General features: G+C 48.0%; 1 long non-coding RNA gene and 1 pseudogene across 1 annotated transcript; both read left to right on the top strand.

The window, feature by feature from the left end:
* Window positions 1-22,378: 22,378 nt before the first annotated feature.
* On the top strand, window positions 22,379-34,525 carry LOC143272531 (uncharacterized). The gene is made up of 3 exons (XR_013050175.1): window positions 22,379-22,912; window positions 23,960-24,065; window positions 33,189-34,525. It is a non-coding gene; the product is annotated as an uncharacterized LOC143272531 (long non-coding RNA).
* On the top strand, window positions 25,748-27,897 carry LOC102908367 (ribosomal protein eL22-like 1 pseudogene; annotated as a pseudogene).
* Window positions 34,526-71,853: the final 37,328 nt, after the last annotated feature.

Here is a 71,853-nt window from a genome sequence, read left to right as displayed (position 1 = left end):
CAACACACAGGCATCCTTGATGTCTCCCTTGGTGGGTAAGAAGAGAGTTTCCCTCTACACTTTTGCCTGGCTTTATGTGAAAGCTTAAACCATGACTCCCTGCCCCACATAGACCCAAGGCCTCACGTTAAATGCCCTTGTGGATTAAACACCTCAGTCTGGTATTGGAATACAATTTGTCTGCCATGAGTGATACCATGAACTCCATCTTAGCAAAATGCCTTCAGACACTCAACTAAAATTTTGAAAATGTAAAATCCTAAAAACCTAAAACTCAACCCTATTAGTTTCTCCCTAAAACCCAAAGTTGCCTCACATCTCTTCATTCTCTGGCTGTTCTCATTTCAATTCCTTGTCAAATCTTTCTGAGGTGATTGTGAGGCAACATTTGGATTTAGAAAAAAAAATATTGCAGGTTTTTATGCACTCCTGACATTTTGAAATAGACGGTTTTCAGGTTGCCAGGCTTGCCTTATTGTGGGAAACGGGGACTCTCCATTTAGACATAAATATCCAAGAGTACTCGGGCCTGAATCTCAAAGGTAAGCTCTTTAACATGGCTGTTCTGGTGGACTGGGCTGTAGCTCAATGGGAGAGCACTTGCCTGGGCTGCAGGAGGCCTTGAGCTTGATCCTTAGCATCTGAAGAGGTAAAAACAAATACTAACAACAAGCCGGAGTGATGCCTGTCTACCTGTCCCATTTCCATCCGTCCATTTTGCACACTCCACATTCTTACCACACAGATAACTTATTTCTACCACCTTCTGCAGCTGTGCGACTCGGGCTATGTTGAGCTCCTGATGGCTGGGCCTTCTTTATTTTCACAAACTTCCATTCCCCAACCAAAGCAAATGTCAAATATTACCTCTCTGTGAAGCCCTTCCAGCATCCCAAAATACAATGAAGCCAGCCTGTGCTCACAGTGAGTTTGAACAGACTCTTTTGATAGCACTTGCCACACAGAATACAGTCTTTATTTTTAGACTCTCCTAGACTTAGGTCTTTGCACAGATAGAAGCAAGATTCCATTCATCACCTCCAATACATGGCAGTCTTTGGCACATTGTAGTCAGTCATAAATTCCATGGCAATTGCCTGGAATTGTGAGACCACTCAACTCTGGCCCAGAGAGATATAGTTTGAGAGCATAACTTCAAGTATTATGAGCAGTCATAATGTTCGTGGATTTCACAAAGCTTCGGCTAGTGTGTCGGTTAGGTCACAGTGCAGATCAAAGAGACTGAAGGTTTGAAGTTTTCATTTGATCTTAGCCCTGATTCATAACATCATTCCATTATTTCTGTATCTCACTAAGGAGGAGCTTATGGTTTAAAACAGACAGCATAAGCACTGGTTGGGTGATGTGTGGTGATTGGCAGGTGGTGGGTAGACAGGAAGATATGTGACTGATGGGCAGATAGATAGATGAATGCATGGATGGATGGATGCATGGATGAATGGATGCATGGATGGATGGATGGATGGATGAATGGATGCCTAAATGGATGGACAGATAGATGAGTGGTTAGAAACACTAACACACAGGTTTATTGTCTCATCAATGGTCACTCCACAGCACACACAATGACTGGTATGAAGCGATTGCCCAGTGGACTCCTGAATGAACATGGCCCCACCACTGGATCAGGGCCTGGATTACATCTGACTCATTTTTACTTGATCTGTAATCATATGCAGTGAGGGACAGCTAAATGAATGAATGTAAGTAGGTGGAGACTAAATACATAATAAAAATCTCAGATATATATAGAGAAAGGCTGGGTGTGGTGGTGTATGTCTTTAATACCTGCGTTCAGAAGGCAGGGGCAGGAAGATCTCTGTGAGTTTAAGGCCAGCCTGATCTGCATAGTGAGACAATGTCTCAAAAACAAAATACAGTCAGAGTAAAAGAAATCAAGCATTATCATTTGAGATGAAAATTAAGAATTCATTATTTTAAGTTTTATCCTATCTGTGCACTTTATCCATTCATCCATCCATCTATACACACACACACACACACACACACACACACACACACACACACACACATTCATGATTCATTTGATCAAGACAAACTCACTAACCATCTATTTGAGCCAAGCCCTGTGCATTGTGTTTAAGAATAGCTCTGTGATTATTCAAGTGTATAATGATATCACTGGTGTGCTGGGAGTTAGTATCGCTCAAATTTTTCATTCTGTGATTCATTCATTCATTCACTTATTCACTCAGTATATACCTTTGAATACACCTCTGTGAGATACCATCCATTCATTACTTCTCCCTCTCTGCCCATGGGATGATGTGCAGCTTTAATCCAACATGACTTTTCATGCTTCATTTGTCAAGTAAAGACAATTGGTATACATGACAGAAATACAGGTAGAATACCCCTACAGTATCCAGTGAACACGTCATTACTTCTTTGACTTGCCCATTCATTCAATAGAGCATTCTCCATAAAGATGGAGCTTAGGTAGGGTGTTTGCTTTCAGGGCACCTAAGTGATGATAGTGGTGGGGTTCAGGCAACAGGCAGACCAAGGAATCAAGTTTAAAAAGTATGTAACGATGAGACAAAATCGGAGGTGGGCAGGGAGAAGATGGCAGATGCCTTCTCTGTGCTGAAAAAGGTTTTACCTTCAGACAAAGAGCTCTTAAGTAAATGGAGTCTGGCCTGAAGAACTGTTCCCTACCTGGGGTCTTTCAGCATGAGTGTGTGACCTGGCCTGGGGCAACGATGCAAGGATCTGGGAGAGAACAGAGCCAGAAGGATGGCCCCTCACCCCCACGCTGAGGCCTCTCTGACTTTTCACAGAGTGTCAGCAGGATGTAGTTCCCTACCCTGTGGCCCAATCTGACCTGCCTGAGCTGGCTTCTGAGAGGGCAAATATCTGCCTTCAAGCCACTCAAAGGAAACGCCTGCTCTACCTCCATCGGTCAGGAACTTTGACTCACTGCTGACCTGGTTTTGAACTAGTGACCTGGAGGCGAATGGCTCTGTATCTCATTACTAATTCCCCATAGCCACCCGCTTCTTCCTCCCATCAGGAGCAGGGAGATCTGGTAGGGGTCGGGGCAGAAGTCCAGCCAGGGGCTCTGAACCCATCGGCAGAGCTCCTGCCCCTGCTTTAGCCTTGCCATCTGGCCTCCTGACATGTCCCCAGCCTTTAGGCCAGCCTGATGGAACAGGTTTTGGAAGAGGCCAAGGTCACCCTGGGCCTGACCTCCACAGATGGATTCAGCCAGAGACTCCACCTGTGGTCCATCTTGCATGTGAATGCTCAGGGTCCACACACACACACTCCTCCCCCACAGAGAACTGAAGCCAGTTAAAATCTACACCTCAGCCAGGTGGGGCCTAACTAGATCTAGAAACTGTAGCACCCCCCACACACACACACTATCACTTGACTCTCCCTTTACTCTACTCTGTTCCGGTCTGTACCCCACTTTTCTTGATGTCTAGTCTTGCGTCTTGGTACTCTTCTCCTGTAAGAGACCATTGCCATATGTCTGAGATTAGTGTTCAGTGGAGACAACATCCATCTGAGAATCAGGACAAATGCTGAGAGGAAAAAGATTTGGGAACACCCCAGGAGCTGTCTTCTCTCTCCCTTTCTAGCTAGGAATTCTCAAAATGAACCCATACAATGGTGCAGCAGATCAAGGCCCAGAACGCTCAGGGAAGCCCAAATCTTAGGTAAAACCTGGCCTTTCTTGTTTTTGGTTGTGAGCCTAGCCTTTAATGGCTGAGCCATCTCTCCAGCCCAAAAACCTGGCCTTCCTAAGCCACAGACTCCAGGAGACACAGGCTGGAGCTGTTGGAGGGTGTGTGGTGATGGTCAGGATGTGAGATACACAGAGTATGGATTTTGAATTTTGGAGTTTAGGCTCTGAAGTAGTGAGCTTGCACACAGCAGCAGGGAAGCACTCTGCAGTTGGAGACACACTAAACTCTTACTCAATGGAGTCCAAATCCTCTGTGCTAGCTATTACTACCTCAAGTTGGCACAGAAGACATGATCTTTCCAAAGAAACGGTCTCATGGGACCGGGATGTAAGCATGCCTAGTCTTTTCTTAGCAGTCTCGCCTTGTGTGTATTTCTGTCCAGGAGAGCTGCACTTTCGCACCAAATAGTCCCTTCCTAGGATCACTTCCTCTTCTATCCTGTGGATTCCTCCAAACTGGGAGCCTCCTGCATATATTGCACTCTCTCATTGATGATTAAGGACACGGTCAAAACTGATATGTGTGCAGAGAGCCTGAAAAGTGAACTTTTATTCCATGTCTCTTTGGATTCATTGTAGATTTCATAGCACTTAGATCTAATAAGACAAGACACACGGGCATGGGGGAATCTGGTGTGAAACATTAAAATCACAGTTTGCTGCCAATGGTGATGGTGGTCAGTTGTAATCCTGACTACTCTACTTGACCTAGAAAGGGGAGCCACAAGTTCTAGGCCTGCCTAGAGTACTTCAGCAAGTTCAAGACCAACCTTGGCATTAGTGAGATCTTATCTCAAAATAAGAATAAGAACTGAGCACTAGGCACAGTGGCTTACCTCTGCACTTCCACATTTGGGACGCTGAGGCAAGAGACTGACCATGAGTTTGAGGCCAGCCGGGGCTATAGAATAAGACCATGCCAAAAAAAAAAAAAAAGAAAAAAAAAAAGACAATGGTATAAAAATGTAAAAGAATTGAGGATGTATCCTCAGTGGTAGGACACTTGCCCAGCATGTACAAAGCTTTGGGTTTAATATCCAGTGTCATTTATTTTTTCAAATTTTACCAAAATAGAATAATATTAAGGAGTAATATTCTGGTGTGTGTGTGGGGGGGGTGGTATCCTGTGGTGTCTAAGAGCTTCAGTTTGCTGTGGCTTAGACAGTTGATCCATCACAGTGTGCTTTGCCCTCTTGAGCTGGTGACTTCATCTTCTGGAGCCTCAAAGTCTCATCTTTAAATTGAGGGCTAACCACAGTATGTACTCCTAAGAGATTTTTGTTTGTTTCTTTTTTAAAGTGAAGTGCTGGGAATGGCATCTGGCATGTCACATATATTCATGAAGCACTGTGACCAAAATCAGGACACAGGCCCCCAGCACAGTCTTCAGTGGGATACAGTATGTGCATATGCCCCACTGGCAGCCAGGATGCTTCTGGATCTAGAACAGCTTCAGTGGGCACCTGTAAGAGTGAGTGTGGGTAATCTGGTGGCAGGAAGGGAAGCTCATGGAGAGTGAAAAGGGGAGGACAGAAAAGACGAAAGGCTCTGTTCAGAGCAATTCCTTCAACTTCTACCACGTGTGTGGACTTGGGGAGAGGAGACATTGGGACAGTTTGGACGCCATTTTGACCACTAGAGGTCAGTGGAATGTTTTCTAAACTCAGCCGATCCTTGAAAGAACTATAGGAAGAATTGTCCATAGCATCTCCCACAACAGCATCCCTTGGAGGATCCAAGTGTATTTTGTTTTGTTCAGGAGCCCAAGTCATCCACCCTTCTCTGGACCCTTCTTTTAGAAGGTAGCATTTACAAGCCAATGCTCTAGGCCAGTGATGGGGGGAAAATGACTGGAGACACCACTTTCCAAAGCTGAATGGCCCAGATGTTCAAGACTGTCAGTGATCCTTTTATTTCTAACAAATACTGTCTAAGATCCTTAAGATCCTACTCACTTGCAGCTTTCCACCCGGGACGTCCTGTGGTTTAAGCATCTGTACCCATCTTTGCTCCTTCTCCTCATCACATACAGATCTGTGAGACTTCCTCCTGTTTTCCAAGGTCAGCATTGAACACTATAGTGGAATCCTATATATTTACTGCTATTTCACATCGTTTCCTAGACACTGCTCCAAATGAAGACTGTTTTGTTTTCGTGGCTCACCTTCTATCCCATGAAAGCCTAGAGGCCTCGAGTTATGATTCTTCCTGTTTGTATGGTCATAGATCTTGGTTCAAATATGGTGATGATAGCGACATATTTGCTGAATAAACCAAAGGGGAATAAGTGAGTATGGCCATTATTCAAACTCATCATATAGTCTTCATCGTAGACAGCTGCGCCCTCTGGCCCACTCTGGTAAATGGAAACTTCTGTGCATAGTGAATGAGTTCTCTCTTTATACCCCCCAAGGCAAGCCAGTCTAGCCTCTGCATTGGGGCTACCTGAACCCTGGTATCCCGAGTCGCTAGAAAGTTGCCCAAGGCTGCTCATGTTGTCCTCTTTGCAGGCATACAATGTGATTGCATTTTTTCTAACTTCCTTTGTTGTGAGAGATCATTGCATGACTTGAAAAACTTGGAGAAATTCAAAGGGACTCACTTGACCTTAGTGCAGTAGAGCATATGGATCACTGCCCTTTGACCCAAGAATGAGTGATATCAGCCCCATATTGTACCAAACGAGGTAGACAAATCAAGAACTAGAGGAGCATTTCTCAACCTGTGGGTCAAGAATGCCCCTTTCACAGGAGCCACCTAAGACCATCTGCATATCAGATATTTACATTATGATTCATAACAGTAGCAAAATTACAGTTATGAAGTAGCAATGAAAATAATTTTATAGTTGAAGGTTACCACAACATGAGGAACTGTGTTAATGGGGTGGAAGCTTTAGGAAGATTGAGAACGACTGAACTAGAGTTATATGGGGCAGTTTACCAAAGACCACACAGCTATTTGGTAGGAAAAACAATAGAAGAGTTTCTGGTGATGGGTTTCTTCCTCACCCTTGTATCATGTTCTGAAAGCTGACCCTAGATGAGACAGGCTGGTTCTTGCGAGCCCAAGCCAGAAACTAGAGCTCTCTCTCTCTCTCTCTCTCTCTCTCTCTCTCTCTCTCTCTCTCTCTCTCTGCCTTGCTTCTTAAGTAACCCAGGTGATGAGCAGCTGCTGAGGAATGAATATGTCAAGTATCTGCATTATAATAAGAAAAAGGAATAGGAATGGGGGATAATGCCGGGCATGGTGACACAAGCCTTGTTTGATCCAAGCATTCCAGAAGTAGAGGAAGGCAGATCTCTGTAGATGAACAGTCTTATTAAATAAGAAACACAGAGCCAATTGCAGAGTTAAAAGCCCAAGAGGTCAGAGAAGTAGCTGAGAGCTGAGACTTAAAATCACCTTTCTTACCCTTAGCTGCCGATGTTGTCCTTCCCCTCAGAAAGAGACCTACTTCCTGTGTATCTGTCCTTTTATTGACTTTCTGTTCTGCCTTCTCATTGGTTATAAATCCAACCACATGATCTCCTCATCACTGCCTGTCTGTACAGACCTCCAGGTCTTCTATGATTGGTATTGAGATTAAAGGCATGTGTCTCCATGCTGGCTGTATCCTTGAACACACAGAGATCTACCTAGCTCTGCCTCCCAAGTGCTGGGATTAAAGGCGTGCACCACCACCGCCCAGCTTCTGCTATGGCTTGCTGTTAGCTCTGACCCCCAGGCAACTTTATTTATTAACATACAAATAAAATCACATTTTAGTACAAATAAAATATTGCCATAGATCTCTGTGAGTTCAAGGCCAGACTGGTCTATGTAGTGAGTGCCAGTCCAATGTGGGCTACATAGTAAAACCCTCTCTAAAAAATAATTTTTAAAAAGAAAGAAAAGAAGGAAGGATGAATGATAGGCCCAGGTCACTGGAAGAGAGAACAGATGGGAAGCTAGGTAAAGGAAAATAACTCTCCAGAAACTATATGACCTTGACTCAGCCCCTAAGTCTAGCACCATGACTACCCTCTGTCTTGAGTTTCTCCAAGTTCCAGCCCCACGCTGCACCTACCAAATCAGACAACTCAAGAATCAAAAGTGCCAGCCACACATCCAAGACACACAACTGTTTAGCAGCCTTTGACTTCCCCAAGTCTTTTGAGCACTGTGAAAGGCTTTGACCCCTGTATTAGCATGTAGGGTGCCAGGCTGGCTTCCTCACACGAGAGCTAACAGCTGCACAGCTTGGACGGTCAGGCCAGGAGTGACATCTCCAAGAAAATGAGCGGCCTTCAGAGCAAAGAAAATGAATGGCCTTCAGAGCAAAGATCAGGAGAAGATGAGCGGAGACTCAGAACTCGTAGCTCTGCAGGGATGGAGAGCCGGGGCAGGAGAGTGTGAAAAGATGCTTTGAGGCCGGGCATCTCAGCAGCTGTTCTGGGCAGCTCCTCCAAGACAGTCTAGCTTCCTTTCATTTCTCTCTGAAAGTTTAGCATCTTCTACAGAAAGGTTTGCAACGAGGCTTCACTCAGCCAGCCCTATCTGAGCCAGGTATGAATAAATTGTCTTTTTCTATATCCTCAAAAGGCCGGGTTCTGGAATTCCTTAGTTCCAGGGTGACCTAAGTCACAGGAACCTGTTGATACAGGGAATCAGATTCCTTTTTGGGAATTCTTTTTTTCCCCCAAGACAGGGTTTCTCTGTGTAGTTTTGGTGCCTGTCCTGGATCTCACTCTGTAGCCCAGGCTGGCCTCGAACTCACAGAGATCCGCCTGCCTCTGCCTCTCGAGTGCTGGGATTAATGGTGTGCGCAACCACCGCCCGGCCCCTTTTTGGAGATTCTTATTCTCATTAATTAAAAAATTTAAGAATGGACTCCAACAGCGGTTCAAAGGCATTTTATTAGAGTTTTAAAAGCTGCTGGGGACGGCAGATCTGTAAATCCCAGTAGCTCTCTGGAGAAGGAGAGAGCTGTGCCATTTAAGCTGTCTCAGAGGTCACACAGGCAAACAGGCAGCCACATGGCCGTGAGGGAGACTTGAGAAAAAGAGCAAGGAAGCCCAAAGTGCTGGGGAAACCGAAGCGCGAGGAACACATGCTTAGAAAAGAGACAGAGGAAGCTGGGCGGTGGTGGTGCACACCTTTAATTCCAGTGCTCAGGAGGCAGAGCCAGGGGGATCTCTGTGAATTCGAGGCCAGCCTGGGCTACAGAGTGAGATCCAGGACAGGCTCCAAAGCTACACAGAGAAATCCCCCTGTCTCGAAAAACCAAGAGAGAGAGAGAGAGAGAGAGAGAGAGAGAGAGAGAGAGAGAGAGAGATGTGTGTGTGTGGGGGGGACAGAGAGACAGAGGAGGAAGGGGAGAAGTCCCACTTCTCTGAATGACTCCGAAAAGCAGGCAGACTTACAAAGCTCCGTAACCGCGGCCTGTAAACTGTGATGCTGGGGGATTCTGGGGAGGAAAATGAAAGCGTCACTAAAGGACTAATTATTCTGACTAACTCTTAAGCATGACTTAAGGTGAACCTGCCTTCCTTGGGGTGGTGGGGAGAGAGAGAGAGAGAGAGAGAGAGAGAGAGAGAGAGAGAGAGAGAGAGAGAGAGAATGACCAAGTACATCAGTCCTCAGTTTTCATTTTGAAGCAGGGTCTTGTTCACCCTGCATGTGGCTGGACCAGGAGCTTCTGGGGATTTCCATTTCTCCCTTCCACTTTGTCATGGGAACAGTGAGATTCCCAACATATGGATGGCATTGTCCAGCTTCCCATGGGCTCTGGAGATCCAATATCAAGTCCTTAGGCTTACAGAGCAAGCATTTTACCCAGTGATCCACCTCCAAGGCCACCCCTTGCATTCTCATAGCTTATTATATTACCTTCGTTGACTTCACAGCAAGCCCTAGGAGGTGGGTGGTATTGGCCCCCTACCTCACTGAAGTTCTGAAAGGCTCCCTGACTTGTCCCGGCTCATACTGTTACTGCCAATAAAACCTGAACCCAGAGGGTGTGACAGCAGCGAGCATGTACACCCGGTATTAACACGGCACCAACTTCCCACAAGGTATGTACGCATGGTGTTTCCATGAACACATGAGCAAGAGGAATGTGGGGAGAGGGGCAGGCAGCTCATTTCTTTGTATGTGGACTTGGAGAAACATTCCATGCTTAAGAAGCATCCTGCTTCATATAACACTCATTTTTATTCAAACTTATGTATAGAGTCAACAAAATGTCTCAGTGGGTAAAGGCGGTACCTGCTGCAAAGCCGGCTGACCTGAGGTGGTGGTGGTTGTTGTTTTCGAGACAGGGTTTCTCTGTGTAGCTTTGGAGCCTGTCCTGGATCTCTCTCTGTAGACCAGACTGGCCTCAAACTCACAGAGATCTGCCTGGCTCTGCCTCTCGAGTGCTGGGATTAAAGGCATGTGCCACCACCGCCCGACCTTTGTTTGATCCCTGGAACTGATATGATGGAAGGAGAGAATTTACTCCTCTCCTGCAGATGTCTTTCGACCTCCATATCAGGCATGCTCCAAGGCTGGGGATGCAGCTTGATGATGAAGCAGTGGCCTAGCATGCACTAGGCCCTAGGTGACATCCTCAGCATCCCCAAGTAAAATAAGATACTCAATGTTTTTTAATCTATTTATTTTACATCCCAGATGCAGCCTCCTCTCCTCCATCCTCTCCTCCCAGTCTCTCTCCCTCATTGTACCCCCCCAATTCCCTCCTCTTCTGTCTCCATCCAGGAAAGGGCAGGTCTCCTATAGACACTCATATTTTTTTATTCTTGCCAAAATGAGGGCCAGAGAAGAAACAGCACACAAATGCAATGGATGGATCACTGGTCATCTTTCATTCACTCATGCTGCATATATTTCCTGTGCACACAGCCCTGTCTAGTGGCTCTCAGAGCCCTACTCTGGGATCTGTCTCCCAGTGATGCGGACCTGACAGTGTGGCACAGAGCCTCATCCAGGCCTCCCAGTACCTGGCTAATCTCCACTGCGGATGCAGCCTTTGCCCTGGCATTCAGCGGTGACAAGGAAAGAATGTGTTTTCCCTTTCTTCCCAGGCTCTACCTGGGCGTGGTGGGCTCTGCTGTCACTAGAAGGCTTCTGTAAATAAAGCCTGCTTAATCTTCTTAGCCTGAAGGCTGTGTCAGCCCGGTCTGGGCAACAGGAAGGCAGCTCGTGCCTTAGATTCCCCAAATTGTTGGAGGCGGTGGGTGAGCCCCATCACATCCCTTCAGCCGAAAGGCCTGCATTGGCTTGTCCACACATCGGGGCATGCTCTGTGAGACTGCTTCAACACATTGAGGGGCTTGAGCAAATACCCCGAATGCCAGGCAACCGGACAGCTTACAGGCTGTGACATCCCGTTTCCTTCCACTTGGCAGTCCTCCAGGGCTCCCAAATGAAGAACCATGGGGCAACCCACAATATGGCTTATAGCCAGAGCTATATCTGGGGGAACGGAGTCTCCAAGCTTACACAACTAGCAAGTACCTCTAAGAAAAACAACACAAAATAGCAGCCACACCCAGGCTCTTTAAAGGGGTCCAAGAAAATGGGAGAATTGAAACTTTACACTCATCGACATCATGGGGGGAAAAAAAAGCAAAACATCACCTTGTTTCCAGCTACTTTCTGAGCTTCTGTTGCCCAATTCCTTCAAGTTTCCTCCTCTTTAGATGTTTCTACCACTCACATGGGATCTTAGTTTGCTTTTATTGCTGTGATAAAACACCGTGACTAAAAGCAACTTGGAGAGGGAAGGGTTATTTCAGCTTGTAGTTTATAGTCATCTTGAAAGGAAGTCAAGGCAGGAACTGACTCAGAAGCCATGGAGGAGTGCTGCTTACTGGCTTGCTCCCTATGGCTTGATCAGCCTGCTTTCTTATAGAACCCAACACCACCCGCCCAGGAGTGGCTCAGCTCCCAGTAAGCTGTGACCCTATATCAATTATTAATCAAGAAAATGCCCCACATACCTGCCTATAGGTCAATTTGATGGATGCATTTTCTCAATTGATGTGCCTTTCCCAAGACAACTCCAGCTTGTACCAAGTGGACAAAGAAACCCAACAAGACAGAGGACATTTTCCAAGTCCTGTCTGATATGCTCAGCTTCTGTGAGGTGCCTCTGCTTGGGAGATGAATGCCAGCTCCCCTGAGAGACTGGGAACAAGAAGCATCAGGGATGCTGTTGTCCTGATGGTCTGTGTATCAGTACTGACTCTGCTACACACAGACCACAGGGTCCATCAATAGAAAATACTGTTGTTCTCAGATTCTTCACTATAGCTTCCTGATGGTAAATGACTTGCCATGGGTCTTATTTGAGTAGCCAAGAAAGAAAGGGGGAGGGAGTAAGGGAAGGAGGGGAAAGGGAAGAAGAGGTTCTAAAATGACAGCTTTCAGACACCAAAGGCTGGAACTGCTTTGTCTGTGCCAAACTGCCTTTCTTTCTGTATCCTTGTAACGTCAACACAGCTATACCACACACAGTGTCGTGGTGCCTATTGGCTCCTACAAGAGAATGCCTGTCACAGTGAGTCCAAGGTTGTTTCCCTTCACTAAAGTAGGACCAAATGCTCACAAGCAGATGCCAGGAAACTTCAGGGTGTAGTGTCACCATGATCCCCATCCTCCCAAATCTTTATCATTTAATGTGGATGCATTGGCCTCTTTATAAGTAACCTCATTTCCGCTTTTCACATGCATATCAGACAGCTATCCCATAATAATGCTGTGGGGAATAAAAAGGTCACCCTGAAGTTCACCTACGAGCAACTACTCTACGACCTTGGGCACACTAGATAAGCACCCTGCCACTGAGCCACAGCCTCGGCCCCAGCAATTCTCTTTACTCTGTTCTTTGGCTAGACATGGCTTCATGTAGTCTGGTTTCTGCTCTGCCTCTGATTTCTCTGACTTTCCTTGGACCAGTAGCTTTCCAGGATCAATTCATCTCAGAGTCAATGGCAGGTTCGCACCGGGCAAGACCCACCTAATAAGCACATTGATGTCTTTGCTCTTGGTGTCTTTACTCTTGGTATGTACTCTGATGCATCATTGGCCAAAGAAAGCCGTGAAACCAAGCTCAAATCCCAGCACTGAAATGTACACCCTGACCCCCCCCCCCAGGACTGAAGAGCAAGAACCTGCAATCTATCTACCGTCATAGACAATTAAAAGAGAGATGCCCTGACAACTCCTAGGACGTTCAAAATAGGCCTCCAGTTAAGCTCAAAGATTCACATTACTACAAATTCTTCCAAGTTACTCTCATTTCAAACACAAATTAATATATGCTGTATCTTTTTCCTTGAGATGGGGTCTCATAATAGCCCAGGCTAACCTCCAACTCACACTGTAGTTAAGGATGACTTTGAACTTGTGGCTTTCCTGTCTTTAACCTCCCAAGTGCTGGGATTACAAATATGTGCCTCCATGCTTGGTTTTATGCGGTGCTTGGGATAGAATCCAGGGTTTGTGTGTTCTGGGCAATGCTTTAGAATATTTTCAAAGATTAGGAGGAGACAGCAAGCACCAGCTAATACAAAAAGGGAAAGTAAGCCAGCTTCAAAGAGAAACAGAGTGATAGAATAGAAAGTGGAGGACTGGAGGTGAATCTCTTGTAGCCCAGGCTGGCCTCAAACTCATTCTGTGGTGGAGGCTGGCTTTGAACTCCTGATCCTCTTGCTTTCATTGGCCACTCAGGTGCTAGGATAACTGCACGTGGATCATGCCCAGCTGAAAACCACTTTGTGTATCGCTGCAAAGACGAATCTCTGAGATGTAAGCTGGAGGTCATTTCTACATTTCTAGCTTTCATCTCGCACTGAGAGACCCAGGCAGAATTGCAGGCATTGCAAAAACGCCTGAGCAGGAAGCCCCATCTCCTTACTGCCTCTGACCTTTTGCCCTATCTAACACCCCGCCCCTAGAGGGAAGGGCCTATCAGGATTCAGGAACACCTCACCGCTCTGGAGAGGGCCAATCAAAAGCAGACAGACAACTCCAGGTGCTGAAGTTACAATGTTGCAATTCCCTAGACCCAAGAGAGCCAATCAGCTCAGTCCAGGTACTCCTAGCCAGGGCTTGAGCCAATCCCTGGTCTGTAACTGGGCAGTCTTGGAATTCCCCAAGCCCCCACCTCCTTCCCTAGCCAAAGTAAAAACCCTCGCCCAGTGCTGCTGGAGGTCTCTCCTGCTCTGTTGCTGCCTCAGTTGGACAGGGAGGCCCGAGTTAACGCCTATTCAAGACTTTGTTTTTGCATCTGATTCAGTCTCTTGGGGATCCTTTGGGGATACGTATTTTGGGCACTAACCTCCCAGCACGTGCTTCTACCCACAAAGGGTTGTTCTGGAAAATTCCAAGTCGCTGGGTATCAAGGAATGAGTGCGTTGGTTTGCATTTTTTCCAGCCAGTGTGCTCTCATTAGGATCTTGATTTTCTACCTGCATGGGGACCAGTTCTAACTGACTGTCAACCAGGACTAACTTTAGCCTGGGGAAACGTCACGAACACAGAAGACAGCAGCTGCAGTGTATTGACAGGAAGATAAAGAAACAAATGGTTAAAACGGCGCGTTGGCATTCTAAAGGAAGAACGCCATTCTTAGCTGTCAGGGAACACATTCTTTTTTATTTTAAGACTATTTTCATTTCAGTTATTCTTTAAAAAATACTTTTGATGAACATGTTGCAGCAACTGTGCATTTTTAAATTCTAGAAAGAGTAGTAAAATGACTCAGAGATTACCTGTGTATAATGAAATCACGCACAGTTTCTAGTCTTTTTATTTCATTTTTGTATTCTATTTCTTCTCTATAAGGAACATGTTACTTCCGTAACAAAAAAGAGTGAAATGGAGACTTGTGCACTTGAAGCCTCACTTCCGGAAATGGCCATCCAACAGCAGCAACAGAAACGTGTGCTACCAGTGTGCCTCAGCCGTGATTCCCTAGCACACGGGACTTGTGAACTTGCTAAAGCCCGAGACTAGTACCAAGCCCACATTTGTGTGCTTGCAGTCAACGATGATGAGCCTATGTGTGTCAAGTTGGTTGGACCCTGTGTGCTGAACACCGAATCAACCTGTTTAAAGCTGATGACAAGAAGCTAGAAGAATGGGTAGATGCCTGAAAAACTGATCAAGAGGAGAAACCCCATAAAATGGTTGGTTGCAGTTATGTGGTGGTCATGGAGTATGACAAAAACTCCCAGGCCAAAGATGCCATTAAAGAGAACTTTAAATGCAAGAAATGAACAAGTAAAGAATCAGGCTCAATTTAAGCTAAAAAAAAAAAAATGGTTTTCCTCAATGCCAAGATATGAACTCCAGTGAGGAAAATGTATATAGACCCCTCATACAAGAGAGAGACTTGGCTGTTGCCAACTCAGATGCTAGAGGAAGTCTGCTCCTCTTGGGTTTTGTGGACCCTCTTTCCAATCTCGCCAATTTCTTCCATTGTGCTTACCTTCCCTCAGTCTGCAGAAAGCTTCAGTGTCAGAACCGTAGGAGACAAGATGGTAGACTAGACACGTGAGGTTTCTCAGACTAGACTTGTTGTGTGACACCATCCCTGGGGAGACATGAAGAAATGTCTATTTGCACCAGATAGGGAACCAACAATGGACCAAAGTAAGGAGACCACAAAAAGCAAACTTGTGGGTGACACCTCACAAAACCCCAGAGCTGTCTACATGACTTCCATGCAGCTTGGCTTGTCTGAGCTTTTTTCAGGCAGCTCAGCTTGTCAGAGAGTGTCTCCTCAGCAGTCAATATTATTTGTATAATCTTGGGAAGGGAGGAACCTTCTGCATTTGGTCAGTTTCAGGGACTCCCTGAGACTTCTGGGTAGTTTACTTCTGGGGTCTCAAAGAGCTTCCCTACAGGATAGAATGTTTCACCTCCCTTTAGGATTTCCTGAATTTTAACCATCTTCTTGGAGAAAATTATTACTCAGCAAGACTGGGAGGCACTTATCTGCCACGTGCTGTTTTGGATCCTCCCAAAGTTATGTGTCGAGGTTTAGACACCAAAGCGATAGTGTTTGGAGATGGGCCTTTAGGAGGTAACTAGGATTGAACAGGGTCATGTGAGTGAAACCCCCATATCAGTAATTATTTTCTTGTAATAACAGACATCCTAGAAAGAAGAACATGGCAGTATAGCCCTGTAATCCCAGACTCAGGAGGCTGAAGTAGGAGGATACTGCCTTAGAGGGCAGCCTGATGTAGTTTGCAAGTCTTTGCCTCACGAGACCCTCCCTGCAACATAATTTGGCTACTGCAACCTAAAGAGACAGCACTCATCAGAATCAAATCCTGATGAAATCTTGACCTTGAACTGCCAATCTTCAGATCTATGACAAAGAAGTCTCTATTGCACAACCTGACCAGCTGATGAGTGTCGTGGTATTGTCCCCTAAAGGCCCAGTGGTAAAGGCTTGATCCCTAGGGCAGTGGAACTTTTGAGAGTTGGGACCTAGTGGAGGTCTGTAAATGACTGGAATGATATCTCCCCAAAGGGGACTGTGGGACCCAGACCCTTCCTCACTCCTCTCCCTGCCCCTGCCCAGCTCACAATGTAAACAGGTTTTGCTACACCATGATCCCCGCTGTGATGTGCTTGCCAAAGGCACCAACAGTGAGGCAAATCAGTCAGGACCAGAACCTTGAAATGTGGGAACATCAAAAACAAATGTTTTTCTCTTTACAGTGTGATTGTCTCAGGTATTTCGGTATGTCAGTAACACACAGCAGAGTGAATCTTTTGCTATAGTCACTTGAGTTGACTAATACATCATCTGTACACTTAGGTCAATTTCTGCTGTCCTTTTACATAATATAGAGCCTATTAGTCATTCAACTCAATCCATCCATTCCATTACTCATCCGGAAAAGTGTGTGCTCTAATGGGTCAAGCATTGGGGTATGCACCAGGGAAGCACGGTTTTAAGAAAAACCAACACTCTGTTGCCCTCTCAGAGCCTAAGTTCTATTCAAAAGAGTAAGAGGATCAATACGATGTTGATAATTATTAAAAGTTGGAGGTGCAGGTGTAGCTCAGGGGATAGAGTGATTCTCATCGCATGCACAGAACCCTGCATTTGCTTCTCAGCACTGCACAAACAAGGCTTGGTGGCATGCACCAAAGATCCTAACACAGAAGTAGAGGTAGGAGGACAAGAAGTTAAAGCTCATCCTCAGCCAGCCTACATGAGACCCTGTGGCCAAATATATACACATGGTACGTGGAGTTGAGTTTTTATTATGCCCCCTACTTTTTCAAAGTTAGAAATTTCCTCTAAGTGTTTTGGTTTGTTTGCTTGTTTTTGTTTAGTTGCTGGGTTTTTTTTTTTGTTTTTGTTTTTTTTTTTGTTTTTTTGAGACAGGGTTTCTCTGTGTAACCCTGGCTGTCCTGGAACTCCCTCTGTAGACCAGGCTGCCCTCCAACTCACAGAGATCCACCTGCCTCTCTGCCTCCCAAGTGCTGGGATTGAAGGAATGTGCCATCACTGCCCAGCTATAAGTTTATTGTTGTTGTTTTTGTTTGGTTTGGGTTTTTTTTTTGTTTGATTTTTAGTAAATAGTATTGCACAAGAAATACAAAAATCCAGGGGTGGTGAGATCTGGACTTTGACAAGATGCCTCCTTTGGTAAGCATACTTACAGTACCACCTGACAGCCTAAGTCTGACCCCTGGGACCCAAGTGTAAAAAGAAATCTCCAGGTTTGGTAGTGCACATCTGGAATCCCAGCACTCCTACAGTGATTGGACAGGGAGGGACAAAGAATCTCACAGAAGGTCATGGGCCAGCTAGCTTAGGATAGCCACTCAGCAGAAACAATAAGAAAGACCCTGCCTCAACAAGGTAGAAGATAACCAGCTTCCAAACTCTGTCCTCTGACCTCCACACACATAGCCTAGCATAAGCAGGTACCCATACACACATGCATGGAATGATAATAATAATAGTTTTAAAAATCGTTTTGAACTTTATTGAGTTTTCTGAAGGGTAGATAGGCAGTCCCATAAAACAGATCATTACGGCGCAGGGAAGACTGTCACAATGAATGAGCAAATGTGAAAAGCATGAGCCATCAGTAGCTAGCCGAGGACACAGGAAGTGATTTCCAAACAGGGAGGAAAGGACAGAGCTCACAGGGGAAGGGGCATGCCTCCCAGTGACTGGGGCTGAGAGGAGCCAAGTAGACAGCTCCCCGGAGGAGGGGGTGCTGGGTGAGGGGCCAGTATCCGTGTGGATTGTCCCTCCCACTGCCCTGGGACCAACAAAGGCAGCGGCTCGCTCTTGCTCATGTCTCACTTTGACAGTGTTGGGAATCTATGGAGCAAATCTTCACCTCGTGGAGGGTGAAGAACCAAGGTGACACATGGAGCATAACCAGGCGTTCCGTGTCCTCTGAGGCTCCTGGGTGCTTCGGTGGCCCTGCTGCTCTGTCCATCTGTTCCTTCCTTTGAGACTACAAACGGATGGTGGCAGAGAGCTACCTGTCAGTTGGCATTCTTGCCAATAGGTGTAAGCCACAGTTTCCAATTTGTCAGTAAGAAAAGTCTGAGGTTAGCTCCTGTCTTCCTTGGTTGCCTTATTCCTATGATGCATCAGAATCAGGGTGGGAGAGAGGAATGTCCTCTACTAGGCCATCTCAGCCACCTCCACAAAGACTCTCTCTTCTCCCTCCAAGCCCTGGGGCTCCCAGCATTGGTTTGATCACATGTTTATGGTACCATTGCTTCCCCTTAAAAGTCCCATCCTTTGTTTTTGGTCCTTGTAAAATGATCTGATGCTTATTCTTTCATCCATTTATTTAATGAGTGAGACAGAGAATGCTCATTTTTGCCTGGGGTTTCTAGTCCTGTGAGAGTCAACCGGAAGGCAGGAGCACCTAAGAACAAATAATAGATACAGAGAACAGTATAAGATGCTATGTGAGTGGTTAGGGAAGAGTGTTTAAATGGAAACCTGAATGACAAGTCACCAGGGACACATCTGGATAAAGAACATCCTAGACAGAGGAAGCAGCATTTGCAATCCCCACAGGGATGGGAATGAGCGTAGTGAATTCAGACACTGGAAATGAAGAGGTCACAGCCGATGCACAATGAAAGAGAACATATAGCACGATCGTTTGGAGAGAGAGGTGGAGGTGTGCTCCGGGCCCAGGCGGTCTTGTGGCCGGGGCGGGGACTTTGGAGTTTTGATCAGAGAGCACAGGGAACCTACTGGTTTCTTTCTTGACTACAAGTTACTGCAACCATGATTTCTTGTTTATTTGGTTTGTTTTTGGAGACCGGGTTTCTCTGTGTAAGTCTGGTTGTCCTGGAACTCACTCTGTAGACCAGGCTAGCTTCCAACTCAGAGAGACACCTGCCTCTGCCTCCTGAGTGCTGGCATTAAAGATGTGCACCACCACCATCCACTCAACCACGATATTCTTGACCCCAGACTCTGCTCCGAATCCTCCTCATGTCAGGAAGAGCCCTGGGCCTTCCTCATTGTTGTTACTTTCCTAACAACGAGTCACTGCTTTTCCAAGTTTATTGATGTTTTGTTTTGATTTTTAAGGAATATAATGGGGGCTGGAGATATGGCTCAGTGGTTAAGAGCACTTACTGCTCTTGCAAAAGACCCAGGTTTGATTTCCAACACCCACTTGATGGCTCATAACCATCTGTAGCTCCAGTTCCAGGAGCAACAATGCTCTCATCTGACTTCTGGTGGTGTCGCATGCATGCGTGTGTACATACACTCAGGCACACACAAACACACTTAAGATAAAATGAATGTTTTTTTAAGATAGGAATACAATGAAGGGTCAATGCTTAAACTCAGAGAGTAGTCCACTAATAATAGAAGACTACCAGGCAGTTCTGAGAAGAAGTCTCCAGGACCCCTCAGATCTCCCAACAAGAACTAAATCAGCGTAGACTAGGAAGGGAAAGAGTAATGCCAATCATCTCAGCAAAGAAGCGAAAAATGTCTTTACCAAAGACATAAAGAAACCTGGGCGATGTCATGACGGAAAGTCCACTCGCAGCCAGCTGAGTATATTTGTTCATGAACTTCTCAGGAACGCAGCAGGTGGGAAACCCATATCATCAGAACTGGCATACAGAGCTGACGGCGCAGCATTCTTGCTGCCGACTCGTACCAGGTGGTTAAGTGGAATGCTTAAAATGTGAGCATGCTCTTCTGAGCAACACCCCATCCAAAGGAAAACTTCTTTTTCCTTACTCTGTCCTACCAAGAATGACTCTCCGGCTGGAGGCTTATCAACTGTGACCAGTACCATCAGGGCAGCTGCATAGGGAAAAGTACCCCACAGGAGGTCTCTAATCCACTCCCCAGACGGAGATCCTATGAGGCCTTTAGTGTCTCACTTGGAGATGTGGAGGGGGAAATTGGGGTTTTGTTTCTAGTAGCCAACACTTAAGCTAGGAGAAAGCTTCTGTGGTCCAGGTTGGTCATAGGACAATTGGAATGGATTCTGATCCTGAAGGTCCAGGTACTGCGGGGTCTCTAACTCATAGTCTTTTGAGAGCCCCAGGATGATGTGATAGACCCGACTCTGAGCTGCAAACTTTCTAGACTCACATACTTCACAAGTCACTCCGCTGCGACGAGAGGAAGAAGCCTTCAGTGTTAGTTGGAGCATTTCCTTTGATCTGTTTGCCACACTATCAGCAGCAGGAATCAGAGAGCAGTACTGTGCTTTGCTGTACAGCCAAATGGAGAACCACTAAATCCCCTGGAAGATCCCCTCACTTACAGTGCCAGGGGGCAGCTTGGCAGGGAGCCTAGCAGGGGAGGCTGTTGGCCTCCTCTGTCCTTTGAGATATCTATCTCCAAATTGCCATCTGAAACCTGCCCTGCAAAGAGCGAGAGCCGCTGAACTCACCGGGAGGCTTGGACAAGCCAAGGTGCCCATGTACTCCACCGGGAACAGCTATTACAAAATATGCGAGTGTTATGCAGGACAGAAAGAATGGCCAAGGGTTCGAGTTTGATTCCTGTCTGAGCATGAAACAGGATGAGGCTTATAAAAATGCCCCTTACCCCTCCCCAGTTAAAGGAATTTGATTTCTTTCCACCAACAAAATCCTACTAAATGTCTGTCACGTGCCAAGCTGCCTCTGATGTGGTCCAGCTCTCAGGGAGCTCCCAAGGAGATGGGAAATCATTAGCCAGAGCCGGGCTGGCAAACTCTGGGGCCACTGACCAAATGAAGCCCATTATTTTTGTATGCCTCGCAAGCTAAGAAGAAATCTTACCTTTTTCCTTATTTTTTTGTAAAAGCAGATCAGGACCTCCGTGTTGTAGCATTGATAATCATGAAATTCTAATTTGAGTGTCCATAAGTGAAGTTTGAGTGAAAGGCAACCATGCCCAAGTGTTCACCTATCATCAACGGCTGCTTCTGCCCTACAGTGGATAAACTAAATAGTTGCAACTAAGATCGTGTTCCTCGAAACACCTAGAAAACTTTGCTTTCTGGCCACAGTCAGAAAACATTTGTTAACTTCTGGGCTCAAACGATGTCTCCAACAGCCTTTGCACAAAAGGTCAGAATAAAAGGTAACGTTCAAGTTCTCTGTGCTGTTCAAGGGTTATGGCTTGAATGTGGTTTGTCTCCATCAACAGACACACTGGATTTGGTTGCCAATGGATGGAGTTTAATTAAGAGGGATTAATGTCATTCTCAGGAGACTAGATTAGCTCTTACAGCTGTGGGGAGGGGGGCTATAATGCCTCCCCCTTGTCTGCTCTGTCTTCCTTCTGCCATGAGGCTTTCACCAGAAGCCAAAAGACGTACTCTTAGAGCTCCAGAGATGTGAGCCGAAATCAATGCTTTTCTTTATAGACTCTACAGTCTCAAGTACTCTGGAATAGTAACAGAAAACAAAGTGTATACTATTATTTGTAACAAATCATTTAATTACCTGGCTTAACTACCATATCATGGTTATGTGGTGTTTTTAATATTTCTAGAGAAAAAAAAATTTTTCATCTTGTCCCCACCAGGAATGTGAGATCAGATTATGGCTGTGGATAGAGATGTCTATCATGGGTATTACTCTGGTTTCAAATCTGAGCCTCACCACTAAAAAAATTCTGACTCTGAACAGGTTTTTAAATTTCAATCTTCCTCAGTTTAGTGATCTGTAATTTGAGTGAATTATAAATTTGAGTAATAAAAAAGATATACAGCATCTCGGATAGTGCTGGCCACACGGGAAGAGCTAGCCATTAGTTTGTCTTTTTTTTTTTTTTTTTTCTCCTGTGCTGAGGATTGAACCAGAGCTTTGAAGATGCTAGCTAGGCAGGTATCCACCCTTGAGCCACACCTCCCTCCCTAGCCACACTTAGAAATGTCACAATGTCTCGCTCTCTTTAAAGCTCATCACATTCACACACCGTCGTTGTGTGGGTGGCCACGCTGGCTGGCATGGTGGTCTCCTAACGAAGACAACCATGGCAGTTTGCATGTAATTGGCCCCCATAACCTCGTAAGGAGTGGCGCTGTTAGGAGGTGTGGCCTTGTGGGAGTGGGCGTGGCCTTGTTGGAGGAATTGCGTCACTCTGGGGTGTGGGGGGGTGGCTTTCAGGTCTGCTATGCTTAGAATACCGCCCAGTGTGTTAGTCTTCTTCCTGTTGCCTGCGACATGTGGGACTCTCAGCTACCAGCACCATGTCTGTCTGCAGGACGCCATGTTCCCAGCCATGATGATAACGGACTGAACTTCTGAAACTGTAGGTGAGCCCTCTCAATTAAACGTTTTCCTCATAAGAGTTGCCTTGGTCGTGGTGTCTCTTCACAGCAATAAAGCCTTGACTAAGACAATGGCTAACTTGTTTGTTTTAAGGAATGTGTTAAAGGGAACAGTAACATGAAGAAAAGATTCTCCAAGGGAAACCCATCACAAAAACACAAAGTAAGTTCATTTTCTGTACCATACAGGGGTTAGCCAAGAGCGCATCCAGGAAGACAAGTAGGTACCATCTACTCTTAAAAAGAAGTCTCTGTGGAGCCGGGCATGTGGCGCGCGCCTTTAATCCCAGCACTCGGGAGCAGAAGCAGGTGGATCTCTGAGAGCTGGAGGCCAGTCTGGTCTACAGAGAGAACTTCAGGACAGCCAGAGCTACACAGAGTAACTCTGTCTGGGGGGAGGGGGTATCGGCACGTTCACAAACAAGTCTCTTCATGATAACAGGTTCAGCACAGAGGTTTCAAAGAGTCCAAGGGACAAGTGAAAAACAACTACACATTACAACTGACAAGCAACTGAGCCAGAGAGGAAAGCTCCAGAGGCTGTTTACAAATGAATGCACACGCACGCACACGCACACACACATGCACACACATCTCAGAGATAAAGACCTTACTCAGTGCTATCTGATAACTTTGAAGTTTCGTACCAAGATAATGTTTTCCCATGCATGTTACTTTGAGCTTTGATCTAATTTTGCACAAGTAGAAACCAGAGAGCAATTCTGGTGGATGTTGCGAAACTAGTAAAGAATTACATCTCTAAAGAAAACACACCGGAGAGAAGACTTCTCAACCAGTGTGGCCATTTTTTTTTTTTAAAGTTTTCCTCAGCTGTATGACGACACACTTGAGTCTCTAGACCCAATAGGTAGGCATCAGTGTCGCTGACATTGACAACTCTAAACACACAAAAGCCACCAGGAAGAATTCATCCTCTTCTACAAGACATACCCAGGGACCCACAACCCTCTGAGCAACAATCGGCATCATGGGACGGTGAGGAGTGCAGAGTCTTGGCTAAAGAGTCGTGGGAGTCGGGCTCTTTGCTGTCCATGGTGTGACCTTCAACGAACCGTTTACCCTCTGGCCTCATTTTCTCATCAGGAAAGGAGCAGAAGCAGACAGGGTGAACTTCAGGCTTCCCCTAACTGGTCTGGTGCTGTGACCTTTAAGGTGCAAGGGAGCAGCATGACCTTGTCATCCCTGCTGCTAAACATGCTAAACTTGTGGGTCTGTTACCAAACGCACGTGGGGCGGGGTGGAGGGGTGGGAGCGGAGGACAGCACCAGTCAAAAGACTAGGGCAATTCACCAGTTTTCTGAAACCGTGTTTGGTGGGTTTGTTTCTTTCCCATGAAAGAAACTCAAAAGAAATGAGGAGTTGGACTCAGTCTCACCTTTTAACCTTTTTTTAACGTCTGTCACAGTCGAGTGGAATGTGTCATACAGTGGCCCTGCCTTCAGGGAGTTCCTGATGCAACAGAAAATCGTCACTTCCACAGCAGCTTTCTGCATTTATGGGGGAGTGGCCAGGTAAGAGCCCAGGAGAACCTGGGAAATCCCCGAAGCATTTTTTTTTTTTTTAGTTGTACAACCTTGGGCGTTTATTTTTATTGTTTGTTTGTTTGTTTTGTGTTGGGGATGGAAGCCAGAGCTTTGGGCATGCTAACAAATGCCATGCCACTGAGTTACACTTGACTAGGTCATCATCACCATCAGATTAGTTTTTTGTGACATGGTCTCATTCAGTCCAAACTTTCCTTGAACTCACTAAATAGCTGTGAATGACTTGGAACTCCTGATCTTCCTGTTTCAGCCTCCCAGGTAATGGAACTGCAGACATCATGCACCACCAAGCACCGAGAAAGTAATTTTGGTTTTGGTTTTGGTTTTGACTGTGGTCCAGCATGCCTCTTTTCCCACCCTTTCCTACATGTCCATCCATCATTGTAGCTTCAGCCAAGGCGATCTGTTTCATCAAGATGTGATGCTTGGCCGTGCAGGGGAGGGTGGATGGCTGTATCTGCTGGTTGCAAGGATATTTCTTTCTTTTTTTTTTTTTTTTTTGGTTTTTCGAGACAGGGTTTCTCTGTGTAGCTTTGTGCCTTTTCCTGGAACTCACTTGGTAGCCCAGGCTGGCCTCGAACTCACAGAGATCCGCCTGCCTCTGCCTCCCGAGTGCTGGGATTAAAGGCGTGCGCCACCACCGCCCAGCGCAAGGTTATTATGCCTAAGCCTGGGGTGCACCCTGTAACCCTGTTGGAGATGCACCTGTCACACTTGGGAAACTTATAGCATCCCTATTTTGAAATACAAAGGAGGGGAACACTGACAATTTTTAGGAAGATAATCTTAAGCTGCCAGACCACCTGCAAAGGTCATGATTTTATTCTTATGTAGATCTGAATTGTATTCCATTTTGTATATGTACCACAGTTTTGTTATTCATTTGTTGTTGAAGGGTTTTTAGGTTGATTTCACTTCCTGGCTGCTGTGACTGTGGTGGCATTGAACGTTGCTGAACAAGAGTCTGTGGAGTAGAATGTCAAGTCCTTGGGAATATGCCCAGGAGTCATATAGTGAATTTATTTTTAGTGCTTTGAGGATTCTCCATACTGATTTCCAGAGTGGCTGCACCAGTTAATATTCACATCAACAGTGAATGAAGGTTCCTCTTTCTCCTCATCTCCAACATTTGTGGTCAGCTACTTTGTTGATCTTAGCCATTCTTTCTGGTGTGAGATGAAATCTCAAAGTTGTTTTAATTTGCATTTTCCTGATTGCTAAGGATGATAAACACTTTTTGAGAACTATATTTAGATCTCTAGTCCATTTTTAAAATTGGATCATTTATTTCCTTGACTTTTGTTCTGGGTAATAATCAGAGGTACAGCTGGTAAAAAAAACTCTCTCCCACTCTGCGTTTTCTTCACTCAGTTGACTGTTTCTATGTTTTGCAGAAGATTGGAGTCCCACTCAGAAAGTCCTCTCCTACATTTATATCTTCTAGGGATTGTCTACAGTTTGTTTTTTTTTTGTTTTTTTGTTTTTTTGTTTTTTCTAACAGTTTCAGTGTTTCTAGTTGTCATAGGTAGGTTTACCATTGCTGTGAGGAGACACCGTGACCACGGCAACTCTTATAAAGAAAACATTTAATTGAGGGGGCTTGCTTACAGTTCAGAGGTTCAGTTCATCATGGCGGGGAGCATGGCGGCATGCAGGCAGGCACGGTGCTGGAGGAACAGCCGAGTGTCCTACATCCTGCAGGTGATGTGAAGTCGACTGACGATCTCACCAAGAAAAGCTTGAGAAAAAGAAACCCCAGAGCCTGCCACACACACACACACACACACACACACACACACACACACACACACACACACACACAGAGTAACACACTTCCTCCAGAAGGTGTGGATCAGATTAAAGTTGTGCCCTCCAGCCTCCAGGTCTGGATTAAAGGCGTGTGCCATCCAGCCTCCTCCAACAAGACCACACTTTCTCCAACAAGGCCACACCTCCTAAATAGTGCCACTCCCTATGAGCTTATGGGGGCCAAATACATTAAAACTACCACATAGTTTTCAAATTAAAACCTTTGATCAAATTAGATCTAGTTTTTGTGCTGGGTGACAGATACAGGTCTAATTTCATTCTCCATGTAAACATCTATTTTTCCCAGCACTGTTTGTTGAAGATGCTGTCTTTTCTCCAGTTTATATTTTGGCCTCTTTGTCAATATCAGAGGGCTGTAGTTACATGTGCTCATGTTTGGGTCTTCTGTTTTATTCCATTGGTCTACAGGTCTGTTTTCATGTTAGTGCCATATTTCTTTTATTGCTAGTGCTCTATAATACATCTTGAAGTTTGAAAGAGCAATCCCTCTAGTATTCTTCTCCTTGCTCTAGCTTTGGCTATCTGGAGTCTTTTCTGGTTTCACACGGATTTTAGCATTATTCTTTCCTATCTTGGTGACAAATGTTGTGGGGATTTTGATTGGGATTGTACCGAATCTGTGAATTATCTTTGGTAGGGTGGTCATCTCCACAATATTAATTCTACTGATGCACAAACTCTTTCGCTCTCTAGTGTCTTTCTCAGTCTCTTTCTCAGACATTGGGAGTTTGCATTGTAGAAGTCTTGTAGGTTTGGTTAGGTTTATTCCAAGTATCTTCTAACGCCTTGCTGGACAAGCATAATTCTTACTACGTTCTAAGTGTTGTCCTTATACCCACCAATACGTGTAGCTACCAGCCCTCACCAAAGAAGCTTCTCTTTATAGCAAATGGAAACCATCACAGAAAACCACAACTGGACACAAGGCAGACATCAGTGGATAATCTGGAGCCCAGCCACAATAGCTACATCTACATCACAGCTCTTGAATCGATGGCTTAGAGGGAGCATCAAGAAAGAGGGGACAGAAAGATTGTAAGAGTCAGAACACCAGGAAGTCTGCTGTGAAACCGTCTCTCCTAGAAATGGCTGCATAAACAAGACCAGAACCGTAGCAATATCACTGGACATGTTAATGTGGGAGGGGAAATTTTCCTCATGATCCCACCCCTAGACAAAGAATATAGGTAACCAATGGTTGCTGAGAAAAGGAAAATTAGTTTCTGCCAGGGATGAACCCCCTTACTGGTATTTGATGCAGAACAGCCATCCCTGAAACCATATACACACAAACAACAAAAATTGACTCAGTGGATTGTGTGTGTGTGTGTGTATATATACTAAATATATGTAGTAATAATAATCAAAGAAAAAAATCTATCAATCTGACAGTCAGGGGACATGGGAAGTGTTAAAGGGAGGGTACATAGGATGGGCTGGTGGGGGGAAAGGAAGTGGGGAGGTGATGCAGTTCGATTTCAGTTTTAAACATATTTAAGAAAAAAAAAGGTCTTTTCCATGGCCACTACTCAAGGTGGTGCCACAGAAAGACAAGAAGCCGAAGAAGTCCACTTGGATCTTACTCATCAGTAAAAGATGGAATTTTTGATTCTGGAAGTTTTGATCAGTTTCTATGGGAGAAGGTTAAAGGCAATGGAAAAACTAGAAATCTTGGGGATGTTGTTCACATTGAGTGCTTGAAGAATAAAATCACAGTTGTTTCTGAGAGACTATTTTCTGAAAGGTTTTTGAAATAGCTTACTAAGAAATACCATAAGAGGAATAATCCCCATGGCCAGCTTCATCTGGCCACATTTGACAAGGAGACCTACAAACTTCTTTATTTCCAGGTTAGTCAAGATGAAGTTGGATCAGAGTCTGAGAACTAGTTGGCCTTTGCTTTTAATAAAATGGAAGTATGCTAAAGAAAGAAACCTAAAACTGGACTTTATCAGCAAATAAAAAATCATTGTACCCTATAAAAAAGAAATGAAGGGAGGGAGGGAGGGAGGAAGGGAGGGAGAGAAGGAAGGAAGAAGGACCAATGATGCACAGACAGGAAAACAGGACTTATTGGTCCTCAAAATGGTATTAAATAGATGAAGACAAAAATAAAAATTAAAAAAAGGCTATCCCAGGTGCAGTCTTCAGTTTCATTTCTCTTCTCACAATAAGTGTTACAACAAAGAAACAATTAACAAGACGATTTGACCAACTTGACATCCTTGTGATGTATAGAATGCCCCACCCTTTAACAGCAGAGTGAGTATTCCTTTCAAGTACTCTCAGAAGATAGACTATATTTTTGTGCCATGCAAAAGTCTCTTCCTTCCTTCCTTCCTTCCTTCCTTCCTTCCTTCCTTCCTTCCTTCCTTCCTTCCTTTCTTTTCCTGGTGGTGGTGTGGATTGAATTAAAGGCCTCCTAGGCAAGTGATCTACCACCGAGTGTTTAGAATACCCCAGTACCTAAAATAAGTCATAACAAATGTAAAAAATTCAAATTATACCAACTGTGTTCTTTGACTTTATTGGAATTAAATTAGAAATTCGGGGATAAAAACAGTCATGGACAGTCCATTGGTTATTAACAAACATTTCAAGACAATTTAATAGAAAAGGCAAGTTTTCAATATGGTGCTGGAAACTTGGTTAGATATATGTTTAAAAGAACCCCAACCCTTACCTCATAACATTTATGAAAATTAACTTGAAACGAAAAAGCCCAAAAGTGGAAAACACAGACAGAAATAGCAGCCATTTTGTGTTTAGGAGATTCCCTAAATCTGACACACACTCAAAACATGAGCTTTAATCATAAATACGACAAAGCAAGGATTGTCATCCATTGGTCTCCTTATGGTAGGACATTGCTCTTGCAGTCATGGAGCCAGCGTTCAGTGATGCCAATGGTTTCCGACGCCACTCGTGCTTTCCTTGGGGTCTATGGAAAGTCCTCCTTGCTTTTTCCTCACTGCTCTGTGAATAACATCATTGTATTTGTTTGTTATCAAATGAGATACAGTTTATAGAGGGCTGAAGAGATGGCTCAAGGGTTAGGAATGTTTGCAGAGGATCTGAATTCAGTTCCTAGCACTGAATGGCAGCTGGCAATTGTCTGTAACTCTAGCTCTGGAGAATCAAATGCCCTCTGTCCTCTTTGGGTACACAGTACACATAAACTCATACAAGCACACAAACATATACATAAATACAGATAAGCAAATCTTCAAGACTAGAAATAAACAAAAAAAAAATATAGAATACCCGTAAAAGCATCATCTGGCTTAACATTTTACTAAAAATCTTTATCTAGTTAGGCATGATGGCGTATGACTATCTGGCCATGAATATCTGACAGGGGCAGGTGGATCTCCGATTTGCTGGCTAGCCTGGTCTATACAGCAAGTTCCAGACCAGCCAGAGCTACATAGAGCGACCCTGTCTCAAAAAAAAAAAATCTTTTGTATATGTGTATGGTATATGTGTATATGCATCTGTGTAAGGATATATGCTGGAGTGTGTGTGTGTGTGTGTGTGTGTGTGTGTGTGTGTGTGTGTCACACGCATGTGCATGCCAGCTGAAGCTAGAAGTTGTAATTGATACCGTCCTCAGTTGCTCTCTACCCTGTGTTTTTAGACAGGGTGGCTCACTAACCCTGGAGTTCACTGACGGACTAGAATAGTTAGCCAGCCAGCCCTCTGGATCCTGTCTCTAACTCCCAATCCTGGAAGTACAGGCGCATGCCCCCACACTCTGGTTTTTTACACGAGTACTGAGGGACGTTAACTTTCAAAGATTTTTTAGGGCAGTTACTTTTTCCTTTCACACAAGAGCTTTGCCAGGGCAAAGAGCACAACTTTGGGCTTCATTATTAACTGAAACCTAATTGACAAATGGTGGCTGTTTGGGAAGAGAGGAGAGAGTGGGGGAATCGAGCACTCAGCTGGCCTCGGGACAGACAGTCTCACTTCTCTTGGATGACCCACCCAGGACTCAGGGTGAAGCACCTCAGAGACAGGACTCAGAAAGCCAGAGTCACCTTCAAGCTCACACCCTTGCGGGAGGGAGGACAGGGGGTGGCTGAGGTAAAACCCCAGGTAATGCTCTCAGCGCATGCTGCGTCTGTGCTTCTCATCTGTTTCCTCTTTGGCTTGGTTTTGGTTTGGACTCCTTTGTTAAAGGTGCATTCCCACCAACCTCCTGCCTCTTAGAGCTTCTTCTCCTAGAGCGGTCCACACCCCCTCAGCTGCTGCAGAGCCACACTGCCTTAGCCAGGCTGTGGTTAGGGTCACCCCCACACACTGCCCTTCCGACGCTCGTTTTCCTGTGTTCCTGGAGCCCTGTGGCCTGGCCCTTCCTAGAAACTGGGTTGCATCTCCCCAGCATCGCGTGTTGTACTTAGTGGCCCTTGCTGCTCATGTTCAAATGCTGCCTTTCACTTTTCTAGCAAGGATTCCAAGCACAGAGACTTCCCAGTCGGATTGGCCTGGCCCTGGCCTTGTCCCTTGTGGGGATGATGTGAATGACTGAGTGGAATTGTGGACAGATCTCAACAGCTGGGTGTACTGAAGGGCAAGCGAAATGCCTCTGTGGTTAGAAGTCTGTTTTCTAGCAGTCTGAGGACAGGGGACGGCCCCTCTTGCTAGAAGTCAAAACAAACCCTAGACACCCTGTGCAAATAGCCTTTCTGTCCCGTACTTCCCAAGGCCCACTGCTCTGTTTGTGACCAAAGCCCTCTGAAGATACTACTTCCTAGCCTACAGCCTGGGTCACTCCCTGTCCAGACAGAGGGAGGACAGGCCATTCGCTTATCAAAGCCAAGGCTTACATGACCTAGGATAACAGAATCTAGAGTTGGGACTGTTCCCTGAAGGGTCATTTCATCCATCCTCCTGCTTTCAGCCACGTCTTCCTGTACTCCTCCAGAGAGACCCTTGGCTCTCCACCCTCCCCGGAAGCAGCCCCTGCTCACTCATTGTTCCAGTGAATAACAGCTCCACAGTCATGAAAAAGAAGGGGAGATGCCTGGAAGAGATGAGGTCTAGAAGCCGTTTGCTTTAGTGTGAGACTAGTTTTTCTCGTCTTGATCTGTGTGGGGAAAGGGGCTCGAAAGACAATGAACTGGAAGTTCAGAGGGGTTTGGAAACTGAATGACAACCGAGGCCAAAGCTGAATGCCCTGGCTTGTTTAAAACCTTTGCTGCTTAAAGTGTGGTCCATGGACCACAGATGTCAGCATCACCTGGGAACTCAGAGTGCATAAAGTGTGGTCCATGGACCAGAGGCATCAGCATCACCTGGGAGCTCAAAGTGCAGGGAGTGTGGTCCATGAACCAGAGGCATCAGCATCACCTGGGAGCTCACAGTGAAGACTCTCAAGCCCCATGGCAATTCACTATAAGTTCAAGCTCAGATTCTGTCTTTCCTAAAAAACCAGATCACAGAGGGATTCATTTATATATTAAAATTGGGAGAGCACAGGGATAACATCCTTCATTCCTTACTAAAAGCTCTGGGCAGGAGGCACCTCGGCCTGGAGTTGGACTGGTTGTCAAGGTATCTGGATTAGTCCTCATTTCCCAGAGCCCTCTCCCGGGCTCAGCCACTGAATTATCTCAGACAGCCATCCAATGCTGTAGACTGAGGGCGGAGGGGGTGTTGGTCCAGATGGATGGGTCAGTCAGACTTCCATCCTGTGGAGCAGCCCTCCATATACTCCCGGTGGCGGCCCCACCCTCTGCACCCGCAGCCTCTAGTGCGGAGCTCTCTTTGAACTTAATTCGGGGAACTTCATTTTGCCGGGCAAGGCTGTGTTAGCTTCACATCTGCGCGATCCGTTTGGGTTGCCCCCCCCCCCAACAACAGTTTGCTTTTAAATGACACTCTTGTAGTCCAGCCCCTGTTACGCCAGCCTCCTTTGATGCAAGCCCTCTGTTTTGGAGCATCAGGGTTCTGCCACCCAGACCTGCTGAGGCATATTTAAAACTGTTTAAATTGACAGGCCAGGCAAACAGGATTAACTCGGTGGACCCAGAAGGGGAGGTGGGGGTGGGGGGTTGAGCCTCAGAGTGGCTTATAGGGATGGCCAGGAGGGTAGCCGGCTGGGCTGGGCTGGGAAGGAGCCTAGTGCTGGAGCTGGCCAAGAATTCTCGATCTGGGAGGTAGGCAGGGACTTCGCAATCTGCCGGTGATTGGATTAGACATGGTGTGAAAATCGGAGCAGGGCTACATGGCTGGGGTGGGGCCCAGGCTGCTGTGAGGCCAGGCTGCCAAAGCCCTGCTGCGGAGACCACATCAGGGATGCCTGTCCCCGCCCCAGCAGGCCTTGGAGACAGCTTCAATGCCGCAGCCCTCAGAGGCTCCCCCACAGCTCAGCCCCCTTGTCGTCCCCATCCCACCGCATCTTGGGAGCTTTCTCAGGGGAAGCAGGGGCCATCGACCCTATTCACCCGCCTCCTTTGCCCTTGACCTCCCAGCAGTGGCTCGGGCCTCCAAGGAGGGAGAGGCCTGTCTTTCAAGTCTCTGGGGTCTGAGCAGCTCTCTCTCTTGATGTCTTTCTTTGTCTGGCTTTCTCTCCCCTTCTGGCAGTCTGGTTCCTTCCAAGGGATTCCACTCTGTCTGCCTTTGCTCGGGACCCGGAATTGGCTTGTGTTTGCCACTTTTCCAGGGATTTGGGAGTTCCGTTGAATAAATATCTCTGAGGATTTTGAAGCTTCTTCCAGAACCTTCGTTAGGAACTTTTTTCGGGGGTTGCGGGGCTCATCATCAATGGTACTCTGTCCAATGCTTTATGGTAGGAGGAGTGAAACAAAAGGATCGTCTAACAGGAGTGCATTTTAACAGGAACCCCAAAGGGACCCTGTTGGTTAGTATTGGGCTACTGTTGGTGAGGCAAGGAAGTAGCCACAGACACGGACCAGTAGCCCAGGACCCCTGGGTCCTGAATCCCTTTGACCTCCCTCCTGACACTGTCTGTAAAAATACAAATTAGAAACACAGAACTAGCCTGGCGGTGGTGGCACATGACTTTAATCCCAGCACTCGGGAGGCAGAGGCAGGTGGATCTCTGTGAGTTCGAGGTCAGCCTGGGCTACAGATCCAGGATAGGTACCAAAACTACACAGCGAAACCCTGTCTCAAAAGGGCAAGCATCAAGTCACTGGTCAAGTTTGCCTCCCCTTGTTTCCTGTCTTAGTGTTCCTGAGTGTGTGGCAGGGGATTGGTGACATATTCCTTTTGCTCCTTTTGAAATGTCACCAGTGATCCAGGAGGCTCCAGGGGAGATGATCCAGGGAAGATGCCGGAAGCAAGCTCCACTTCTGCGCATCTGATCAGCTGGAGATCCTACAGACCCAGGGTCCTGCAGACCTCAGGGCATGCAGTCATCTGCACCAGGGGCCATTAAGAATCCAGCACTCTCAACAGCAAGGGCGAAGCTGGAGAGAGAACACAGGTCATAGGCTGGCTGCTCAGGTTCTTTTCTGTCTACTGGGGTGTCATGGCTGTTGCCAATGGGGACACCTGGATGTGGCTTCCAACAAGCCACAAAAGGCCCTCAGTCTCTGAGGAAGCCAGAAAACAGCTATGAGGAGATTCCTTCTGCTGTCACACCCTCGACATTCTCTTGCACTCTGAGGGGAAGCCTGGAGGACAAGGTATGGCCTGACCTTGTCTTGATCACACACTTGATATCTACTTTGTCTGCTAGTCAGCGCCCCTCAAATGCCCGTCAGTGTGGATTATCTGGATCAGTAAATAGATACCATTCAGCTATCCAGTTCAGAGACATCTGTGTTGTCTGCCTACACTCTTGTGTTTCCGAGAGTTGAAGTCCACTTTGGAAGGGAGTTAGAACTGTTTGAAACATTCACATCGATGAGGAATGGGATGACGGTGGCAAACGGGATGCATCCTTAGAACCTGGTGCAGAAGGAGTCAAATTGGGCTGCAGTGCATCTTAGCGGCAGAGACTTGGCCCAACATGCTTGAGGTCCTGGGTTTGGGCCCCAGTGCCAGCCGAAAAATCTTTAAAAGAACAAAGAGAGTTGGTGTACCCCAAAAGTGAATATGCTCCCAGGTCTGCACTGTTCCCATCCAGATTTCAAAGTCACCCCTCCTCTAACCAGGCTCCCTCCCCTCGTGCTTTGGCTGAGAGCAGACAGCTCAGGGCTTCCCCTGCCTTTGCATGGTCATTGAGAGGGGGGGTTTTCTAGAGGAGAGAAACAGCCTTTTGAACACTTTAATCACCAATATGCAAATCAAACCCAATTACAGACACACTGGCAGCCTGTGAGGTCTGTTGGAAACATCCCGACTCTGGGGGTGCCTGTCTCTTTCCATAGCACTCACTGCTTTTCGAGTTAGTGGGTGTCCAAAGTCACCCTCCAACAACGCTTTGTCTCCTTGGACATGGATTCACTTCTGGGATTAAATTAAGGAACAGAATCTAGTCCCCTTACCCTTGATGACTGCTGAGCTCTTACTTGGTTTAGTCCCAGAAATTTGATAGAATTCATGTGGAATATCAGAGAACCAGTTGTTTCTGCTTCCTTCCCTCCCTGCTTTCTCTCCCTTCCTCCCTCCCTCCCTCCCTCCCTCCTTCCTTTCCACCTTTCCTTCCTTCCTTTTTTTCTTCTGTGGTGCTGGGAATAGGACTCACGGCCTCTTGCACGCTAGCAAATGCTCCACCACTGAGCTACAGGTCTAGTCCTATCTCTTCTCTTTAGACCAGATGGGCTGTAAGAGGCCTGGGTAGACTGGGCAACTCAGTGACATAAGAAAGCCCAAGAGAGTCATGGGGAGGCCTGGGGAAGACAAAACATCAGATACATACATGCGATTTAGGACCCTAGATAGGAGTGTGTGGTCAGGAAACCCAACTAGTTAAATCTTGCCTAAATTCCTGACCTTCAGAATTGGAGAAAACAATAAATGATTGATGTTTTATTATACTAAGTTTTGATATGGTTTAGCACACGGCAAAAGAACTCTGGAGACACTGTGTGCATGTGTATGTATGTGTTGCTTGCATGTGTGCTGTGCATGTGTGTTATGTATGTTCATATACATGTTGTAGATGTGTCTTATGTTTGTGTTGTATGTATGTGCTGTATATATATGCATGTGTGTTATATGTTTGATGTATATGTGTGTATTGTATGTATGTGTGTTTCATATGTATGTGTATAATCTCACCATTGTAGATGCTTATGGGGTCCAGGGGTTAATTTGGAGATATCCTTCTCAATCACTTCCCCATCTTATTTTGGGGGGTTGGGGTCTCTCACTGAACCTGGTGCTCTCTGCTGAAGCTAGGCTGGTTGGTCAGTGAGGCCATGGGACCCACTTATCTCCGTCACTGGGGTTGCAGAGGGACGCCATGCCTGGCCTTTTCCATGCATTCCAGGGATCCAAATTCAGATCCTCAAGCTTGCATACCAAGCACTTTACCCACGGGGCCATCTCTCCAGTCCAGCGCTGTCTTTAGTGGTGATGATGCGGTCCCCAAACAACCGGGGGGCACCCCCTCTTTGATCGTCTCATTCAGACCTGCAATAGAAGACACACAGGAAGCGGCAACAGCCAGCACTGACTGCCAGATTGACTTCAAACCACACCTCCGCCTTGATCCCCGGGACTGAGAAGCCACTCCAGCACCCTGCACAGGAAGGAGGACAGGGCTGGGACGACACCATGACACAGGCTTGAAAAGGACCGAGCTGGTCCAGCATGTTCCTTTAAAACCCGTCGCCCAATGTCTCATTCCTTGTTCCCTTGGTCCTTTGTGCACATGTGTGCCCATTGAGAGCCACGCAGCTTCAGCTACCCACAGCTGACTTCCAGCTCAGCACTAGGGCCCCTGTCTGACCCATCCTCACAGACGTGCAAACCACCGTTCTTCTCAGAGCAGCTCTGTGGTGAGAGCTCTTGGCCAGGACTGTTTCATGCTGATCCAACGTTGTCCTGAGGCCCAGACTATGAGCAGAGAGGCCCGGAGGCTGATCCCTGTACTCTGAGGGCACTCATGGAGCGCTCCAGAATAGGCCACCCCTCAAGCACTGGTCCCCAGAAATGGCCGTGGTAGGTGTTTTGCATAGTGCTTGGGATCAAGCTCAGAGCCGCATCCACACTAAGCATGCATTCCACTGCTGGGCTTCACTCACAGCCTATGACACCATTTCTGTTGTTGTTTGAGATGGGGTTTCACGCAGCTCCGGCTGGCTTGAATCCAGCCATGCACCGGAGGATGAGCTGGAACTGTTTCTACTCCACCTCCCGGGCACTGGGTTAACAAGCAGGTGCCATTATTACCCACCCGTAACGCTATGTGAAACAATATTATTCACGACAAAGGCTGGGAAGAGGAAGGAAACAAAAATATTTCACCGATATGAACAAGCCTGGCCTATCCATAAGACACTAGTAAAACAAACTAATACCATCACATTATGAAAACAAGTGGAGTTTGGGACTATATTGATGTGGAAGGTTCTCCAGCATGCACCATCATGGGGCAGAGAGAAGGCTTCAAAGGGGTACACAGAACACGCTTCCCCTTTGCCTAAAGGGGAGAATCAACACGGATGTGCATTTGCATGTTTGTATTTGTATAAATACTGAGAGAACGAACAGAAAGTTCCAGACACGATTCCCTCCAGCACAGGAAGAAGAGACACAGGAGGGCGGTAGACGATGAGGTTGATTGAAGTTTTGCTCGAAGCTGTTCGATTGTTTTGATTGTTAACCCCTGTGAATTGCATTACCTAGGCCCCCAAACATTGTTGGGGATGTGTGCTCTGTCTAATTTGACTAAGGAATGGCACAAAAAAATAAATAAATAATAAACCACCATGTTGGAAGCTCTGGGTAGGAGAACCATGTCTGTTTACATTGTCTAGAATAGCCCCAAGATAAACAAAGCCTGAAAAGACAATGGGGGGAGGTGTGGATGAAGGGAAGTCTGATCATGATCCCCAGCACCAGCAGCCAGGATGGGCACCTGAGCCAAGAGATAGACAGAGCAGAGCACTCTTCCACAGCCTGAAGGACTGCAGAGAAGGTGGGGGAGGGGGGAGTTTCCCATCTGGACCTGTGAATCTCCTGCTCCGAACTGTGTGGTTTCATGAACTTCCAGGTTCCATGAAAACCAGCCCAGCTCAAACTGAGCAGAGAAGGGCCCATTTGCTGTGCTCCGTGTCCTGAGTTAAGTAAGGGGCAGGCAGGAGGTGTGAAGCTGTGTGCTGTGGATCTGGGGCTGTGGCTCAGGTGTTAAACCTGGCTGTGGGAAAGTTGGTGGCACTCAGGAAGTCCGTTGGCCTCATGCCTGAGGCATCCATAAGAAGAGGCATTCATAATAGGCAGCTGCCCGCTTCATTGGCTGCCTGTGGAGCGAATGAGAGAAAGACATCTAAAACGTATGAAACCCACTTTATTGGCGAGTTGGTTGAAAAACTGTTCTCCTGAGCCTTCGAATTCTGTATCCCAAGCAAAGGAAACTCCGGGACCGCGACAGAGAAAGCATGGCTGCCAGCAGAGGGCAGTGGTGCCCCTGTCAATTACTGGTGCAATGATAATAAGTTAATCTTCTTGTTTTTAATATATACATACTTCCCTATTCCTTCTCTAAAAGCTACCTTCTTCCTATTGTTCCCTTCAAGATAGAATGGCCTATCTGGGGTCAATGTCTATACATTAGTGATGGACAGTTGAGGTCACAGTACTTGGTCACAAAGTGCCACCACCCCCCAACTTGGCAAACCCACTGTGTCTGAAATGAACTTGAATTCTACATGGTAATTCCTCCTTAATAACTCTCAAAGACGATGGGGATTGTTTCCTGGGAAAAGGAGACCCGGCCCCCTTTCCTCTCCCCTCTCAGGGCCTCTGACCCCTCTTTATCTCCCCCACGGAACCATATCTAATTGTGAGAAGAGGCCGGGCTCAGGAAACCTGGGCTCCTCTGGGCAGAGAGAGCAGGCAGGACACACACCGGCCTGAGAGACACTGCTCAGTTAGTCTGGGTTCAAAGGAGCAGCTGTCAGCGTCCAAACAGTGAGGGAAAACCGTCGGAGGAGCTGAGAAAGGACCTGCATCCATTCTTGTCATGGTCCATTTTTTCATCTCCCTGGGGCCTCTGTTACCCCACAGACTGTCTCAGAGCAGCCCTGCTGGTGGAGCTTCCCTGCATTCCTCTCTTCAAAAACTCTACAAACTAAAACCTTTCCCCCTCCCCAGAGTAACAGACTAGTTTCCCATAGACTTTGGGGAAGTCCTTTGTCCCTGGGGTGTTCTGGCCTACACCTGTTTCGTCTGATAAATAAGAGAATTCCATTCACTGACCGGCCACTTCCAAAGCTGACATCTCAAGCAGTTGGAATATAGAGGGGAATGCCCACACAGGGTGTTCCCACAGGCCTGAAGGATGCACGCACATCAACAATGGATGAGGCACGGGGCACCAGCAGAATGCAAAGCAAACCATGACTCCCCCTCAACCCCCAAGACAATACAAATCCCCGAAAGTCAGGGTTTTGTAAAGTCAGTTTGGGCTGCATGGGGCAGAGGATAGCATAGAATATTTTGATGATATGAAGAGGGGAAAGAAAAGAAAAGAAAAAGAACTGTTGAAGCACCCAAACAAGGGCCCCCATGTGTTATACACATAGCAAGGACACCGTTCTTTGGAGGGTTTAGGAAAGGCTTCCAAGAGGGAGGTCCCCAAAGCATGCACTCGTTATGAGCTTGGCCTGCTACAGAGCTGACAGAGGAGTTTCGCAGAGGTGCAGGCTAGGACTGTCTGGTGTTTAGAGTTCATTTACCTCAGTTACAGCGAATACCCACAGCCCGATAGATAGACTTTGAGAGTGGAGAAACCACAAAGCAAGCATGGCCTGCTGCCCTACCGGCCACTGTGATGACTTCTCTCCTCTCCAAGTTCTAGGCTAGGCTCACTCCCCTGTGTAATGACTGGGAGTCCACATGCCTATGGGAGCCGGGAGTTATGAGTGGCCTGGGAAAAGTGAGAAGGCATGCAGCCTGTGTGTGTGTGGCTGATGCAAATCTAGGTTCCAAAGACATTTTAGAAATCCCTTAAGGCAGACCTGATGGGGCTGCTGTCACTGATAACTGCTACTAGATTGCTATACAGAAAGACTTTCTAAGCCCAAAGCATCTAGCTTGGCCCCTGCCGACCTGGGATACTTCTAATGAGAAGTCTCGGGGATAGAAAGGATTTAGTCCAGAGCTGGCCTTGGAGGCTCATGTCTATAATCTCAGCACCTAGGAAACAGAAACAGGTGTATCTCTGTGAGCTGAAGGCCAGCCTGGTCTGCATAGTGAGTTCTGGGCTAGACCAGGTACATAACACAATGAGACCTTGTCACAAAGAAAGATCGGATTAAGCCTGGAGTTTTTAATTGGTACACCTCTGGTCTGAAACATACGACTTTTGACTCCAAACAGATCCAGTTGTCTGTCACAACAGGGTGGGTGATACCCGAAGCAGGAAGAGCCAGAGTACCCCGTCTGAAAGGCCTGTGGATCTAGCTCTGGAGATGGTTGGGATAGCCTACCACAAGCTGTATACAAGCTGAGGTGATCAAAAAGACTCTCCAAGCTGGATGGTGGTGGTGTATGCCTTTAACCCCAATCCTCAGGAGGCAGAGGCAGGCAGATCTCTGTGAGTTCAAGACCAGCCTGATTTACAGAGAAAGTTCCAGGACAGCTTGAGGAGAAGAGAAAGAATGGAGGCGAATAAGAGAGGGGTGTGGAAAGGAAAGAGAGGAAATGTCCTGGACCATTCCCTCTTCTCGGAGCCTATGAAGAGCAAAGCATTGACTTGCAGGAGTCTAGCATCCCCCACCCCCACCCCCGTTCTCAGGCACCAAGACTAAATGCCCATCAGTGTTCATGTACACACGCACACCAGGTTGTAGCTGCCTCGAGCATGCCGACACTAATTGAGGACGCCACTGAGGGGCTGCTGAACATCTGTGTTGTACATAGCCATGCTGGTATGTAGTACTGGGTGGAAAGCACACATATTCTAGATACATTTTCCACTTTCAAAGTAAAATAACATATTTATGTTGGTCTGTCAGATCTGTGTGGACCAAAAGGTTGGGAACAAGACGATTTGGGCTTGCAAGAGATGAACTCCATATTAATACCAGCTGTTAATGAGCTATCAGATTATAACCTGAAATACACTGGCTAAGCCAAATATAAGACTCTTTATGGAAACCTAGCAAAATAAAAAAAAAAACTGCATAAGCTCTGTAAACTGTGCCATCTGCCCAGCTCCCTCCCAATACAATTTATTCTTGAGACACAAATCAAGAGCTCCCGTCATTTGAACTTTCTCCTTCAGCAAGCAGAAAGCACTCTGGGATGTAGAGGGCTAACGAAGGTGGTTTGCGGGTGAGGCACACATTCCTCCTGCCCTCTTATCCCTGGGGACCACGGGGCATGAGACACTTTCTTCTACTTTCCATATCATTCACCTGCCTCATCTCACCAAGAGGCGAGGTGGATGGGGGAACAAGCAAGGGATGCCATTCACCTAAGACACAGAGAAGGGAAGCCAAGTGCCCAGGCCCACACGGGCTAGCAGAGGCAGGGCTGAGGCAGCCCTGGAATCCATAGGCTCCACATTTCACTTCTAGACATGTTTGTGCTTCCTCCCATGTTTGCTTAATGGTAGGAATGTTTCAGCAGAAACCAGGGTGCTGGCTGCTCTGAAGCTCACCTGTTGCTTTGGAATGTATTTATTTATACCTGGGGCCCCATCTCGGCAAACTCTTCCCTTCCTACAGCCAGAAGGCTGATGTGTTCCAACGTCACCGTCTCCACGGCAACAGCTTGTGATTTTACAAACAGCAGATTGTGCCTCCAGGTAGATAGCAAGTAGCCTGGACAGGTACAGGGGGCCAAATAAACTTCCTGTTTCCAGGCCAAGGTTTAAAAGGTTTAAAAGACCAGTAAAGTGCCCTGGCACTCCCTAGCTGGCCTTCGAAGAAGACAGGCTCTTCTCTAGAGAAAAAAAGGGCTTTGCAAATTGTGGTCCTGGTTTTGCAGTACCTCTCTTCTTGTAAGGGGAGGCAGGGGCATTTCTGTTTTCCTTCTGAATGCACCTCCCACCCCAGATCTACCATCACTCCACCTTTAATTTACACATAGCCTAAAACCCCCCCCTTGGCATAGTGGTAACTTCAAAAGAAGTCTAGACATGGAGATAAACTTCCATATTAACACACGTCTTGACTCCAGTTGTTCTCCGCGGGAAAGAAAAGGAAATGAGCTGGGGAGGCGGCTCAGCAGGTAGAGAGAGCTTGCTGCATGAGCATGAAGACCTGAGTTAGGATTCTAAGCACCAACATAGAAGCTGCCCGTGATGGGGTGTGTTGGTAACCCCAGTGCTGACAGGTAGAGATGACAGGATCCCAGGGCCTTAGTGAATGGTCAGGTGAAACAGCAAGGCCCAGGTTCAGTGAGAGACCCTGCCTCAAAAAATAAGGTGAGTGTGGTGGCCCATGGCTTTCATCTCAGCTCTTGGGAGGCAGAGGCAGGCAGATAGATGTCTGTGGGTTTAAGACCAGCCTGGTCTACATCGTGAGTTCCAGGCCAGACAGAGCTACATAGTGAGACAAGTCTGAAAACAACAAAAATATACAAACAAAACAATAATAACAAAATAAAAACTAAGGTGAGCTATGGAGGAAGACGTCAGACATCCACCTCTAGCCTCCACAGTGCAGTCCTGGCTATACACCCACAGGGGCGTGCACACAGAAAATCGGTTTTTGAATAAGAGAGACAGGAGGAGAGAGGGAAAGGAAGATGCCGGCAGCACACTCGTCCCGTCCATCTACATGGACGTCATCTACGTCCATCTACAGCATGCAGAGGACCACCTGGGAGGCCGGCTCCAGCGGTGCCCACAGCCTGACTCAGGTCAGTGCTGCCAGGCGGCCATTTGCACCAGAACCCCTTACATACTTTGATCTGGTTGTGGTGTTTCACCTGCCACTCAGCTTAGGGCCACCTCCTGCACTCTGACATTCTTCTAAGACCCTGGAAACGGACTAAGAGAGCAGAGGAAGAAGGTGTGACCAAGAGACACAGGCAAGGCCAATCCTTCTTCTAGTGCCCCTGACAGCCACCTCCCAGTGACTTCCTGTGTGTCCAGACTCCTGACCATGGCCATAGTGTTCTCAGCAGACTTCTGGGCCTTCAATCTGAGCTAAAATGTCTGTCTTACTAAGAACCTGGGGGGTCACCTGGTCTCCCCCGCTTTGGATTTAAGCCGTAAGCTGTCTCACAAGCCACCGAATTTTCTGTAGCGTAAGACTGTAATCTTCTTGGAGGGAGGTATTAATCTCTCTGAGCAGAAGAGACATCTTGCTGTTGTGGAGAAAGCAGGAATCCCTAGAAGGCACCCCTATTCTCACGAACCTTGCAGGTCTAGACCTTTCCCATCCTGCAAGCTGGCAGACGAAGCCCTGGAAAGTTCCCCTGACACACACCTGGTGGGACCACCTCTCTCTGCAGAGCTACAACACCTGGCCCAAGTGTCTCAGTTCATCTCTCGATTCATCTTGACAAGCTGTCAGGGAAAGAGTCCATATCTGGTCATCTTGTGTCCTCCATGGCTTTGAACATCACAACTACCTCATAGATCTCTGTTAGCTAGATGACGTCATGGTTGGGATTGTTTGTGGCCACTTCCCCCTTGTTCTCTCCCTCCTTCCCTCCTTCCCTCCTTCCTGTTTGAAACAGGGTCTCACATAGCCCAGGGCCTGGCCTCGAAATTGCTTATAGGCAAGGCTGGCCTTGAACCTGTGCTCTTCCTGCCTTTCCCTCTCAAGTGCTGATTAGAGGTGGGAAAGAAAAGGAGGAAAATATCTTTGTGCTTCTCGTCCTGCCAGCCACACTGAAAGGATCTATTTTACACCCAGCTGATGGTTTCTGTGCTGCAAGCCTCACACAAAAGTCAAGGAAGGATGTCAGGGATTCTGCTCTGTTGTTCTTCATATTATTCCTTTGAGACAGGGTTTCTCACTGACCTAGAGTTCACTGTTTTGGCTAGACTGGATAGCCAGTGAATCGAAGCAATCCTGTCCCTATAGACCCATGGCAGCTGGCCCAAATTTCTAATGGCTGATACCTCCATCTTTGTTGGTAAGTTATCTGGGGACAGAGTCTGCATCTGGCCAGTGCTGGGGTTAGAGGTGTCCATGTCCAAACCCAGCTTTCACATGAGTGTTGGCAATTTGAACTCAGATCCCTGTGTTTGCACAGCAAGTGTCCTTTCCCACACAGCCATCTCCACAGACCCCTATTGTGGTAAAAATGGCCCTGTGGGCTCATAGGGTGTGGCATTATTTGAAAGGATTAGGACATGTGGCCTTGTTGGAGTAGGTATGGCCTTGTTGGAGGAAGTGTGTCACTGGGGGTGGGCTTTGAGATGTCAGAAGCTCAAAACAGACCCAGGGGTTCACTCTCTCTTCCTCACTCTCTTGCCTGCCAAGCTCTATGTAGAACTCTCAGCTACCTCTCCAGCACCATGTCTGCCTGTGTGCCGCCATACTTCCCAACATGATGATAATGAACTAATGTAACCCAGCCCCAAGTAAATGTTTTCCTTTATAAGAGTTGCCGTGGTCATGGTGTTTCCTCACAGCAATAGAAACCCTAACTAAGATACTCTTTCTTTTCTTTCTTTTTTCTTTTCTTTGTTTTGTTTTTTTGAGACAAGGTTTCTCTGTGTAGCTTTGATGCCTGTCCTGGATCTTGCTCTGTAGAACAGGCTGTCCTCGAACTCACAGAGATCTTCCTGGCTCTGCCTCCTGAGTGCTGGGATTAAAGGTGTGCGCCACCACCACCCGGCCCTATCTTTCAAGTAGTAAAATCAAAGATTCCTTTTTTGAGATCTTTTCTCAGGGTTCTAGAATCCTGGGCTTGGCCATGTTTCAATAGTAGAGCAGCTGCCTATGATGCATGATGGCCTGTCTTTCGGCCATAGGTGAGGGAGATCCTTTTAGGAATTCCTGATCCTTTCTTCTATATGAATCACATCTCTTTCCCCTCCAGCATACTTCCAGGCCTGACTGTTCCTTCCCACCACACCAGAAACTTTCTGTTTTTAACCGTTAGCTTCTGCATTTGCTACAAATGGCAGGGACCCAAAGTGTTGTCATAAACAAGTTAAAAACTGGTTTCTTCATCTCAAAGAGAGTATGAAGGAGATGGTAAAAAAAAAAAAATCAAGGAAACTTTCCAATATCATCAAGGACCAAAATTCTTCAATGTAGACTGCTACTCTCAAAACCTGCCTCCTATTTCATGGATGACAAAGGTTGCTTGATTTCTAGCTTTATGCATTGTACCCTCAAGGAAGGGAAAAAGAATATTCTTCATCAATAGAGTGGGCAGATCTCTATGTCAGCTCTGTGTTTCATAGACCAGGAGCTGGTCTAGGAGACCAGAAACTTCTAGCGGACAATCATAGAGTCAGGTGACTTTCCCAAGATGAGCAGCAGGGCAAACCTCATCGTTCCCCCAGGAGACTTAGTGCTGCTGTCACTCTCTGACGCTGCTACCAGAGGGATGCAAGGGCATCCTGGCCAAAGCAACCTCCGGAAGCTGTCCTGAAGGAATCTGTGACCCGGGGCACTGGCTTTCAGTGTGTTCATTCCAGCGGTGACAGAGGACCCGCAGCAGGTCTCCCTCGTGCCGTCTGGCCTGGTATCAACATCCCCTTCCAGCAAGGATTCCACTGCCAGCTTCACCAACCACCCACACCCACGCAGCGTGGCAATTCCTGACACCTGGCAGGCAACTTGGGATCAGAGAAGGCAAAGTACTGCAGCTGCACCAATTCTGGGGTCTCCCCGAGTACTGGAGGCCAACGCTTCCCTGCCCAGACCTGTGGCTGCGTGCAGACATGGCCCTTATCTTCCCGAATCCGGCCCAGGTCCTCCAGCTCTTGTGTTGCCTCCCACAGCAAGAGCCTCAGGAAAGGGAGCTGAGCTGGCAGTTTGCCCGCCTCCCCTCCCCGGGTGCCAGGCTCTCTGATCATCCCACCGAGGGGTGGTGCCTCTACTTATGAAACTTCCTACAACCATTTGAAGGCAACATCCTGGCTGTAGGGTTCCCAACAGGCTGGAAAGCAGGGTGCTCTGTGGGTGCTATTTGGCACTAAGTGAGCCCACAGGGGAGAGACACGGCATTTTAGGTGAGGTGCGGCAAGTGTAAAGTCCTTGTCTAGCGAAGAAACAAAAAGAGACCAAAGAAACAAAAACAATTAGCAAATAAGGAGGAGTGTGGGACTCTCCAGACATCTGACCTTGGGGGATGTTTTTCCTGTCTGCTGCATGGGATGACATCCTCCGCTGAGATAAGGAAACTATCCTTGCTCCTTCTCCGTAGGTGAGGTTGCACTGCCAGGCCACTCTGATGGGCTGTAACTTCCCATAACGGCTAAGTGGTCTTGCTAGTACCATGGGACCTTTCCAAACGGATGCCAGAGGCTCTGGCGAGTCAGATCTAAGGCAGACCTACAAGGCCAGATCTTTTCTATGGAAAAGCTTGGGGTCAGAGAATTCACCCTGGAGAACGGCTTAACTTTCAATTTCTTCAGTGCAAAACAAGATTCCCAAGGTCTCCTTCCCCTTCCTGCCTTTCTCCCCCTCCCCTTCTCTCCTCTCCATGCCCTGCTCCCCCTTCTTCCCTTAGTCTCTTGCAGACAATGAATAAGTCCCGAGTGAGTGTGTATTGTTGACAGGAGCACAGCCATGTCAGGTTTGCCCATGTCTTAGACCATGGGAGACGGCAAGGCCTTCCTCGGGTCAGGCTCTGAGGAATGGCAAGGCCTTCCCTTGGTCTGAGTACAGATGTTGACAAACAGTTGACCTTTGACTAAAGCGAGCATTTACAGAAAGTACTGGCCACAGCTTCCTCATCCCGGATAACTGCAGCTTGAGAGTTCCCTTACAGCGATACCCACTCCTCACTGAGACTAGCTAGCCCGACTTCTCCTTCAAACTGTATATAATAAATACAATTCCAGGCTGCTGCCGGTGAGTCTCCACCCAAGTGGCCAGGCCACCTGATCCCAGCCTTACGTTACTTACGTCTACCATTTCTGCATCCCCATCATCCCAATCAGATCAAGTCCAAAGCCATGGACCCTGTCCTCTCTCTCTCACCCCGAGGTTGAACCCAGGGCCTCACGCTTGGTTGCCAAGGGCTTGCTTCATTGCGGAACCCCACCCCAGCCTCTTCCGCCTTCTCTCCTGCAGAGCAGCGCTGTCTTGGACACTGAAACCTTCACCTTTTCTTTTTCCTTTTGTTTCACACCAACGGAAATGCCACTGTCAGTCTGCAGTGTGGTCTCCTGATCTGGTCCACACAACTGTCCGTGGGTGGTTTACAGAGTCGCCCTTTACCTACAGAACAACAGCTTGGAACAAGGAAGCATTTGGGGGCATCCTCTCTGCACCAGATACGGACAGTTCTTCCTCCTCTTGGCTCTCCTCCAGGAACCCTTGGGTAGCAAGTTTCCTTCTTCCCTTAACTGCAGGGGGAAACTCTCTTGTCTCCCCCCCCCCATTCTCTGCACACCCCAGACCCTCACAGGAGAAGTAGCCTTGTGAGAAGTGGCTGCCACGTCTGCATGGAGGAGGCAGAGTTCACCAGAAGAGCACTGGGTGCCTGTAAAACCCTAACCAGGGACCAGCATGAAAGAGGTGCCCCCAGCTCACTGTGGAGGTGTTATTCCAGCTGGATAAAGCCCCTAGAAGCTTATTCCCACAGAAGCAAAGTCAGAGATGAAAAAAGTCTGCTTGGGACACTCAACTCCTATACTAGTCAGGGCCTTGTCAGGGGCGGAGAGCACCTGCTGTAGCTCATGGTGAGACTGAGTCTCTCCTGGTCTTAGGAGATGGGGTGTAGAAAGACCATTAGCAGGCCCATTAGATCCCCTGGGCTTTGCTTGTCTCATGGTTAAACCTTAATCAAGAACTTTCCATGTCTTATGCTGTCTCTGTATAAAACAAGGATGGGAGGTACATTTTTCCCCCTCCATTTGATACCTAAATTTCAAAGAGTGACCTTCAATCCCTGCCCTTCCTCTTGCTAACACAAGGTCCTGGAGCCGATTTTGAAAAGCATCCCTGGGCCTCCCTGACATTTTTCCAGTACGTCTTTAGATGGATTGCACAGCGCAATCCTGAAGAACCATCAGTACAAGGAAGGAGCTGGCACCAGATGGAGATTCAGGACAAAGTTGGCGTCATAACCAGCTTTTCTTTTCTTAGAGAGAGGTATTGTCTTCCTTTAGTTAGTTTAATCTGGTGTACTTTATGCATTTAAAAAAAATGTAAATTCTTTCCGCACTTCTGCGTCTCTGGACAGTTAGAATTCCCCAGCACAGTGACAGGCTGGAAGGTTTTTTCCAAGAGATGTTTACAACAATGGTTCATTGAGAAGCGCTGCACATGAAGTGAGCAGCGGAGGCAGGTTTCCAGGTAACTCCCACCCAGCTCGGGTCCTGTGGGTCTGATTGATCTGGACCGTTGTGGCAGGCCTCTGCCCCAGCTTGCCCCATGCAGCACCCATTCTGTTTTGTTTGTTTAGTGTGATGTTGATTCATTACTTCAGCCTGCGTGGAGTCACTCAGATTCTCCTTTCTCTTTGAAAGGAAGCGAAGGGCTGTCTCAGATCAAATGCTGGTTTGGAAATGGAGGGAAAGTCTCCAGCCATCATCCTAACAGTCTCCGGTCTGAGCAACACTGACCCTTGGAAAAGCCAGGAAAGTAACCCTGGGCAAGGTCTCATCTGGTTGTGCTGGGTTTAAAGAGCCAATATCAGTCCTTTCAGTTTACAGGGAGGAAAGCGAAAGTCAAAAGAGGCTTCTACGGGAGTCCAAGGTCACACAGTCAACCTATGGTGGGGCGTGAAGCACAGTCCCAATCTTCAGATTCCCATGGGGACCACAAGGACCCCCAAGTCACAGGTGTGGGGAAAGGAGGTTGAGAGGGATCCTTCCATCCTTCAAGGATGGGCACCCTCACAGGTAATAGCTTGTAAGTAACTCAAGGGACGCTGGAGGACCACCCTCCTCCCCTCCCTTCCTCTTTCAACGGAAAGAACTGCTCCCACTTGGCTGCCTGGTGTGACTCACTCCTTGGAGTGTTCCCAGTGACAGGTATAAGGATGATGTAGGACTGGCTGCATCAAAGCCACTGAGTCATCAGGCCTTAGTAGAGCTGGGACTCAGACCTATCAAGAGGTCTTCCAGTGAGCCGGGGCGGCAGCTCACCTGAGAGAGTGCTTGCTTAGCCTGCATGAAGCCCTGGGTTCAATTCCTAGCACTCCACAAACTGAGTGTGGTGCTAGTCACCTGTAATGCCAGCATTAGCAGGCAAAGGTGGGAAGAGCGGACGTTCAAGGCTAGCCTCAACTACTTAGTGAGTCTCAGGCTAGCTTGGGCTAGAAGAGGGTGCTGCCTAGAAAACAAGCTGGCTACAGGGGTTCACTGCTAGGACTGACACACTGAGTTCAGTCCCCAGAATCCCACACGGTGGAAGGACAGAACCAGTTCCTGCCAATTGTTCTCTGACCGCCATCTACACATTAACGCATGCACACACGCACTCATGCATGCACGCACGCACACACACACATACACACATGCATGCATGCATACACACACACTCATGCACGCACGCACACACTCGCACGCACACATAGCCCCTTGTGGGCACACACGCATGAATAGAATGTCATTTTAAGACCAATTTCTAAATCCCAGGTCCCTAGAAATTCTGTTCCTGCAAGTCTTACGCGTGACAGAGTATGAGCATGCAGTTAGCTCTGGGAGAGTCTGAGGCCTGAGACTCACCTTCGGCAGTAGGTGCCAACTGACTAAACAAACCCCCAGAACCCAGAAAGACAAACCAGTGACCCCAAATCACAGAGCAGTGACGGGAGCCATAAGCCTAAGCGACCCTTGACACACACGCTGCCATATTTGGGCTTCTCTCCTCTTTTCTTAGATATAGGTCTTGTTGAAGTCTCCATAGCACCAGAACCTCTTCTCAGATATCAGGTGAATGAGCTGCAGTTAAGCAATTAGTCAGTTAAACAAGGGTAGATAGATAACCCTCAGAGCAACATTTCCAAACAGCCCATAACTAAGTCCCTTCCTGCTTACAACCCCCTTTGCCTACCTATAGATGCCTTGAGAGAAAAATAAAATTTTGGAGCTTGATCAGACGTCCTGTCTTGCTCTCATTCTTTGTGTCTCTTGTCCCTCTCATTCGCTGGCCCTCCCTTTAGGTCCCTGTTGAAGACCCCGCTGGCCGGGCAGAGCAGGGACTGATTGATCTGGACTTCTCTTATTCTTACTGTTCTTCTAGTGTCTTTGAATGCTAAATGCCTCATGTTAGAACAAGGGATGCCATGATGAGCCATGGTTAATTGAAAATATTCAGTAGTGTGTCTAGAGGCAAGGAATGGAGGTGTTGGGAAAGTCAAGAGCAGAGCCAGTTCTAATGCCAGGATATGGACCAAGGTCATTCTAAATGGATGAGTTAAGGTTTTTACAATTGACATTGTTTTCATGACCCTCACTTATTTAGAGACCTTTGACATTTAATTTTTTTTCTCTTTCCAAGTGAACCAATTTCTCAAAAATCTGTCTCCTCATTTCTTTCTTTCAGAAATCCTTCCAGGACTCACTCCAGCTCTCCTTGCTCTCAGGAGCTGCCACCTAGCTGGCCTGAAGGACATATCTTTGCTGAGGTGGAGACAGCCAGTGTTTTTGAAACCTTCTTCATGGGTCAAATAAGTGTCTTTTTCCCCCCACTCTGGTTGGCCCCTCTCCTTCCTGAGTCTACACAATGTGAAGGAGCCTCGTCACTGGCAGTGGAAGAAGCTTTCTTCCTGAGAGTCGGGAGTTCTAACTTCAGTCTCACTAACCCACTGAGGCTCCTCAAAAAAGTCCCTGCATCACCTTGCATCTCAGCGTCTTTATCAACAACTGGGCATAAGCCAGGCATTCCGACAACCTGCCTTGGTATCCATCCCTGTGTCAAGGAGAAGCTGATGACATATGAGAAAATTAGTATTTCCCAAGATGTGCGCCCAAGAGAGATCCCTTTTGGAAGATCCTGGTTGTTGTAACTAAAAAGCATTCTCCGGCTAAAGATGTGCTCAGCAGCTGAAGAGCACTGACTGCTCTTGCAGAGGAAGCAGGCTAGCTGCCCCAGACCCACGCTGGCAGGCTCCGAACTCAAGTCCTCCTGCTTGGGTGGCAAGCGCTTGCCCACTGAGCCGTTGCCCCAGTCCGCCTCCCTGATTGGTCAGCCCTCCTCTCTTTCTTCCTCCTTCCCTCTCCACCCTCTTCCTCCTTCCTCCCTTCCTTTCTACCTTTGAGCTGTCACCCAGCTACCCGAAGTCCTTCAATGTTCATTCTTCTTTGACATAATCTCTATCAGTATCGCTTTTTAGACCCACAGAGAGGTTTAGTAATTCGCTTAGCTTGGCACAGCTCTCTATGGTGTTCCGCAGGGTGGACCCAGAACGACACCTAGCTTGAGGACCTGCAATCTCAGCCGTTTTACTAGACTGCCTCTTTGTTGCTTCTTGAGGCAGGTGCTAGGATGACAGGTAGGAGCTACCACTCCCTGTTTAGATTGCCTTGTTAGAGAGTTTCATTCTTTGAAGCCCAAAAGACAGTCACGAAAAGCAATTCCACTTTAACTAGTACAGTTGGCTTCCCATATCCGTGGCCTATAAACAGCAACTTCAACCAACTTCCGATCAAAAATGTCTGGGAAAACCTTGTGCCTGCTCTGCCGAGATGGTCCAGCAGCGATTTACACATGTTCACACTCTGCTGGGTGGTGAACCTACACTTAATGTATACAGGTGGTTGTGCAGTGGGGTTGGTTCAGTTCTGCCCCGACACGGGCATCCTTGGGTGCTGCTGTTGTGCTTCAGAGGCCCTGCGGCAAAGTCTTTTCAGATCCCGGGGAGCAACTGCTTTTCATGGAGCAAGATAGTGTGACCTTGTGAACAAGATAAGACAAGAAACCAAAACCTGAGCAGGCATGAGCATCCACGTGAATTCTGCTCAGCCGAACATCTTCAGGTCACATCCTTCCCCTACGGGCACTGCACCCTTACCACACCCAAGACCGCGCTTGTGCACACACACACACACACACACACATGTGTCCATACACGTGAGTGAGTACAGCCTCTTCAGCAGCTGTGTCCCCTGTCACCAAAAAAGGGGTCTCTGAGGCTCATTAACCTCTAACTCTGGTATCCTTGTGACATTAGGAGGAACTCAGAAGAGGAATGTCACCTCTGAACTTGGAGAGGAGAGAGGGCTAACATGTGTGGCCAGAGTGGGCTCATTCATTTCTTCTTTGACTTTTTTTGAGTGTCTCTGCAGGTGTGACAATGCTAGATTTTCAATGGACTGTGGTAACTTAGATCAAGGTCATCCTCGTTAGAAGCCTAGGGGACCAGTAAGATAGAAAAGACAGGACCACAAAGATGCAAGAGCCAAATGTCACACAAAGACATCTCTGTAGGACTTAGGAGAGGAGTGTCCCATTGGGGCCATCCCAGAAGGCTTTCTGGAAGAGGAGGAGGAGGGGGAGGAAGAGGAGGAGGAGGAGGAGTTGGTCTTTGAGTTCCTGTCTTTACCAAGTGGGTACTCTGAGCAGCAGAGTCCTAGGACGCCTTGCAGGGGCCTCACAGTTCCAGCTCTTCACTGAGAAGTAACACCATTAGGCTATGGCAGCCAGCGGTCCCGCCAGCCACTTTTCCACGGTGACTGTCAGACCTTCTGTTTGAAGGTGTAAGCCTTGAGGGATAGGGAGGTGAAGTCACCTTGACCTCCTGTGTCCTCAGGTCCAGGCCCTAGGAGAGAGCCTAGCAGGGCAACAGAGGAAAAAGGCTGCTGCCCCCAGACACAGGACTATAGCTAAGTCAGCGGCACATGGCGGGAAGGCAAAGAAAGGCGCTTTCTTGGACTGCACTGCTCTGAGGCGACCTGTCCAGTTCATTTTGCTCCTTCCTTCTCTGCTTGTTTCCTCACTCCCTGCCCAGGCTGTTTGGGCCCCAGGAAGATGTGTGATCTGTGCTTACGTGCTCTTGGCATAGGAGGGTGCCAGAAGGCTCGGGTCCCCAGTTCTATCTGCCTTTTGGCACTTCTGCAAGAAGACACAGAGAGGCGATCTCGCTGCCATGAGCTCAGATGGTGGGGAGGGCGAGGGATGGAGGCAAAGAAGGCAAGAGACAAGCAGAGACCACCCAGGAGGAGCTGAGCCCCCAGAAGCTCAAATGAGCCCTGTTCCCATAGCTGTGAGTCTCCCACCACCAACAACTATTCATCCATTTCTCCATTATACACGGAATTCTCAAACACCTAACATAACGCAGGTGTGCCCAACAAAATTCAGTTTTGTTTTGTTTCAGGGGCCTTGGCATTTTTTTTTTTTTTGTCGTTTTCTTTCTTTCTTTTTTACAGTGTTTGGCATCAAGTCCAGGACCTTGCACATGCCAGGCAAGCACTAAATTACAGCCTCATCCCACCACTGCTCCTTTTTTTTTTTTTTTTAGATTAATCTCCTGACAAACCAAATGGGACCACAGAACATAAGAATCAAGTCTCCACACAATTTGAAGCCCAAACGCATTCGTTTCAGGATCTGAGCTGTGCGCGTTGGTTTGACTCCTTACAGCAATGCGAAATTCCATAATTGTTGGATTGACTTGTTCTCGGAGGGCAGATGCTCACACGTATTTGCCGTCATTAGCCATGCATTTATTCATGTATTCATTCACTCATCTGGAAAACATGCCCTAAGTATTCTATGCTCCTGCCTTGGCTCAAGTGCGATAATAGAGTTCCTGGCAGGGATGGAGATTAATAGGTGACCCCCACTCAGTCTTAACTTCTCCTCAGTGTCCAACAAGTTATGCCCTCCATCTTGCTGCACTTTACCCAGAACCTTATGGGGGTGGTGCTGGAACTGAGGAGAATTTAGACCAACTGTGCACCAAGGCCCCACAGGCATGAACAAGTGCCAGACCCTCCCGAGAGTAGATGCTCATACAAAGCAGCCATGCGACCGAGGATGATGGGGTAGGGTGGGAGGGGAAGGCAAAGGCCCCAGTAGGGGAAGTTTGCTCTCTGAGAACACCAATGCCCTCTTGTCACTCAGGACAGTCAGTCAGGGCCGTTACAGAGACAGTAGTGAAGCCGTCTGCCACCGGGGAGGAAGATGGAGGTGATGTCACCATTCACAGATGTGTGCTCTTGATTTTCCAAATGGCCCATCCGTCGCTGCTGCAGGAGGGCACACAAACTCACAGAGGTGGGAAAAGAAGGTGATCCCAGAAGCCTGCTTGCTGGTCCCTTAGGAAGGGCGCAGGCTCCATCGGTCTCCTAGGTAGATGGAGTTACGTGGGAGAATAGCCTAGAGAGGAAGGCTCCAGGGCCATCAAGACTGATAAATGGGCCTGGGCCTGGTGGCACATGTCTTTAACTTCAGAATTTAGGAGGCTTAAGTAGCCAGAGCTACACAGTGAAATCTTATTTTTAAAAAAAGATTAATACACTGAAGAAGGCAAAACAGAGGAGGAAACCCCTTTGACCACAGGCTACATGAAACACAAAAGAATACATGTCTAGCCGGGCGGACACCTTTAATCCCAGACCTCAGGAGGCAGAAGCAGGCAGATCTCTATGAGTTCGAGGCCAGTCTGGTCTACAGAGTGAGTTCCAGGACAGCCAAGGCTACACAGAGAAACCCTGTCTTGAGAAAAAGACAACAGGGGTGGGGGGTGGGGAGATCATGTAATCTCCAAATATCAACTTTCAATTGTCAGAGAAAGTGGGAGCTGGGTGACTGATCAGGGATCTGTGCTCTAGTGACCCAGAGACTTTGAGCCTCAGTGTATCCCTGGTCCAATTCTTCATTCTGGGACTAAGAATCTGGAAATCTCAGTGAGTTCCTTCTGGATTCAGATCTGTATGAGTAACACGTAAAGCCTTCAAACCACTTCCGTAAATGATCCACACCAGGGTACGTAAAGGAAGGTGGGCTTCAGGGCACAGCCCTGACCTCCTTGGCAAGGTGGTAGCAGCAGAAGTGGAGACGGAAGGAACCCTTTGGCCTTGGCCCCCCAAGACCTTGTCCCAGGCTTCAAAAGGAATGAGGCTTGGGTAAGTCACCTCAGAACATGACCCGAGACCCAAATTACTCATTAGCCAGCCTGAGTGCTGGCCCTCATGTCCCTGTCCTTGGCCAGAGAGAGACATGAAAGCTGAGCCGCGGGCTCAGGGCGAGGCCAGTCTGATAGGTGAGCGGCTATCTCAGCCGATGGCATTCTGAAAGCCTGGTAGAGCCGAGAGGGAGGCTGGGCTTTCAAACACGCCTGCACCCTTCCCGTCTCCCTTCCTTCACCCCACCTAAACAAACAGAAGCAAAGACCAAGGAAAGTCATTAGTGGGGATTTTAGTAGATGCCTTTCAAAGCAAAGGGTGCTTGAGTCAGTATGGGTGATTGTACCCCAAGATCTGGAGATGAGTCCTTCTGAACGTGAGACCCACGGAAGGGGCTGTTCTTTCTCTGCACAGCTGAGAAATGGGCACCCCAGATGCAGGTGCAAGGTGCAGTCAAGGCCATTCTGAGATCTGGTCTCCCCAGCCTGTGCCTTCCCAGGCTAAGTGCCTACATGGCCATGCCCAACCTTGCTTCTCCATGGTCTCCACTCACCCTTCAGTGCCAGGGCCAGAAACTTGGAATATAGTAAGCCCTCTCTCAGCGCTGTCTGAGAGGATCCAGTCGATAACCACTTGTCCACACGTTCCCACTCTTTCAGCCCAAACCTGGCCCTGGAACCAACCATGTCACTGAGCTCTTGTCTGTTGGCCATGGGTCTTTGCTTGCCCACTGGGGAAGTTGTAGGTTGACAGTCTGCATGGAAAACGATGCAGTCGGAGAGGAGAGCGCTGGGCAGGTATTTGGAGCTTCTGGAAGGGTGGATGTGGGGGGTGGTGGGGGAGGTCTCTGCTCTTGACTCTTCAATAGGGAATTGTTAACAGCAATAAAACATGCTGGAGGAAGAAGCCCTCATCCACTCTATTTTCTCAGCAGCCAGGAAAGAGCATGACTCTAATATACCAATGGATGAGTGGGTGATTGAGGAAATGATTGATACCAATATGAAGCCCAAGATCTCAAGATGGTCCTGAATTTGGGGGAAATGGCAAACACTGATTACAGAGGGCTCCTGCCTACTGAGCCTCCCTTGTGTGGTCTGCTGTCCACTGCAGTCAAATAGAAACTCTGGACATCATCCTACAAACAAGCACAGGGACTGGCTGAGTGAGAGTGTGAGCCTCCTGCCTCTGGTAGGCAGGTGGCAGGCAGGGAGCTGTGTCAAAAGCAAGAGTCGCTCACTGACATACCTGAAAGCATGAACAGGCAAACATTGTATTCAGGACCACGGAAACAAGCCTAGGACCATGGTGATGGAGCTCTGCCATGAGGAAGGGAGATGGTATGCAGGTCCAAATACCAGGTGGGAAAGTGGAGATTTATAACCAAGGAGCAGACTGAAGTGGGGCAGGGCTCACTCAGAGAAAGCAACAAGGACCAGGGGGATGCTCACCTCGCCAACCCACAGAATTCTTGATGGGAACAGGGGAGGGGACCAGACACCTCCTGGGGGCTGGTGAATGAGGACACTGGTCAGATGTCCCAGGTGTGTGGGTGGAGGGGAGTGGTCAGATGTCCCAGGTGTGTGGGTGGAGGAGAGTGGGGATCTTTGCTAAGCAGGCGGGCACGAGAGTTTGGCCAAGCAAGGAACCTCTGTTAGAAGGCAGATTTGATGCGATCAGCCACTCGGGTTCATCTTACTTAATGTCCTAAGTTGTGCCTTTTCTTATCTGTTCTGCTGTCCTGGCTAGTTTTGTGTCAACTTGGCACAGGCTAGAATCATCTGAAAGGAGGGACCCTCAACTGAGAACATGCCTCCAGAGGATCTGGCTATAGAGCATTTTCTTTTTTTTTGGTTTTTCGAGACAGGGTTTCTCTGTGTAGCTTTGCGCCTTTCCTGGAGCTCACTTGGTAGCCCAGGCTGGCCTCGAACTCACAGAGATCCACCTGGCTCTGCCTCCCGAGTGCTGGGATTAAAGGCGTGAGCCACCAACGCCCGGCAGAGCATTTTCTTAATTAGTGACTGACAGTGGAAGGCCCAGCCCATTGTGGGTGGTGCCATCCCTGGGCCGGTGGTCCTGTTGTATAATAAAGCAGGCTGAGTAAGCTCTTTGTCCAGGCTGGGCTGGGACTCAGCATCCTTCTACCCCCAACCCCACATCTCCCCAGTACTATAACTGCATGCACATCACTAACCACACCTAGCTCAGCCCTGGGCTTCTTTTTCTTTCCCTTTTGGAGACAAAGACTCCTATAGATCAGGCTAGTCTCCAACTCAGTATGTAGCGGAGGGTGACTTTGAACTCCCAATCCCCCGGCTCCATCTTCTCAGTACTGGTGTTACAGGAATGAGCCATCACACTTGTTTCCATGCATGTTAAGTGAGCCCTCTATGGACTGAGCTACAGGCCCAGCCCAGCCCTAGATCTTCGATGGTGACCAGATGGACCATTTCCTGTGTCTCTAGTTCCCACTTTCCATCATGCTCCTGGTGCCTACTTCCATCTCCAAAGCATGTTAGGTGCCTCTGGCCACCTTGCCGTTCTCAGGCTGGTCTGAATCCTCACTTGGATTTCCTCAGTGGCCTGGTTCCGCTGTGCCACTATGGCGTCTTAGCGAGGTCTTCTATCTTTTCTGAAACAGTAGCTGTCTTCTCATATAACCCCACCACCACCACCACCACCCCAGTTTTGGTTTTTTCGAGACAGGGTTTCTCTGTGTTTCCCTGGCTGTCCTGGAACTCCTTCTGACCAGGCTGGCCTCAGACTCATATAATTGTCTTTTAAAACCTCATCAGTGAAGTATAACGGATGTCTCCAGAATTTTCCGCATTCTAGTACCCAGCCTATTTTCTACTCTACCCTATTCTGGTCTCTTACTCCATAGTGAACCCTGATTTCCTCAACACTTCAGTGCAGTTTCATGCCCAGAGACTTGCCCACCCTTCAGCAGATCAGGCCTTCCTGGAGTGGGTTGGAGTCCCAAGGCTGCCGTGAACCCTCCCATGTGTTTGTTCTCAGACCACTTCGCTGTCTCATGTCTCCAGGTGTTAGAGTCTGCCCTAGCCTTGTAATTTGGAGCAGGGAAAAGCTACAGCCTCTTAGCCATGTGACTTTGTGTGGCAATGCCTTGATCAGGGTTTTGTGGAGGACCCTTCAGGAACTCTATTTCTATGACCTGGGAGGAGATCCAACAGCCCAAGGGACCCACAACATTCCAAAGTTAATCCAGTTGGGCAGGTCACTCACCTGGCCAGAAGGCTGGTTTACCTAAAGCTATGCTAAAGAGATAGGAGGAATAATTATCCTTCTAATGACATGATGGCCTTTCCTTCCCAGAATGCCGCTCACTAGAGTAATCTCTTCTAGAGCCCCAGGCAGGCAGCTTGGTGAGCCTGCCTCTTTTCGGAATTACTCAGAGAAGTGTAATGCTTCCTTTTCTCCTGTTTCTTTTCTGACCACGAGTCCCCCAACACTTTTGGCTTTCAGTCTTTTCCCAAAGCTGCCCTCCTTGCCATGTGGCTGCCATCATCACATGGCTGCCATGCACACATAACTTAAACAACATAACTTTTCTCTTGTCCTCGTCTCTATTTGCCTCCTCCAGGGAGCTGCTGAGATTTACAGTTTGCTCACCTAGGACTTTTTCTTTGAAATTTGAATTAGACTGTCCTCTAGTTTAATTCTTTTTGTCATGGCTGTGTTTGTTTGTTTTTTTTCTGAGATATACTCTCACTGTGTAGCCGTGACTGGCCTGGAACATGCTATGTAGACCACGACAGCCTCGAACTCACAGAGATCCGCCTGCTTCTGCCTCCTGAGTGCTGGGATTAAAGGCATGTGCACACGCCACATCTAGCCATTAAATTCTTTTATTAACAAGAGCAAGAACTCCAAGAGGGGACCTTGATGTCTCTAATGATATGAGGCAACTCTGCCAGGACCGCCCCCAAATTACAATAACACTTAGATCCTTTAACTATAGCCTCTTGCTAACATGTAAAATGTAGATATGATCTTGCTACCAAACATAGAAGTAATAAATAATGGCCCAAAGGGGCGGGGACCTAAACGAGCAAGCAATGAATAGGCAATAACTCTATCTATTCTATACTAGAATCTAATATATATATATATATATATATATATATATATATATATATATATATATATATATATATATATATTTACAGACCGATTTCTATTTATTTTTGCGTCATCCCCAGTCTCCTCCATGGTGCCAAGAACAGAAGACTCACAAGCAAGCCATTGCATGCTGACCAATCCAGGGAAGTCAAGGTCTTCCTTTGTTTCCCTTGTAGAAGTTCTGCCAGCCCGAGTCAGCTCTGCCTGGAGGCAGAGCCCAGAAGTTTCCAACTGCCTGACTCTGTTTCCCCATGCCAGCCAGAATGCACCCGGATCTCTTCCTCACCACCTGGATAACATTCTCTTTGGGGCCATTGCATGAAAGAACTCAGCTGTAGGTGGAAATGAATGTTGAGAGTTTCTGAACGGGCTAGAATGGTAAATCTCTCTCAAGTTGGGACGAAACCCTAGGAGCTGTGCCATGCAAATCACAATTCCCTAAACCTCTGTTTAAAAAAAAAATGCCCTAAAACCTCTGGAGACCTGTCAGGGTATTCCTATTTGTTGCTTGGCACTTGGCTGCTCAGTTCCGGCTGAGCCTCGGTAGCCCAGAGGCACAGAAATACTTATCTCAAAGCCTAGACCCTAGATGAGAATGCTTCCAGGGCCCCTGGTAACTTTCCTCTAGCCTCTAAAATAAGGGGAAACCACTCTGGCTTTTGGGGGTGAGGGGTGGGTGAGTGGGTGTAGGTACAAGCAGGGACATATGGGGCACTAGGCTCTCTAGTGTGCCTCTGTCCCACCCTCCTAGGATCATCAAGGCTTGACTTTGTCCATCAGCTGAGCTAGGGACCTTGGGCTCAGTCCTTGCAGTTGTGCTGGAAATACTGGAGGCCAAGGCCCTTGGGCCTGGGAGGGAAGAACATGAGCTGCAGATGGAGCTTGCAGGAAGCTTTGAAGTTCTGAGCAGGACGGGGGAGGCGTGGGAAGTGAGACGTCTGTTTCCCTGAGTTCCCAGGAGGCGAGATGTCTCTCTGTCATCTTATAGGCCTCAGCATAGCCTAAAGGTGCTGGCTAAAGCCTGTCTTGGCCCTGAGTAAATCAGGCCAGAACCAAAGAATACACTTGAATGGAAGTGGAAAATTAGCCGCTATGCAGGAGAAAGCCTCCTCTCCAAAATATATATGCATCAAAGTGTACCCCTGTCTAGCTGGGACAGGAGCCATGAAAATGCAAATGTGGGTTTTGAGAATGCTAATGTTGGAAGTGGAGAACAATGCGGAGACAGACTTCTTGGGGCCAGGCAGAGGGCCCCAGGGCAGGATGTGGGAGCCAGTGGGGGCAGGGATGAAAGGGGGAAGGAAGCGGTGTGAGGGGCCTGGAGATGAGAAAACAGCAGGAGCCTGGCAAGGCTGAAAGACTAGAAAGAAGGGAGTGTGGAGAGGATGGGGCCGGAGGACCTGACCGCTGACCGCTGACCTGAGACCGTGGGCCCAGGAAGCAGAGGGGGGACTTCGGGGACCCATCTCTGAGTGGCAGCCCAGCAGGGTGGGATGTGCCTAGAGGTCAAGGCTTGGAGCAAGAGACAGAAGGTCTCAGATTTCTTTAAGAGCCAGGAAACGAGAGGCAGGAGCTGCTTGGGTGCAAGGGCCCAGTGAGATATAAAAAGACAAGACGCCAGGGTCAGGTGCTGCACCAAAGCCAGGGCTGGGCTGCCATTGTCACACCCAGAGCTGCATCACTGGCTTGCCATCCCATGCTTGCCGATGGAGAAGAATTGCCTTCTCTGAGAGTTCTTTCACGCTCTTAACCTGGGATGAAGAGCTCAGTGGCCACTGGGAGGTTGGATGAGTGAAGTGTTTGCTTTGTGGGATGTTTGCTGGTACCTCTGCGGATTGAAGAAACAGCAAAGGTTTCATAACGCAAGCCACATTCACGTGTGGAGGCCTGATGAGGCTCCCTCCGAGTGCAGTCTAGAAAACCAGTGCTTACCTATTCACCTCCCTCTCCAGAGGACCTGGGAGCCCTCTTGGCACTGAGAACTCCCCACCTTAACCACGACAGCCTCATGAACAGAAAATAAACAGATCCCTGGGGGTAGGGTATAGGACCCCAGAGAGCTGAAAGCGTGGTCCGAACTGCCAGGCCAAAGTCAAAGCCCTGTGGGAAAACCTCCATTTGGGGAGTGGGTACTCCCTTTGGAAGAAGGGATCCAGGTGACTTGTTTGACTTGGGGGCTTCCTCATTCTTTCTTAGCTGTACCTGCAGGTCAAGGTCAGTAAGTTCCCTGCTGAGCCACTGGGTCTACCCATCTAGACTCTAAGTTCCCGGAAGGCTAACAGTGGTGGTGCCTCACTTTCTTTGCACCCTCTAGGGCTTGGCTCAGCACCTGTTGAATGAATGCTCGGGTGAATGAGTCCATTCATTGGTGAGTCTGGGGCCAGGCACAGGGCAAGGCAGTGAGAATACACAAGGGAATACGATATGATCCCTGATCCCTGCCCTTGCGCAACTCGCCCAACTCCTTGGCCTGGTGAATGAATAGAAGAAAGCAAGCATGAATGGAAACTGTGGGAAGGGCCAAGCCCTTCTGCTAATTGCTTTATGACCTGGTAGATAGCTCAGAGATAGAGCCCTCTGGTGCCCTGCCCTCTCCTTCTGGCCATGCTTGGCTGCATGCAGCGCTGATGAGTGGCTGGCAGCTGTCTGGAGCTCAGAGCTCCCAACAGGTGCTTTTGTTTGTAGAAAAAGGGGATACATTGCCCCGCTTTTCCATGCACACCTCAGGCATACGGAGAGGTGATGGCATGTTCTGTTCCTGGAGATCAATGCAACCTACAGGTTCTCTTGGGCCCAGTGACTACTGGGAACCAGAGAGTCAGAAAGCTAAGAACTTGTGTGTGTGTGCGTGCGTGCGTGCGTGCGTGCGTGTGTGTGTGTGTGTGTGTGTGTGTGTGTAGCTACTTGGTCCCAAGTGGCTTAGGGAAGTCTCTGTGATTGCTGCTGAGGCTCAGAGCTACCACAAGTTCCACCTTTTCCCATGCAGCTATGGCCCCCAGAGGTCAGTAGAAGGGTTCAAGGAAAGTGCTGAATCTTAAAAAGATGGGCATCTTTGCAAAACACTGGGCACACAACTCTTCTGTATGCAAGGCTTGTGACCTCTGAGGTCAAACTCAGAGAGCAGGTGATCAGTTCTCGCTGCAGCCTTGAGACAGCTCTCTCTCTCTCTCTCTCTCTCTCTCTCTCTCTCTCTCTCTCTCTCTCTCTCTCTCTCTCCCTCCTTCCCTCCCTTCCTCCCTCTTTCTCTACCTCTTTACACGTCTAGTTTGTGTGTGTGTGTGTGTGTGTGTGTGTGTGTGTGTGTGTGTGTGTGTGTTCCCGGAAATCGAAAGTGAAACAGACTAGGGCCATGTTTAGGGCTCCTCCGGAACAATAAGCAGGAAGGAGCAAGACTGGCCCACAGTCTATGAGAAGAGCCTGGCAAGACTTCAGTGACCCGGGGTTATACACGAAGAACCCTCGAAACAGAATTCAGTGACCCGGGGTTATACACGAAGAACCCTCGAGACAGAAAATGCCCCACTCACCACAGCCTCTCTCCCTGCTTTGCCCAGGGTGCAGACTGCAGGTGGCAAACCCCTACCGTAATCACGAGGAGCACTCAGGGACCAGGAGTTATCTCTTTCTGGGAACTTAGTCTAAGACAAGGCTGGGCCACCTTCCACCAGGTGTCCCAAGCCGGCGACAACGTAAGATGATGGCAGATCCATAGGAAACTGGTTACAAGGTACTCTACTGCACTGGTCAGTCTTACAGCCCATTGGGCCCGTGGACACTCTGAACTCCAGATAGTAATAAGCCCAGCAAATATTTCCCAGTCTCCTTCAGTCCCAGGAGAAAGATCTGGGCTTTCTGATCTGGCACACACATTGTCCTGGAGGGAAATGGGGATGAAGGATGAGGAAGATGGCTTTGAAGACCCTTCCGTATGGATGAATTCTCTGCCATCATCTCAAGATTCAAGACCCTATCAGGTCTCCCTTCCTAACCTGTTTGCTGACCTCTGCTCTGCCTCTCAGCCCACTTCATCCATGCCTCATGCCAAATGTAGTGATTTTAAAATACTTTATTGATGTGTGTGTGTGTGTGTGTGTGTGTGTGTGTGTGTGTGTGTGTGTGTGTGTAGGGGGGTTGTTGGGGCTATACACTGGGGCATTATGTGTAACACGAATTGTTAGACGGTCTTATTAATAATAAAAAAACCCGGAGGCAGATATTGGGGTGAATTCTGAAAGATCTGTGAAGCAGAACAAGCCACAGCCAACCTCACCTAGCCAACTTCTCAGCTGATCCTGTTTCCTCATACTGGAAGCTTCTGAATCCTCATCTAAATGGATTTCAGTTGAACTGTTGCTAAAAACCTAAATGCTTAAAAGCCTCTAGTTCCTGGTCCTGACACCTTATATACCTCTCTGCTTCCTGCCATTACTTCCTGGGATTAAAGGTGTGTGTCACCATGCCTGACTGTTTCCAGTGTGGCCTTGAACTCACAGAGATCTGGATGGACCTCTGCCTCCGGAATGCTAGGATTAAAAGTGTGTGCTACCACTGCCTAACCTCTATGCTTAATATAGTGGCTGTTCTGTTCTCTGACCCCCAGATAAGTTTATTGGGGTGCACAATATATCAACCACAATTATATATTTTTAGGAAGCATTGTACCTCTGAGCCACACCTTTGAATCCAAAACTGGATCCTATAACCCTCACCCCAGTGCCCCGGCCAGTGGGTTCTTCAACAGGGACCTGAAGGGAGGGCCATCGAATGAGAGGGACAAGAGACACAAGGAATGAGAGCAAGACAGGACGTCTGATCAAGCTCCAAAATTTTATTTTCCTCTTAAGGCATATATAAGCAGGGGCAAGGGGGGGTGCAAGCAGGGAGGGGACTTTAATCATGGGTTGTTCAGCCAGCAGGGAATGTTGATATGAGGATTATCTATTCTTGCCTAACTGCCTAACTGCAGTGTGGTCACCTGATTTCTGAGAAGAGGTTCTGGTATCTGTGAGAAGAGGTTCTGGTGCTACGGAGACTTAAGCAAGGCCTAGATCTAGGAAAAGAGGAGAGAAGCCCAAATATGGCAGCATGTGTGTCAAGGGTCACTTAGGCTTATGGCTCCCATCACCCCAGGAACCTCCATTAGTCACCATTGCTCTTAGGATCATAATAGAGGACCTATCCTAGACAGCTCTGCAGGACCCTGGGCCTCTATGGCCTCTCATCTCCATCTCTTTCCTCCAGATCCTTAGCTGTGCAAGATCCCTCCTGCCCCCGGGGGGTTTTATTCACTGAAGTAGTCACTGTTTAAGGCTTGGCTCAGTTTGTGACAATGAATGTATGGTTGGTTGGAGTTTAATTGGATTGGTAGATGGTTATACCAGTCTTTCCCACACTAGCTTTCTATTATATTATCCAGGAAGGGTCTTGCTTTGTAGCCCTGGCTGGACTTGAACTGAGTCCTCCCACCTCAGCCTCCCTAGCCCTGAGATAACAGGTATGAATGACCCAGCTCGGACTGGGACTGCAAGCTTCTTAGGCTAGGGACCAGAGATATTTTGTTTCCTATTGTATAGCACATGTGCACAGCACATGCCCCAAAACGTCAGTTGACCTAGAGAAGGGGGAAAATAGTGTGGCCAGTTCTTCATTGCAGGAAAGCATTCAGGCAGGACCGAGAGCCAGGTGCGGGCGCTTCCTTCATGCTGGGTACCACTGTTCCTTTCCTCCCATGTAAATCAGTTTTGCTTAGCCTGTTGGTGGTTGTCATGGAATGTGTAAGTGTGTCTGTGTGTTGAGGGTGATAGTCATCTGCTGTGGGATATTTGTACACTGAGTGAAAATGTCTTGCTGTGGTTGGTGTAATAAAAAGGTGAATGGCCAATAGCTAGGCAGGAGGTATAGGTGGGACTTCCAGCCCGAGAGAGAACTCTGGGAAGAAGGTGGAGTCGCCAATCAGATGGCGAGGAAGAAGCATGGGCAGTACAGAGAGATGAGGTAACAAGCCATGCAACAGAATGTAGATTAAAAATAAATGGGTTAATTTAAGCTAAAAGAGCTAGTGGGACAAGCTAAGGCTGAGCTTTCATAGTAAGTCTCTGGTACCCAGAAAAGTCTCTTGCCATGTATAAAACTTGCTTGCCTGAGCACCCATTTATAGAAATAGCCATGGTTGCCTCTCATACCTCATTGCTAACCTAAAGGAACAGCAATGATATACTTGGTTTTTGTTAAAAACAGGGTCTCATGTAGCCCAGGCTGGCCCCAAACTGGCTATGATTTACACACACACACACACACACACACACACACAGAGAGAGAGAGAGAGAGAGAGAGAGAGAGAGAGAGAGAGAGAGAGAGAGAGAGAGAGAATTGGGGAACCCATCTTTTAGTCTAAGAAAAAGAACAAGCTAAGCTTACTTCAGATTAGGCATGAAAATGAACAAAATATCTGGATAGATGACGGCCTTAAAGGGAGGCCGTGGACAGCAAGTGTTCTCTAGTCTCACACTTCTCTGTAAGGTCCTCTCTGTAGAAGTTCAATTACCACTGGGGCGGACGCTCAGCTCATGTTAGATGCTCCACCATATCTGCTGAGTGAATACACGGATGGACCTTTCTTCAGTCTGGAAAGGCCCTTGGATGGCAGGGACAAAGTCATCTTAACTACATGAGACAGGCATTTGTGTGAGCATTTAATTGTGATCTCTGAGGTCCATTATTCAATCACCTAATTTTCTAACAGATGCAAGAGAGCAGAGCCAGATTCTAGTGCCCCTTGCCTAGCCCCCTAAGCTTCCATGGGCTTACTTGTGAAACAGGTACATTCTTTACTTCTCTGAGACTTTTTATCTGAAAATAACTTCAACCTAATACTTATCCAATGCTAGGAATTGGAGAGGTGAAACAAACTAAGGCAGAAGTGGCCTCTGTCTTGTCTAACAGAAGAAACTACAATTGCAGTTTGGGATATACCTGTGACCAAGAATTTCAGAGCATCACAGAAAAAACAGCAGAGGGGCCTGTAAAATTGGGGTGCAGAGAGAATGGGCCATTCTGCAGAGACCTGGAGCATGAGAGACAGACAAGGTGAAGTGGAGGGTCTAAGTGATGGACGGGTGATGTAAAAACTAGCAGCAGGAAGAAGCTGGAGGAGGAGAAGGGATCCGAAGCATCCAGCTGGACGGAGGGAAGGTTGGAAGGGAAGAGAGGACACCCCGTTTTGAGTCAATGGCTAGATGCCATGTGCCAAATAAAGCACTTGGGCTGTTCCATTGGAAATCAGGGCTGAGGAACTACAATCAAATCTCTGTGTTTCTCTCATACTCCAGATAAGAGCCAGGGACTTGAAAGGCCGTTAGCCTACACATCTCATCATAGAGATGAGCGAATAAGGGCTGGAAGCTGCAGGTCAGCAGTGGGGGTGCTTGCTTGGCATGCGGGAGGCCCTGGGTTCCATCCCAGCACTGCATAAAACCAAGTGTGGTTGGTGCACTCCTGCAATCCTAGCCATTAGAAGGTGGAGGCTGGAGGATCCGAGTTCAAGGTCATCCTCAGCAAGTTGAAGGCCAGCCTGAGCTACATGAGGCACCATCTAAAAACCAACAGCAAACCCTTAAACAAAACCAAAAAAACACATTTAAGTTGACAAAGACCAGAGTTACAGTTGTGCCGGGCATGGGTGGCTCGTGCCTATAATCCTCCGTGCACTTTGGAGGCCAGGGCAGAAAAATCCCTCACAACTTCCAGGCCCTGTCCTGAGCTAACTAGTGAGATCCTGGCCAGCCTAGGCTACAGAGAGAGCGACCCTAGTCTCAACTGAAAATGTCACGCTGATTTGTAGATCTGGCACTGGCCAGGCCCAAACCCTTTCCTTTCTTAGGAGTGATACCCTGCCCGCTTGCCCTCTGGGGCATTGTTGGTGTAACGGAATGACTAATGGGTGCGGGGCTTGCAAGCATCCTGACATCGGAGGGGTCGCCCAGGACGGGGATGGGGGTGGGGTGGGGGAGGAAGCGCGGGGCGGCAGCGGGGCGGCAGCCCAGGAATGCACCCCTGACGGCCTGTAGCCCGCACTCTCCCAGGCCCTACGGCTGCCTCCCGGGTAGGTGGCTCCGCCTTGGATCTTTTTCTTCCCCTTACCTGCCTAAACAAACAGCCAGGGCCTCCCACCCGCAGCACGCCCGCCCCCGGGACAGGAAACAAGCGGTGACAGCTCCCGGCCCGCGCCTGCCGCGGACCCGCAGCCGGGTTAGCAACCCGGCGCCGCGGCGCTGCGATTGGCTGAGCGCGACCCAAGAGGCGCCGCGCCGCTCCAATGGGCGGCCGCCGGAGGCCGCGGGGAGCGAGGTTTTACATGCCTGTGGTATTTGCTCAGAGGGGCATGACCACTTTGGGCAAGTCTTTAAATGTGAGTCAGCTTTCGGCCGATCCCTGGGAAAAATTCCTTCGGTGTTGTCAGGCAGGGTTCGCTAGCTGTAGCTTTTTTTTTTTTCGCCCCCAACAATTCAAAAGGGCTAATCCTACTGAATGGGGAAAGGCATTCGGACCTTGTCCGGGGGCTCCCCAGCCAGAGGCCCCTTTAACTCTAGGGTGGGGGCGCTCCTCGGAGCTGGTTTCTGCAGGGTCAGGACCCCAGCCCTCTTTGCCCCAAGCTTCCCCACCCCACCCCCATCGCGTTTCAGCTTTGCACACTTGGCCCAGGGGACACCCAGGCAGGGGCACAGTGCATAAGAAGGCTTGCTGCCCGGTCTCTGCCTCCTGCCCCTCTCATGGCGATTCCGGGCTCGGATCAGCATATAGGTGGTCACCTCCCACCTCCCTAAACTTAGATTCCTATTTGGCAAAGCAAACGTCTTAACGCTAGTTTGGTCTTCCCGGCTTGCTTGGGCAAGCAAGCCCCTGCTGCATTCTTGGCCTCAGTTTCCACGGAAGGGGGTCAGGTTGGGTGTGGAAGCGTACCTAAACATCCTTCCAGTTCTACGTGTGTCCCCCCTGGAAGCTTGAGGTCCACACACCTGCCCAACTGCACAACTGCACAAATGCCACGTGTCATTTCAGAGACACCCAGCAGCCAGGTGCAAAAGGGGCGGGGGCCGCGCCAACAGGCTAAGGGCTGAAGGAAATAAGCAGGCACTTGAGGATTTACGTGTAATTTGGTTTTAAATGAACATCTTGTGCAGAAGAAGAGGCAATTTGGCACCTGCTGGTGGCGAGTTAATAGCTTAGGCACTTGGTAACGGCCACAATACCGTGAAGAGACCATTAGTGCATGTGGCATGTGGCAGAGCATTGTGGGCAGGGCTGATGGCTTGGGAAGCCTCTCTCTGCAGTCAAGGCAGGCAGTGCTTTGCCTCCCTGAGGGGGCTTTGCAAGCTGGGCGGAGTGCGGCCCTTAGAAGCGTGCATCCCGGGGAACATGGGGGCACTGGGTGCTTCTGTGTGTGGCCGGCATGGTTTGCCATAAAGAACTCTGTACTCTGCGGCTAATCAGGTGTGACCATGGGCAAGTTACTGGCCCGCCTGGGTCTCTTTTTCTCTAGCTGTAGGGTGAGAAGTTTATTGAATTGCTCTCTTAAAGAGCCCCACCTTCCCAAGCCCTGACCTCCATAATTAAATGGAATAATAATAATAATATATGCCATTGTTTGCTTGTTTCTTTATTTTATTCATTTATTTATTCACTTATTTATTTATTTATCTATCTATCTGTTTATTTATTTATTTGGGGGAGATGCTGTGTATGGCAACAAGAAAACAACTTGCAGGAGTCTTTCTCTTTCCATCCTGTGAGTTCTGGGTCTTGAACTCAGGTCATCAGACATGGCAGCGAATGCCTTTACCCTCCAAGTCACCTTGCCAGCCCTTGGCTATTATTTTTAAGTAGACAAGGTAACCCACTGTTCATCAAGCTCCAGGGATGGCTGGAAGTTGGGTGTGTGTTGCCCACCAGCTGAGGCCGCAGCAGGCTACGGGGCATTTGTTTGGTGGCAGGGTTTCGCCGTGAGCCTGGGAAGCAGGATTATTTCCTTCATGTCCTCCTACCAGTGCCTACCCTGCCTTGGCAGCTCGAGCCGGCCACCGTTCTCACCCTGTTTTGGTTTTTCCACCTCAGCTGGCTTCTTCCAATCTCCCTCAAGTCCAAGAAATCGTGCTGTACCTTGGACAAGTTTGAAGACCTGGCAATGAGACTGCATGTCTCAAAGGAAACAAAGCCAAACCTGACTGGCCGTTTCCTCTCTCTCCTGTGAGGAGTTCGGAGTGTCACTGAGGCAGGAGGGAGGGAACAGGAGGAAGGGAAGAGGAACTCTTTATTTAACTCACTGGTTTGGGGAGATGGTGCAGTTGGTGCGGTGTTAAGTGTCAGGACCCGAGTTCAGATCCTCAGCGCCCTGGTGAAAAGCCAGCGTTTGTAACACAGCACTAGGGAGACTGAGAGAGGAGGACCTCTGGAGCTTGCTGGCCAGTCAGGCTCGCCAAATCAATGAACTCCAGGCAGTTCCTTGCCTAAAAAGTAGGATGGAGGAGAGGATTTGAGGAAGCTAGCAACATCAGTCAACCTTTGACCTCCACATTCACCTGCATCTCCTCCTTCCCTTCCTCCCTCCCCATCCCCTAAAAATTCAGACATAGAAAACAGACCTGAGCAGGGCAGTGGTGGCGCACGCCTTTAATCCCAGCACTCCGGAGGCAGAGGCAAAGGCAGGTGGGTCTCTGTGAGTTCGAGGCCAGCCTGGTCTACAGAACAAGTTCCAGGATAGCCAAGGCTATACAGAGAGAAATTCTGTCTTGAAAACCAAACCAAACAACAAACAAAACAAAACACACACACACACACACACACACACACACACACACACACACACGAAAGAAAGGGAGGGAGGGAGGAAGGAAGGAAGAAAGAAAGAAAGGAAGAAACAAAACGGATCTAAGCCACAATCAGGTCCAGGCAGTCATTTTGTGCTACATTAAAAAAGGAAGAATTCCTGAAGACTATGGGAACATAATGGAGTTTGGTTCTGCTGGGGCAGACAAAACAGCTTCCAGAGGACTGGTGTCTGGGATGCTTCACAGATGTGCAGGCCGTGAGGAATGGCATACACAGCGGTCAGGTGCCAGTGTGTCGGTAGCTCAGGTGGTTGACCAAACTGAAGCTGGATGCGTTGTTCTTTGTGGTAAAGCGGTTGGCCCTCATTTACAGGGAGTGGAGAGCAGCTCCAGTTGCTGGGAGAGATCAGCGGTGAAGGACACTGTCTTTAAACTTCTGGCTGTAGAGTGAAAGTCAGGTCATAATCAACATTTAAAAATGGAATCAATGAGTACAGAACGGAACAGAAGACCTCAAAGTACATGCGTGTGCATGTTCTATGCCACACACGTGCTTATGTGATTGTGTGTCCTGCATCGTGGTATAAAATGGACTTACTGGAGTCTTGCCTAAAAATGGTCTGAAACCCACGTATTTGCAGATCTTTCCGGCTGAATCAGGAAGGGTGGGTAGAGAGGAAACTATAGGAAGTTCATGCTGGCAGGACAGGTGGCTCGGTCCCTTCCGGTGTCTGCTGCAGCCCCACACAGCCCTAGACCAATTTATGACCCCATGACTTAAATATGATAGTCACTTTCCACTCATAGTGGGACATTACACAATTACTGTGGTCCAAATGTTGGGATATAATGTATGCAGAGACTGGCTTCTAAGCATCAGCTTGGTGGATATGGGAGTGGCCATCCCTGCAGGGAAGTAGTGAGTGGCCTTACATTCAAAGCCCAGAGGAAGGCGATTGTGGACCCTCTTACGACTAGAATTGCCAATGCCCTAACAGACTTGAGCATAGGGGAGCTTTGGGGGGTAGTGTGGATGCTCCTTGCCCCCATGCTAACACATGTCTTTGGCTGACTTCAGAAAAACTGGAGAGTGGCTGGCTACCACCTGCCTGACCACAGACCTGGTGATTTAGAGCTGTCTCTAAGAGTTTCCCATTTGCCTTTCCTGGTAGCCTTAGATGCAGTTGAAGCTGTTCACTGTGGTGCTTCTTGCACAGTGAGGATGTTTGAAGGTGGTTAGGCAGAGCCCTTGGCTGGGGGGCTCGATTTCCACCATCCTTCTCAAGGAGGGAGGGGCAGATTTCTCACAGTGAAGGAGTGTGTGCAGGCTGAAGGAAGGACCTGGACAAGGCAGGAAGAGAAGAGACAACACTCGAGGCTCCCGAGAAAAGCTATGTGGGACAACGTAGTCCAGCCGGCTTCTTTTTTAAGGTAACTGACATTGTACACATTTGATTCATGTTGAGCACACCCACGTCCTCCTCGCCTATCTGTACCCACACCCAGCCCCGTGTATACAGTACAGACAGCACCCAGTTCAGTTTACATAACCAGGGGTACAGCCCCTCAGTTACACCCCCAGAGCAAACGTACCCGAGGCTGCTCTTTGGACTCCACGGAAGTGTGCATCCTTCCTATAGAAGCTGGGATTTCTCCAGTTCCTTTGATTTCAGCTGGTTCCTTACCCATAATATAAAGAGCAATTTACCACGGTTGAAGTAACACTGTGAGCCAAGCCCTGAGCAAGGCATCTTGGATGTTCAACAAACTCTGATAATATTATCGCTGTTTGTAGCGAAAACCCTGAGGCGAGGATACACACATCCGAGTCTCTCTAGACTGTGTTGCCACGCTTGATTTCTGAGACGCCTCACTTTTCCTAATTCCCTTCCAGAGCTGCTTTTCATGAGAGCTTGGGACACCATCTGACCCTCCTCCCATTCTGTCACAAAAGCATCATGGAAGTCTATCTGATGCAGGACTTGCTAGAGGCCTCCTTGCATGGCTCATTCACCGTTTCCTTCAGGACTGGAGATGTGAGCTAACTTATCTCCCCTAAATTATCTCATGCATTTTCGAAGGTTTTTCTTCTTAGGTCACTCACATGATCATCAAGTTTAGTCACTGCTTCCCCCAGGAGACTAATTTCTACTTTGGGGTAAGTTTGAAATGTTCAAATCTGTCTTCTATGAGTTAGTCCTTCAGATGTTTGGAGGTAGATATGACAGCATCCTCTTGTCCTCAGACTGAGCACGCCCAGTTCAGCATTGGCGTTGGTACCACCAGTCATTTTTGTGTCATTGTAGGTCACATTTGAGTGAATGACAGAACCGTGAGCATTGGCCATTTGCCAACCCAACCCCTTCAAAGACTTGACCGATTTTCATATCCAATCTATGGGCTGAAAACACTTCCATTTTGTGGAAGAGATAAACAAACTTGTGAGTTATGGGGCTCAGACCAAGGACATGTAGCTAGAAATGAACAGAAGTGGTGCATTAACCGGAGCCTTTTATCAAACAGACACGTACTGTTTTCTTAGAGCGCCACCAGGGTAGTGTATCTAAGATGGCGGTCATGTCATCTCCAACTAAACATGATTTTATCTCTACAGTCGCATGTCTTGTTTGCTAGAAACGTCTCCTTCTCCCTAGCCTGATCCTGGCTGTAGATTGTTACAGCATAGGAGCAGCTTTTCCATTTAAGAAAG

This window comes from Peromyscus maniculatus, chromosome 3 (genome assembly GCF_049852395.1).
Source record: "Peromyscus maniculatus bairdii isolate BWxNUB_F1_BW_parent chromosome 3, HU_Pman_BW_mat_3.1, whole genome shotgun sequence".
In the NCBI taxonomy this organism is placed as follows: domain Eukaryota; kingdom Metazoa; phylum Chordata; class Mammalia; order Rodentia; family Cricetidae; genus Peromyscus; species Peromyscus maniculatus.
This window is presented reverse-complemented; position numbering and strand designations above follow the sequence as displayed.